Source organism: Lolium perenne, chromosome 5 (assembly GCF_019359855.2).
Source record: "Lolium perenne isolate Kyuss_39 chromosome 5, Kyuss_2.0, whole genome shotgun sequence".
Classification (NCBI taxonomy): Eukaryota; Viridiplantae; Streptophyta; class Magnoliopsida; order Poales; family Poaceae; genus Lolium; species Lolium perenne.
In genome coordinates, this window is record NC_067248.2 from 193957315 (window position 1) to 194029403 (window position 72089).

The 72089-nt window shown below is 46.6% G+C and overlaps 3 long non-coding RNA genes across 3 annotated transcripts; 2 read left to right on the top strand and 1 right to left on the bottom strand.

Moving 5' to 3' along the window:
* The first annotated feature begins 21308 nt into the window (after positions 1-21308).
* On the top strand, positions 21309-22334 carry LOC127298167 (uncharacterized). Its single transcript, XR_011746045.1, has 3 exons — positions 21309-21445; positions 21559-21641; positions 21902-22334. It is a non-coding gene; the product is annotated as an uncharacterized lncRNA (long non-coding RNA).
* A 12338-nt stretch (positions 22335-34672) lies between these two features.
* On the bottom strand, positions 34673-36593 carry LOC139831343 (uncharacterized). The gene is made up of 4 exons (XR_011746046.1): positions 36443-36593; positions 35428-35494; positions 34767-34839; positions 34673-34707 (listed from the first exon to the last, which is right to left on the bottom strand). It is a non-coding gene; the product is annotated as an uncharacterized lncRNA (long non-coding RNA).
* Positions 36594-65093: 28500 nt separating this feature from the next.
* Positions 65094-66119, top strand: LOC139831344 (uncharacterized). The gene is made up of 3 exons (XR_011746047.1): positions 65094-65230; positions 65344-65426; positions 65687-66119. It is a non-coding gene; the product is annotated as an uncharacterized lncRNA (long non-coding RNA).
* The last annotated feature ends 5970 nt before the right edge of the window (positions 66120-72089 follow it).

Here is a 72089-nt window from a genome sequence, read left to right on the forward strand (position 1 = left end):
TGCAGAAATCCAAATCTAGTATCAACCTTCGATTAGAGGCTTCACTTGGCACAACAAAACACAAAACTAAGATAAGGAGAGGTTGCTACAGTAGTAAAAAACTTCCAAGACACAAATATAAAACAAAGTACTGTAGCAAAATAACACATGGGTTATCTCCCAAGAAGTTCTTTCTTTATAGCCATTAAGATGGGCTCGGCAGTTTTAATAATCCATTCATGGGAAATAGTATTTGAAGCAAAAGAGAGCTTCAAGAGGCAAATTCAAAACAAATTTAAGTCTAACATGCTTCCTATGAAGAGGAATCTTGTACACAAATGAATTCATGAAGAACAAAGTGACAAGCATAAGAGGATAAAACACGAGTAACTTCAAGATTCTCAACATAAAGAGGGGAAACTTAATATTATTAAGATGCATATAACCATATTTCCCTCTCTCATAATAACTTTCAGTAGCATCATTGATGAAATCCACAATATACCCATCACTTAAAACATTCTTATCATGGTTCATATGCATAGAAGTATCATTAAATTTGGCATAAGAAGAGTTATTCTCATTAATAGTAATTGGAGCAAGATTATTATCCAGAATTTGAACATGGTAAACAAGTTGCCTATTAAGGGGATTGTTTTTGGTAATCCAATCATGACTATGACAAGTTTCATAAGGATAATTAGAACCTATATCATAGCATTCTTTATAATAATCATTAGAGACCGGAGGCATAGTGTCATCATAAGAAATAGAATAGTTATCCTTCACAATCGGTTTATCTGTGTCCACACCATTATTGTTATTAGAAGGAGATGTATCAAGAACATAATGACCAGTAGCTAAAGGATTTGCAAACACCTCTTCCCCAAGCTTAGAGCTTTCTATATCATTATGGGAGGAAGCATGGATAGCACTGACACTATGGCAATTATTATCATCATCATTTTCAGAATTAATTTCCCAGAGATTTGCAATATCAAAAGTGGTGTGCTCATTCAAATCATGATTGCTAATGTATGTAAAGGGCATAGGAAGATCATCATATTCAGATTCATTATCACAATAATCATTAGGAGCAACATACTTACGGTTACCTATTGTTATCTCATATACGCGGGGATATGATGTTACCTCTTTCTTTTTATTCCCCTTCTTCTTCTTCTTCTTCTTCGTTCCCTTCTTCTTCTTCTCTTCCTTCTCCTCGTTCCCTTCTTTAGGTGGAAGAGGCTTGAAGGGTGGCTTGTCCGCATAACCTGATTTTCTTTCGAAACAATAGAAGAAACTTGGGAGAATCCCTCCTTTTCATTAATTAGTTGAAAACACACAGCAGTCCTATCATATTTTGGCAAGGTGTCATCTTCTAAGATATTTTGTATGTAAGTATTTGTATGGCTATTATCAATGCAATAAGAAAAACACCCATGCAGGACATCATCAATATCAAGATCACTCATATGTAACAAAGAGATTTTTCTCGACAATTCTTCACACCCCAAAAATAAAGTAAGTTCATCATGCTGATTAGGAGTAATTTCATCATCACAATACAAATTTGCAGCACTCATTGGGTTCAATATATCACTGGAGGAGCATTGAAAATTAAAATGACCCACTTCATGGCAAACTTCACAAATAAAAGGATAGAGGGCACAAACTTTTTTATCAAGATCATCTAGAGCCCTAAACCACTTTCTAGTTTTTTCATTAGCATGATGGATACAATATTCATCTTTGATTTGATTAATTCCACAAGGTCTATGTATTCCACAAAAATTAACATGCTTATAGGAAATAGCATTCTTAGGAGTTTGAGCATGCTTATTGCAATAATTAACAACAATTTCATTCTTCATGCAAGCCTCTTTAAAAGGTTCATGATACTTATCAAAATTGTTTTTAGGTAATTCAAAATGAGAAGCAAAGGCTTTATAAAGATTCGCAGCAACTTGAGAGTCAAGACCATAAGTAGCACTCATATTTCGAAATTTATCGGTATCCATAAAAGCTTCAATGCATTCATAATCATAATTTATACCTGACTCTTTACCTTTGTCGTTCTCCCATCCTTCAGCGTTGTCCTCAATCCGATCAAGAAGATCCCACCTAGCTTCAACCTCCTTGCTTGTGAAAGATCCCTCCGAACACGCGTCCAGATAGTCCTTGTGTTGTCCTGAAAGTCTCGCATAAAAATTGTTAACAATAACATTACGGGGGAGCTCATGAATGGGACATTTGAGCATTAGAGACTTCAATCTCCCCCACGCTTGAGAAATACTCTCTCCATCACGAGGATAAAAGTTATAAATATAATTCCTATCAATATGCACTTCATGCGGAGGATAAAATTTAGAATAAAAGAGAGATGCTATTTCCTCCCAACCAAGAGAATGCCTATTCTCCAACAATTTATACCAATGCGCCGCTTTACCAGACAGCGAAACGGAGAATAGCTTCTTCTTCACTTCATCCATAGAGATACCTGCACACTTGAATAACCCACATAATTCGTGCAAAAACACTAAATGATCTCTAGGATGGACAGTTCCATCCCCCTTATAGTGGTTGTCCATAACACGTTCAATAATTTTCATGGGTATTTTATACGGAATACTTTCAGCAGGTGGATTTAAAATATCAGAAGCATTATTAGAGTTATCACATATGGGAGATAAAGCATTATCAGAACAAATTTTTTCCCCTAAAGATGGGAAGCTAAAAAGACCACAAAAACTAGCTTCCCCAAGCTTAGACTTCTTCATATCATTAGCAGTAATTGCATTCATACTAATAACATCGCTACTAGCATGCAAATAAGGTTCCATAGGTTTTTTAATTTTCGCATCAAACAATTCTAAATCAGGAAAAAGACTAAAAAGCTCACCAATTTTTTTGTTGTTTTCCATTATGCCTAACTAGTGTAAACAAGAAACAAAAAGTTGCACTTGCGGGCTCTGAAGGTAATAGCTTCGAGCACAAACACAATGGCGCGAGAAAAGTACTTTACACAGGAACCGGAGTATGAGTGCCTTTTACCTTTCCTCCCCGACAACGGCGCCGGAAAAGTGCTTGATGTCTACGTTCCCCCTCCTTTCCACGTAGACAGTGTTGGGCCTCCAAGAGCGAGAGGTTTGTAGAACAGCAGCAAGTTTTCCCTTAAGTGGATACCCAAGGTTTATCGAACTCAGGGAGGAAGAGGTCAAAGATATCCCTCTCATGCAACCCTGCAACCACAAAGCAAGAAGTCTCTTGTGTCCCCAACACACCTAATAGGTGCACTAGTTCGGCGAAGAGATAGTGAAATACAGGTGGTATGAATATATATGAGCAGTAGCAACGGTGCCGAGAAAATAGCTTGATGGTGTGTAGTTGATGGTGGTAGAATTGCAAGATAGGTAACGATAAGAAAACAAAGAAACAAGCAGCGGTGATAGCAAGGTATTTAGGAACAAGGCCTAGGGATTACACTTTCACTAGTGGACACTCTCAACATTGATCACATAACAGAACGAGATAAATGCATACTCTACACTTTTGTTGGATGATGAACGCATTGCGTAGGATTACCACGAACCCTCAATGCCGGAGTTAACAAGCTCCACAATTTGTTCATATTTAGTAACCTTATAGTGTAAGATAGATCAACAGACTAAACCAAGTACTAACATAGCATGCACACTTTCACCTTCATGCATATGTAGGAGGAATAGATCACATCAATACCATCATAGTAATAATTAACTCCACAATCTACAAGAGATCATGATCATAGCCTACGACAAGAACCACACGGTGCACACACTAATCACCTTTACACACGTGCAGGAGGAATAGAACTACTTTAATAACATCACTAGAGTAGCACATAGATAAATTGTGATACAAAACTCATATGAATCTCAATCATGTAAAGCAGCTCATGAGATTATTGTATTGAGGTACATGGGAGAGAGATGAACCACATAGCTACAGCGAAGCCCTCAGCCTCAGGGGTGAATTACTCCCTCCTCATCATGGGGGCAGCGATGGCGGTGAAGATGGCGGTGAAGACGGCGGTGGAGATGGCTCCGGGGGCAATTCCCCGTCCGGCAGGGTGCCGGAACAGAGAGTTCTGTCCCCGGGTGGAGTTTCGCGATGGCGGCGGCGCCCCGGAGTCTTTCTGGAGTTTCGTCAATTGGTGTCGAGGTTTTAGGTCACGACGGCTTAAATAGGCGAAGAATCGGAGTCGGAGGGGGCACGGGCTGGCCACACCATAGGGGGGCGCGCCCCCCCCTTTGGCCCCGGCACCCGAGGGGGTGGGGCCCCCAGCACTCCTCCGACTCTCCTTCGGTGTTACGGAGCCTTAGGAAAAATAGGAGGTTTGGCGTTGATTTCGTCCAATTCCGAGAATATTGCCCGAACAGCCTTTACGGAACCAAAAGCAAAGCAGAAAACAAGAATCGGCCTCTCGGCATCTCGTCAATAGGTTAGTTCCGGAAAACGCATAAAAATGATATAAAGTGTGAACAAAACATGTTGGTATTGTCATAAAACAAGCATGGAACATCGGAAATTATAGATACGTTGGAGACGTATCACATATCTACTTAAACGACATCAAACCTTAAGTGTGTCACCCTACGGTTCGTGAACTATGTAGACATGGTTGAGACTTCTCTCCGACCAATAACCAATGGCGGGATCTGGAGATCCATAATGGCCCCCACATATTCAACGATGACTTAGTGATCGAATGAACCATGCACATACGATGCCAATTCCCTTTGTCACGCGATATTTTACTTGTCCGAGGTTTGATCTTCGGTATCACTCTATACCTTGTTCAACCTCGTCTCCTGACAAGTACTCTTTATTCGTACCGTGATATGTGGTCTCTTATGAACTTATTCATATGCTTGCAAGACATTAGACGACATTTCACCGAGAGGGCCCAGAGTATATCTATCCGTCATCGGAATGGACAAATCCCACTGTTGATCCATATGCCTCAACTCATATTTTCCGGATACTTAATCCCACCTTTATAACCACCCATTTACGCAGTGGCGTTTGATGTAATCAAAGTACCTTTCCGGTATAAGTGATTTACATGATCTCATGGTCATAAGGACTAGGTAACTATGTATCGAAAGCTTATAGCAAATAACTTAATGACGAGATCTTATGCTACGCTTAATTGGGTGTGTCCATTACATCATTCATACAATGATATAACCTTGTTATTAATAACATCCAATGTTCATGATTATGAAACTAATCATCCATTAATCAACAAGCTAGTTAAGATGCATACTAGGGACTCTTTGTTGTTCACATAACACACATGTATCAATGTTTCGGTTAATACAATTATAGCATGGTATGTAAACATTATCATAAACACAAAAATATATTATAATAATCATTTTATTATTGCCTCTTGGGCATATCTCCAACAAAATCAACGAGATCATTTTTGATCTGTTTACCTCCATCCATCGCATTGCTTGCCACCGAAGATGTCTACGATGTTGAACGTGCCATCGAGATCAGCTCCTTGTCGCCTCTTAGTCCCACAGACGGCGCCAATTGACAAGGTATTAACTTGCCAATGCCTACAAGTTGTAGACTAGGGTTTCATGGAAAGTAGAGGGCAAGTAGATCTCGAAAGTTTCAGCCGAAAAGATGCTCGACTACTAGAAAACTAGGGTTGTGTTGACATTGAGATCGATCCCTTCTTTCTCCCTCGACTCCCACTTATATAGGAGGCGGACCCGAGGGTTTCGTGATGTACAAGTTATAAACAACGAGAGACCTTTTGAGTTCATCTCGTATTAGTTACAAGTCTTCATTCCTAATACAACTCTATCTTTCCATATCGACACTTTATTGGGCTTCCGGGCTTCGTATTCTTCGAGTCATGGGCCTTCAGTAAACCCTGGGTACCTTCTTCGGCAGGCCCATTAGGGATGCCTATGTCACTTACTGAGGGAAAACTTGCTACTGTCCTCATCATACCTTCCTGTTGGGGTTCCCAACGGTGTGCAATCTGCGCTCATCACGTGTTACGAGTTATGCCTGAAAATTCCTGAAGCTTGAAACCTAGGCCCGAGACCAGCCCGACCATTGGGTCTAGGTCTAAAAATCAGGCCCAAGCCCGGCCCAAGGCCCAAAAAAGCCAGCCTTCCAGCCCAACTCCTGCCTAAATTGCATATTTTGAAAGCCCAAGCCTAACCCGGCCCGACCGTTGAGCTTAAATTTCAGGCCTGAGCCCGGCCATCCCAGTCGGGAAGTGCTATACGTCGACCTAGTCGGCTCGTGCGGGGTGCCGCACACCCCCAGCGACTAGGTCGGGTAAGCTGGACCGCGGCCCATTAGCTCAGGTACGATTCTTTTGTCTTTTTTCCTTCTCTTTTTTATGTTTCTTTTCTGCTATTAATATTTTCTTTTTCAAAATCTAACATTTTTTATGAAACTATTTTTCCAGATTTTTTCAAAATATGAACATTTTAAAATTCAACATTTTAAAATTTTGAACAATTTTTTTTGAACATTTTTCAAAAATTACCTTTTTTCAAAATTCAAACAATTTTTATGTTTGAATAGTTTTAAATTTGAACATTTTTTGAGATTGAACATTTCTAAAATTTAAACATTTTTTGAGATTGAATATTTTAAAATGGAACATTTTATGAGACTAGACATTTTTGAACTATGAACATTTTTTGAGATTTAATTTTCTTTAATATATTTTTTAAAAATATGAACATTTTTTGAATATGAATACTTGTCAAAATCTCAACAATTTTTTTTAAAATCTTAGTATTTTGAATCTGAAAAAATAAAAGAAACAAAAGAGAAAAAGGAAAAAAAACGAAAAAAAAAAGAAAACAGAAAACCAAGTACACCGTGAACGGGGCTGACCAGGCCGACCCATACCGCACGCGGAGGTGTGCGGCGCGCTGTAAGGGCCCACCTGATCCATGTATAGGAATCGGAATTGCTCCACACACGACAATTCACATACGATCCACGTACCGATGTTTCTCCACAGCACTAATTTTGCTCTGGCTCACCAAGCTAATCAACATCAGCCCCACTGCCCTACGCCAAGTTCCAGCCAGAAACAAAACAACACTCGTAGTAATCCCTGTCTTGGCTTCTTCAGCATCGTTGTATCCTGCTCCAGCTCGACAAGTCTGATCAATCGGTATGAGCACTGAATATCTTGGTGGTTTTTAGGGTATGTTCAAACCGGCGATCTAATAGCATCTCTAGTCACGTCCCCCAAACCGTCCCCCAAAGATTTTTGGGGCGCGCCGGATAAAAAAATCGTTCCAGCTGTGTCCCCCAAAGCGCAATTTTGTTCGGCGCGTCCCGATACGTTGTCCGGCGCCCGAGCCCGTCTCCGTCCCACAGGGGACACACCGGGCACGCCGGACACAACGCGTCCAAGTTTGGACCTAACCGTCGCCTACCTCGTGGCGGAAGTTATTCGCGCGCAGTGACACACGACGGCATCTTTGCCTTAATGGCGACGGAGGGGCAGGCGAGACGTCTGGTTGGTGCTGCCGAGCCTCCACGGGTCGCCGGCGTTCGCACGCCACCGCCCGTTCCCGCGCTTTCTTCCCGCCTCTTCTCGCCTCTTTCACCGCTTTCTTCCCGACGCCGACATCTATAAAAGGCCCTCCCGGCTCAATGGCAGCCACCACAGCCACCGGCACCCCTTTCTCCGCCACAAGCACATCCCTCGTCGCTCCACCATCGTCTCCTCCACCACCAGTTGGCAATGGCGAACCGCCCCGGCGATGGCCAGTTCCCTCCACCGTCGTCTTCTCCAGCACCAGACTCGCAGTTCGACATCGACGTCGCCGCCCGGGAAGAGCGACGACGGCGAGGGATGGAGAACTGGCGTGCACATCGTTTGCAGCAGCGGGAGGCACTCGAGCAGCAGGCCCGCCAGCAGCGTGAGGCGGCACACGCGGCGGATGTAGCGGCGTTCAACGCAAGACGCCGCCCATGCCCGCGAAGAGACGCAGATTCTTCGCGCCGTCGAGCTCTCCCTCCACGACGCTTCTGTTGACGTCCGAAACCCACCGACGGGCAGCGACGGGCAACACCGTAGAGCCGGGAACAACCTAGGGCTGCGGCTGGCCGAGGTCCCTCCGAGCGACGGCCCGCAAAGCCTTCTGGTCACACGTCCGATGCTGATTGCAAGGGCGTGCCACCTGACCTATACCTGGCCAAGAAGGTGATGGAGATGCCTCGCTTAGTTTCCTGCATGGCATACACGTAAACATTAAATACGAGCCTCGATCGGCTCTCAGGTTATCCTGTGAATCGGCTCAAGGAGCCGATCCACCCATGATTCGTACGGGGTGCACGAATATATGGTGGTCCTGCTTGATCAAGATAAAGCTAATGAGATCTACGACGATTTAGGGTTTTCACCGCATAATCGGATCATCCTACTCAGGATTGGGCCTCGCGGCCACGCACGGTGATCGTAAGCCGATCCTAGACAAGGCCTAAAAACCAACACGAGGTTGATCCCCGGAACATCCTGTCTAGGACTAGCAAACGACACCCTACGTGCCGCTGGATCCTCCAGCCCTTTGTAAGGCCTAACTATTGCAGATATTAAACTAATCCTTGATGAACAAGGAGCAACCGTAACGGATCGGATCTACTAAATAATGATCAAGCGGGGTGCCGCCCCTACACCTAAGATAGGTGTAAGGGCGGCTAGACATGCAAGGGTTGCACTACGATAGCATGTTACACGAAGAACTATGCTAACCCTAACACATCTATGATAACTACGTTGCTCGCCATCAAAAAGGCTTCAGTACGAGCAACGCATGAACAACGTGGAGCTTGTGCTGCCTAGATCGCAAGATGCGATCTAGGCAGCATGTTGCTTACCGGTAGAAACCCTCGAGACGAAGGAGTTGGCGATGCGCCGAGATTGATTTGGTTGGTTGAACGTTGGTTGTTGTTTATTTCATAAACCCTAGATACATATTTATAGTCCAGGGGACTTTCTAACTTGGGAATAATCCCAACCGGGCACGGGCCAAACTCTATCTAATCGACACGTATCCTACTATATTACAAATACAAGGGCAAACTAGCCCAAACTTCGTGTACAAGGCCGGTTCACATATTCTTCCATATATATATTCTTCAAGCCCATCTCCAATCGCGGCCCACCTCTGATCCGGTCAAATTCTGGTGATAACACATGCCCCCCTGGTTTTGGAAATGACAATTCCAAAATCATTTTGCTTTTCCTTCGTCGGGTCATGTCGTGGCAGAGCAGAACCGTCGCAGTATCCTCCATCATGATGCCTTGCCTCTTCCACTTCTTCGTGAACTCCCATTTTTGAAGAAGGTTTTGACGAAGGACCAGCCGATGACACCCCAATCGGCCTTTAAAACAGAGCATCTACCAGGCCAGCTGCCCCCCGAGCCTCAGCCAAGGCGAGAATAATGGTGAAGATGCACAGATCAGACCAAAGGCTTGGAACTCAGATAATTCTGAGACAGCCACCCTGCCGATTCAGCCGCTCTTGACCCCATCGATTGCCTCTTCCCCCGTTGAAAGCCGATGTTGTACGCCAAAGCGACTTAAGCAGACCTTTGTTGTAATCGGCTCATTGCAGCTGAGGAAGCTCTCATCGTTTGCCCCCTCGAGGAAGCAGAGGGCCTCAAGAAATCCGTGTCTTGCACCCCAACCGGTAGATCTTGCGTAATTGTACTAGAGTCGATGGTTGTGCATCGGCTGTATGTCATGAAAAATCATCTATGGAAGAACATTGCAAAACCAAATGACATTTGGACTGAAAGGGCAAAAGGTGGCATCTTCTGGATATTATCAACATAAAGTAATATAACAAGTGCAATATGCAAGTATGTAGGAATCAATGCACAGTTAACACAAATGTTTGCTTTTTAGATAGAAGGAAATGGGTAAACTTACTCAACAATAAAAGTAGAAGAAAGGCCCTTCGCAGAGGGAAGCATGGATTGCTATATTTGTGCTAGAGCTTTGATTTTGAAAACATGAAACAATTTTGTCAACGGTAGTAATAAAGCATATGTATCATGTAAATTATATCTTACAAGTTGCAAGCCTCATGCATAGTATACTAATAGTGCCCGCACCTTGCCCTAATTAGCTTGGACTACCGAATCATCGCAATGCACATGTTTTAACCAAGTGTCACAAAGGGGTACCTCTATGCCGCCTGTACAAAGGTCTAAGGAGAAAGCTCGCATTTTGGATTTCTCGCTTTTGATTATTCTCAACTTAGACATCCATACCGGGACAACATAGACAACAGATAATGGACTCCTCTTTTATGCATAAGCATGTAACAACAATTAGTAATTTTCTCATATGAGATTGAGGATATTTGTCCAAAACTGAAACTTCCACCATGGATCATGGCTTTAGTTAGCGGCCCAATGTTCTTCTCTAACAATATGCATGCTTAACCATAAGGTGGTAGATCGCTCTTACTTCAAACAAGACGGACATGCATAGCAACTCACATGATATTCAACAAAGAATAGTTCTTTGGCGTCCCCGAAACATGGTTATCGCACAACAAGCAACTTAATAAGAGATAAAGTGCATAAGTACATATTCAATACCACAATAGTTTTTAAGCTATTTGTCCCATGAGCTATATATTGCAAAGGTGAAGAATGGAATTTTAAAGGTAGCACTCAAGCAATTTACTTTGGAATGGCGGAGAAATACTATGTAGTAGGTAGGTATGGTGGACACAAGTGGCATAATATTTGGCTCAAGGATTTTGGATGCATGAGAAGTATTCCCTCTCGATACAAGGTTTAGGCTAGCAAGGTTGTTTAAAGCAAACACAAGTATGAACCTATGACAAAACTCACATAAAAGACATATTGAAAGCATTATAAGACTCTATACCGTCTTCATTATTGTACCTTTTATCATCATATCGAAGCCGATCGCTTGAACCGGCCTCCTCTTTGTCCTTGCCACCAGAGTGACTGCTCTCTTCTTTGTCTTTACCATGGCGGTATCTGAAGCTGCATCGAAGACCGACTTGGTGAAAATCCTCGTCTTGAACACGCAATTTGGTAGATCTGTGCAATTTTTTCTTGGTCGATTTTTCTATCGGCCCCCAATATTTCACTTTGCACATGTATCGCACATGTTCATAGCATCTGTCTATCTGATTATGTGCCCCCCGAGCCGATTCTGTCAGGTTACTGCAGATATCGGCTCTGCAGTTATCCACAGAACTATACCTGAACATCGGCTCTGCAGACATGACCAATGCCGATTTCCTCGAGCTCTCAAGCCGATGTGGTCCCACCGAGCGTGCCAGAATGTGTTGACGTCCGAAACCCACCGACGGGCAGCGACGGGCAACACCGTAGAGCCGGGAACAACCTAGGGCTGCGGCTGGCCGAGGTCCCTCCGAGCGACGGCCCGCAAAGCCTTCTGGTCACACGTCCGATGCTGATTGCAAGGGCGTGCCACCTGACCTATACCTGGCCAGAAGGTGATGGAGATGCCTCGCTTAGTTTCCTGCATGGCATACACGTAAACATTAAATACGAGCCTCGATCGGCTCTCGGGTTATCTGTGAATCGGCTCAAGGAGCCGATCCACCCATGATTCGTACGGGGTGCACGAATATATGGTGGTCTGCTTGATCAAGATAAAGCTAATGAGATCTCTGACGATTTAGGGTTTTCACCGCATAATCGGATCATCCTACTCGGGATTGGGCCTCGCGGCCACGCACGGTGATCGTAAGCCGATCCTAGACAAGGCCTAAAAACCAACACGAGGTTGATCCCCGGAACATCCTGTCTAGGACTAGCAAACGACACCCTACGTGCCGCTGGATCCTCCAGCCCTTTGTAAGGCCTAACTATTGCAGATATTAAACTAATCCTTGATGAACAAGGAGCAACCGTAATGGATCGGATCTACTAAATAATGATCAAGCGGGGTGCCGCCCCTACACCTAAGATAGGTGTAAGGGCGGCTAGACATGCAAGGGTTGCACTACGATAGCATGTTACACGAAGAACTATGCTAACCCTAACACATCTATGATAACTACGTTGCTCGCCATCAAAAAGGCTTCAGTACGAGCAACGCATGAACAACGTGGAGCTTGTGCTGCCTAGATCGCAAGATGCGATCTAGGCAGCATGTTGCTTACCGGTAGAAACCCTCGAGACGAAGGAGTTGGCGATGCGCCGAGATTGATTTGGTTGGTTGAACGTTGGTTGTTGTTTATTTCATAAACCCTAGATACATATTTATAGTCCAGGGGACTTTCTAACGTGGGAATAATCCCAACCGGGCACGGGCCAAACTCTATCTAATCGACACGTATCCTACTATATTACAAATACAAGGGCAAACTAACCCAAACTTCGTGTACAAGGCCGGTTCACATATTCTTCCATATATATATTCTTCAAGCCCATCTCCAATCGCGGCCCACCTCTGATCCGGTCAAATTCTGGTGATAACAGCTTCCATGTGGGCCCACATCACTCGTAGGAGGACACACGCGTTGTCCGCGACCTGTTCATGCAGACGCATCGGCTTCCTAAATTTGGTGAACCGATGGGTCGCGCCGGACGGGTAATTCAGTTTGGGTCACCTCGCTAAAATATGTAGGCGTGACCGGTCTGCTTGTCCGCGTGAACCGATTCGAAAAGCCTAAAACATTATGGGTCGCTCCACTGAAGATGTCCTTACGAAGCTGATGATTAAGGTGCTACCGAAATCTCATGGAACAAATGAATAAAGTTTTGCATATATAGACACTTTCATGCTCAATGTTGAGCAAATCTGTCACAAACATGAACAACGAGTGGTGGCGAGGGCAACCGTCGGGGAGGACGAGAAGAAAGAACAGGATTATATCTTAGACTTGGTGGTGTAGATTGGTCGGCTTTAAGGGCATCTCCAACCGGCTGACCCAAACGGACGCGCTGGGCCGTCCGTTTTGGGCCGTTTGGGTGGCCGAGCGGACGCGTGGACGGAGCCCCGCGTCCGCGCGTCCGTTTGGGTCGTGCCCTGCGCCCAACGCGGCACGTTTGGTTCGCGGCCTCGTACAGTACTTTCTATTGTAAATCCACTATAAAAACACAAAATAAATTGTAAAAAAATTATAAAATAGTTCAAATGCTCAAAATTTATTACACATTACATTGTCCACGTAATGAAGGATAAAGTATTATTCAAAAAAAATAATGAAAAAACGATACAAATGATCTAGGCTTCCGAATTTCCTTCATCATCGTTGTTTGCAGCATTGTTGCCTACATGCTGCCAGACGTGCTCGATCAAATCTGCCTGTTTGGTTGTGTCTGACTAGATCTCGAATTTCATGGTGTGCATGAAGAACTTCTGGAATGATGCCGGGCCACGTTGAGGAGTAACCAACTCTCCCTGGCCCTCCCAGTCACTATCATAGAGTGAATCATCCCGCTCTACCTCAACAATCATGTTATGCATGATTACACATGCGGTCATCACCTCCCACAGAGTTTGCACATCCCAGGCTTTGGCAGGGTGTCTGACGATAGCCCAACGAGCTTGGAGGATGCCAAACGCCCGCTCGACATCTTTCCGGGCTGCCTCCTGCTCTTTGGCAAACCTTGCCTCCTGCTCTGAGTTGGGTTTTCGGATTGTCTTCACAAGTGTAGCCCAAGGTGGATAGATACCATCAGCAAGGTAGTACCCCTTGGTGTAGTGGTGGCCATTGATCTCAAAATCCACATCGGGGGTGGCCGTACGCTAGCCTATCAAACACTGCAGAGCTGAAGCACATTGATGTCATTGTGCGAGCCACCATTCCGAAGAATGAGTGCCAAATCCATGTATCTGTGAAGCAACAGCTTCAAGAATGACTGTGCACCCCTCGGAATGGCCATCGTATGCCCCCGCCAACCAAAGGGGCAGTTCTTCCACTCCGGTGCATGCGGTCTATCTTGCCAAGCATCCCAGAAACCCCCTGGAAGCGTTGATTGACAACGCGACGAGCCGTGTCCGCCGCATTAGGTTGCCGGAGGTACTCTTCTCCGAACGTACCGATCACAGCTCTGCAAAACCCGTACATCGCTTCCAAGCCGGTAGACTCACTCATGCGCGTGTACTCATCTACGAAATCACGGCAACACCATATGCAAGCATCCTAATCGCTGCCGTGCATTTACAGTACGAAGAGAGGCCTACCTTGCCAATTGCATCCACTTTCGCGTGGAAGTAGTCGTCGTAGAGCTTGACGCCATCCATTATCCGGCGGAACAACGGTCTGGACATCCGAAACGACGGCGAAACAAGGCCGGCGTGTACAATGCCTTGGGTTGGAAGTAATCGGTGAAGAGCTGGTCGTGGCCGCGTTCTCTTTTGCGGTCCAAGGCGGCGGCGCGCCCCAAGGACCCCGGTGCACGGGGATCTGCGAGACAATGTGATCGTGGATGATCGGCGCGACATCCGTGAAAAATTCGTCGTCCGAGTCCTCGTCGGACGACGTGTCGATGAAGTTCTTGAAGAAGTAGTCGTCGTGCTGTCCATGATCTCTGAGATGAAGAGGGACAAATTTTAGTATGCCCATTTCATCGAACACCTCGCACGCGAGGCCATCCAATGCGTCCGTAGGGACTGCGAGGCCATGGTCGTCTCGGCCGACTTGCGGTCTGCGAACACGGTGCACGAGAGCTCACCTCCGGTGGCAATGGCGCGGCTGCGAACCCGGCGGGAGGTCTCGCGACGGTGGGAGGAGACGGCGACGCGGCGGCGACGGCGTCCTCAGGCTTCTGCTACGACGCGGCGGCGGCGCGGGGCCGCGTCCTATGCTTCCGCCCGCTTGCCGGCGTGTCGGCGATGGTGGCGGCGTCGACGCCTCTCCCAAATCGCCGGTCCTTGGGCGGCGGCGGAGCGGCGGGAGATGTGTGCGAGGGTTTGTGTTTTGGGAGACAGACAGGCGGGCCGAGGGCGGACAAGGGGAGGGACGCGAGCGACCGGCATCCGACGTCCGCGGCCACGCAAACTCGTCCCAGATTTGGGCCGGGTTTGGGTCGTCCCGGACGCCGCGGCCATCCGTTTTAGGGATAGGTCCGCGCGCTGGGCCACGTTTTTGTCCGGCTCGACAGGTTGGAGATGCCCTAATTCCGAGTAGGAGTAGGCAAATAGCAAAGGAAGGCACATGGTCTTTCGCCCGCGTGAAGGGAGCTTGTTGCCAGGCTGATCGTACAAGCATCGTACACGTATTGTCGTACGTATAGCAGGGCTCTATAGGAATTACCGTCCCAGCTATCCTCCCGACTCCCGAGTATAGTAGGTCCGGGTGGTATTAAAAAAAAGGTCCGGGTGGAAACGTGAACATAACTACCGATGACGTGTTGTCAGTCCGGATGGACCTCAGCCCTGCCGCAGCCGCACTTGTTGCTAGCTAGGGTTAGAGTTTCGCCCCTTGCTGGCGACGGCCGTTCCGCGGATAAAGTAAGAGTACTCTTTCAATTGTTTTTTCAAAAGATTCTTGTGCTGCTCTGCTCATTCATTGATTTGATTGATAGGCTAGGTCAGGCACGCGTGATTTTCTTGTGGAGAAGCTAGGGCCGCCCCGCCCCCCATCTGGTAGGGGTATGAGATTGGGTTCAGATTCAAGCTGGATCTATACAGTTTTGCCGTTTGCAGCACAGCTAGCCAAAGTCTGCGCTGCGGAGATACCCCTCCTAACCACCCTAATGGGGAAAAATGCTCACACGACAGCAACACAGAATTAAGAGGCAGTCAGAAACCAGTATGTGCTTGGGCAGTGCATCGCCAAGTCTCTACCAATTTTTGTGAGGTTGAGTGACACGGCGAGTGCTACTTTTTATAGGAGCCTTGGATTATATCGTCTTCGTTAAAGCAGAGAACAGCTCATGAATGCTGTCCGCCTCTACAATCCATGTACCGATGGATTGCTCTCCACTACCACCTCAATACTGATAAGAGGTATGTAAAATTACTCTTATACTCTTATTGAACAATACACCTTTGCAATATTATGGCATATATTATCTGCGCCTATGTCAAATCAAATGTGTTCGTTCATATCAAATCAAAATGTTCCTCCACCTTCATGAAAATTCATTGTTTATCCGCAAAAAGAAATCCTTGTTGACATGTTTAGCATATCTACACACCAATTTGCCATGAAACACATATACTTGCTGGAGGTAGCGTATCCGCATCCTATAAGTGACCGAGTGATTCAGTATTAAACAAGTATCCAAGTTTGGTGTTCCAATATTTCAGTTTGTTAGTGCCTGTTGGGCCGAAAAGCAGCGACGGCGCCAGGAAAATGGTGGTGGGTATTCCCACCAGCTCCGCAGGATTTTTTTTTTTTGCCGCAGTCGTCTAGCCCCTTCGGAAATCCGAAGAAATTAAGAGGAATCGGTGGGTAATGAAGCAATGAAGCAAATCAACTAATCAAGGAAGCAACAAGCAAGTCAAGAAACGAAATTGGGCCATTGGGGATTTGGGGGCGAGGCAGGCGGCCGTACCTTATGTGCGGGCTGCGCTGCTCGGGGACAGGGCGGGGGGGCGGGGCGGACGGGAGGGGCGCGGGTTGGCGGGAGGCGGGGCGCCGCCGTCGCCGCGGGGCCATCAACTGCTCCGGGCTGCATCTGCATCGTGTCGGCGGCTCCTGGTCTAGGTCGAGGAACGGAGGAAGGAAAGGGGCAAATGACAGTCTGCGCGTCTGCGTGCGATGCGAGCGACGGAGCGAATGAGAATGGACATCTTTTGCGTTTCTGACGGAGCGAATATGTATACGTAGTTTTTTCTCGTCCAAATCTTGGGTATGCCTGGGAATACAGGGGCATACCCCTGGCGCCGCCCATGCCGAAAGGTGTCCTTGGCACTTGGGTACCAGTGCTCTTGCTTGTTTATAATCATATTTTTAAATTCCAAAAGAATTGAAATGAAATATCCACATACATATAAACAATCCGAAGATACGGTATGAATTTGGGAGAAAAATATGTTGTATTTTAAGCTATACAAAAAGAAAAATTTCTGACAAATATGTGCACCTATATGTAGCCATAAATTTGTTTTTTTCCAGCTCAAAATATGATGCAATTTCTACCGAAACTTTGCAGACATATGTATCTATTTATGGAACAAAATGTGACAATCTTTTGAAACGCAGATATACAATTTCTAAATGTTTTGAAAACCAGGAGCACCAATATTTGGCGTGCGTACATATGTATGTATTTTCCTTTGCACGAGTTTTCAAAAAAAAAACGCAGATATTCAGCGCATAGTTCATGTACGTATGTATGTATGTATGTATGTACGCTCCGCGATGCCCGCGACTACGGTTAGAGTCTTTAAAAGCTAAATGGAAATAGCGGCTAATAGTCCGGCTATAATTATTTAGCCCCAATTTAGCCTAATAGCGGCATTCTTCCCGCGTAACGGGCCCAAAAAAAATTGACCCAAATTTTTTAGATCGGCTCAATTTTATGAACACCACTATATCATGAACTGCTACTACTTAATGATGTTGTAATATTTGGACATAACTTTGTCCTTGACTATCTATTAGAGTAATGTTTTGGCTCCTGGATGCATATGCTCCCTTTAGTTTGAACTGCGATTTTGATATATTTTGAAATATCAAAAAAATTCAAACGAAAAATTCATGTGTACATCTTCACATGCTAAGTGCGACCAAAATCTTTCCATGAAAAATTAACTTGTAGTTTGAGTTATGTAAAAAAGACAAAATTTAGTGTTGAAAATCAGGCTTTTTGTGAGACTTATTTTGTCTTTTTTAGATCGATCACAAAAAATATCGGTTTTTCGTGAAACTGCCTAACTTTTATAGATTGTCGAGATGTACGTGCGAAATTTTTTGTTAAATTTTTTTAACAATTAGAAATATGTTTTTTTAGGTGAAGGGAGTATATGCACCCAAGAGCCGAATTGAATTTCCGACTATCTATGAACTATGATATTGATATAACTATATGTGAACTATGTTTTGATTATGCGCATCTCTTATGTGACAATGTTACTATGGTATCTGTGAATTATTGATCCTATATACAATTTATATGCTGCCGTAATATTGGATTTTTTCCTATTATTTAGCAAATCGAATATATGGTCTTAGCCCGCTATAGCATGGCTATAGCCTTTCTATAGCTTCAGAAATCTCTGCGGCTATAGACTATAGCCCGCTATTTTAAACAAGGTATGTAGTAAACCCATTGCATCTGGAAATCCCTGTCTGAATTTGTCTGATGATTAAAGTCCACTTATGGCTACTTGGACCATATTCATGTTGGACTGACTCCAGATCCAGCCCCAACTTTAGGCCCAAGCCCGTAACAGTTATTGTGCCCTACCCTAACCCCAAAGCTCCCCTGTTCCCATATCCCATCTTTCCCCACCCGTGCCACAGCTGCTCACTCCGCGGCGGGACGAGCAGGAGGGCTTCTAGTCCTGCAGCGGAGCAGGAGCTCTCTCCGGCAGAAGCTTACTCTAAGCGCGGCAGCTGCTAGCCCTCGCCGGAAGCTGCTAGCCCTCGCCGGAGCAGCTCACCCTCGCCGGCAGCAGCATTTCAGGGCGTACCACTTAGTCGTTCGTAAAAGGTTATCTCTCTGGCATACTATTAGGATGTTTTTTTTTAATTTCTGGCCGAAGATCTGTGTAGTGTTCCTTGTTTTTCTAATCTCAATGGAGATTTATCACATATTGAGCACATAAGGTTATATAATGGTTTCTAAGGCCATCTCCAACGTGGCGACCCAAAGGGACGGGGTGGGCCGTCCGTTTTGGGCCGTTTGGGTGGCCACGCGGACACCCGGACAGTGGCTCGCGTCCGCGTGTCCGCGGACATCGTAAATGTCAAAAAAAAATATATAAAAAAAAGGAAAACAACAAAAAAAAAGTAAATTTAAACTAGAGTTTATTAAACTTAGCCCTATTTTAGGAAATTTTTACACAAAAGAAAGCCCTATATGGGCTTTAAACTTTAAAAAAAAACCCTAGGCCGGGGGTTTGGGATGCGGTGGCCGCCCGCGCCACCCTACTCCCGGTAGTACTCGTCGTCGTCGCCGTCGATGAGGACGACGCCCCGGCGGCGACGCGCTATTCGGCCGGACACGACGGAGGCGCGCGGGGACTCGGCTAGGGCGACCACTGCGCCCTTTCCCGAGCGCAGTGCGGGTCCGGAGGGCTCGCACGCTGCGCGGCGTGCCGATCGCGCGGACTCCTTCCGGAGCTGCTCCGTCGCGGCGGCCTCTAGCTCGTGCTCCGCGGCCGGCGCTCCTCCTCCCGGAGCGCGGCACGGCGCGTGGCCTCCTCTGTCGGCGCGCCATGTCGAGGAAGGCCCACGCCTCCGCACAGGCATCGTCCTCCTGGCGTCGTCCTCCACGGGCCTTCTGGCCATCTCCTCCGCGCGGAGGCGCGCGGCGTCTCGGTGAGGTGCGGCCATTTGGCCGCTCCTCGAGGTCGTTGAGCTCGCGGGACGCCGCCCGGCTCGGGGTCGTCCTCCTCCACCTCCACCTCACGGGGCTGGGCATGTGGCGCTTGCGCCGGCGCCGCCGCGGGCTCGTTGATGAAGAGGCCGTCGGGGCGGCGGCTAGCCCGCCCTAGCGGCGTCTTGCGCGGCTGCGCGCGAGGCCTCCGAGGTGAAGCACGTGCGCCGGCGCGCATCGTGCTCCACCTCGAACCACAAATCCCGGTTGGGACTTGTTTCGCCGTAGGCGGGGTGCTCCGGAGGTCCGCCGCGCAGGCGCGCGGCGCCTCCGGATCTCCGTGATGCGGGCGCGGCCGGAGCCCGGGAAGGTGGCACCGGAACCCGATCTAGGCTCAGGTGCCAGCCGTGGGGGAGGTGCACGTCGCCCCACGGCATTGGGACGCCGGCATCCCAGAACATCTACGCCACTGCTACGGTGACGTAGATCCGGTCGCGGATGGGAGCTGGCGGCCCCATCTCGAACGCCGCCGGCGCGGTTCGCCGTCTACTACCGGCCTCATGGTTGTTGGCGGACGGCTCGAACTCCGCTTCGGGGCCATGGCGGCGCGGAAGGTCGAGCTCGTGCGTGGGACAGTCCGTCTCCCTAGTCCACATTTAATAGGACTCGGGCACCGACGAGGTGGGCCAGCCACGCGGACCGGGCGGACACGCGAGGATGCCGCGTGCCATCCGTGGCCACGCAAACTGGCCCAGATTTGGGCGGGGTTTGGGTCGTCCCCGGACACCCGCGGCCATCCGGTTGGACCCATCCGGACGCGCGGGCGCGGGATGGGTCGCCGCGTTGGAGATGCCCTAAGCTTTGTGATCCACTCTATTTGCAGACACCACCTGCCTCATTTGATTTCACCTTTTTGTTGTTAAAAAGATCATTCCACCAATCAGCTATGATTGGAGTGTGTTCTTGGTCGTATTTAGTACTGCCCTTTTCCATCCGTATTAGCTATGAGTTTTGATGCCTATGCTCTGGCTGTAGATAAAAATGATTAGTGCTACTGCTTATTATTACTTTCTCATTGATTATTTTTTCTTCCAATTCTTGAAGCTGACATGTTTATGAAGTACATAGGTACATCGATTTGTTTGTTTTAGGCTTTAGTTGGTTTGTTTCAAAAGAGGCTTTTGGGCTTTTGCCTCATTTCAAAAAAAAAAAAGGCTTTTGAAGGACGGAAGTCATATGTGATTCCTGTTGGTGAATCCACTCACTTGGGACTAAGCATGGAAGCCTTAAGTGATTGCATTTGTATTTCTATGTTGCGAACAGTGGCATATGTGCTTCATTTTTTTTATGTTGCATAACAATGCAGATGGCTCAGGCAAGCAATCCTGTAACTTTGCTGAAGACTTTAAGGGTTTCGTCACCTATGTGGTCAAAAGTGGATACTGACACATGTGAACTGCTCCAGTACTACTTTGGATTATATACCGTGGTAAGTGAAAAATAAAATTGGTTCTATATCATTGACAACCACGGCTCACTATTATGGAAGTAGAGCCAGTGCAGTTTCAGTTTCAGTTAGCTTCAATTGCTTGATGTGATGTTGTTGAAATAGCTTTTGCAATGGATTTTTCTTTATTTTGCCCCTGCATGAGTTCTACATATTAGCTTCACTAAGACAAGGGTAGGTGAAACAGAAATATTGAATCAACAACTACATTTTTGCTTTGCTACTTCAGCATAGCCTTAGTGCTTCAGGAGCAGCAGCTTTGCCATCTATGTCAATTGAAATGTTCAACATGTTATCTAATCTACGATTCCTAGTTAAAATGCCAGGTGATGGGTCCCACTTATGTTGATGTTGAGTTCCAGACCTTTGAGATAGCAAATGGTTTCAAGAACTGTGGTATGTGGCCAAACCTCAAAATGGACTGGGCACCCAAGAACATCTCTGAAGTTACCATAAGTATGCTGTAATTTATGTGGCTGTTGTATTGATTCTTCCATTGTGAAAACTTTTAATTATTGCTTTCACTCTGTAAAGTTATAATTTCTTATCATTGTTCAATGTGGTTTCAGTCCCAGGGCGTGTCACTACCTGCATGCCAGGCCGAGTCACTACCCGCATGCCAGGCCGAGATCTTCCTATGAGCAGCACTCAGGTATTACATGACATTCCCTTGGTTGATATCCTGTATTTTATTTTGCGAAGTTATAGTCAAAGATAGGATGTCGATTGAACAAATTTTGCTTCTATTTTTGTTTAGAATTACAATCCTGTCATAAGCCAGTAAGCAACCAGAACTCACTAAAAATCAGAATGGGGCTTCTTTGTTACATGTTTTTCATTAGAAACATTTATTCGAGTTCTAATTAGCATTGGGTTTTGCAGATTGTCTAACAGTCTTCTGCTGTTTTGCAGAGCTGTGTTCTGTTACCAGCGACAAACCCATTCCCAACAGAGTGGACAACTAATGCACAAGGCGAAGCCGTCGTCCCACACTTCCCCGATGATGTTTATCCAAGCTGTCCATCGCCTGCACCGTTTCCCACCCCCACCGGACAACAGGTTTGGTTGGGACCTGCGTGGCCTGCTTACAGATTCAAGTGATGGGAACCCTGAATATCATTAATGGCAGATGTTGTTTTTGTATTTTGCGGGAAGCCATGAGGCAGCAGACCTTAAAACCATTAACATAGAGGGCAGGAAGCCACGCGGCAGTAAACCTCAGTGAGGAAGTTGGTGGCAGTAAATCTTAAAACCATCGTCATAGAGAGAAAGCTGAGTGGCAGTTTTATTTATTTTCTATGGCGTGAGGCAGTAGAGGAACCGGCAGATTGAGATATAATTTGTGATTCAGTTAGTTGAAAATATCCAACATGATTCTTATCTGTCAAGGTATAATTCTTCTTTCATGTACTTATTTGCATGTGAAACGTGGGAGACAGCTGTTTGGGGCCCACCATGAAGCTTTTTCTTCTCTATTCCTCTGTTTCCCTTCCTCCAGCTCGTGTACGCCATGGTTTGCAGTTTGCTCCGCCCGCCACCGACCAATCCACCATGGCTCCTGCCCTCTCTGCCTAGGGCAGGGACGGATCCAGAAATTTAACTTTGGGTGTTCAAATTTTAACCATCAAAAAGCCTAAGGTGAAAAACTGAAAATAGTTCAGGCCTTCACCCTATTAAAAGATAAAATCAGCCATTGTAGCAACAATATCTCAAGAAGTAGAAAACATGCAAAAATGTAAAGAAAAATAAATAGTACAAAAACGTAATCTATCATAGCTTGAAAGCGGTCTATACAACGCTAGACGCCACCCGGCCTGGCGCGTTGCCTTTCTTCTTTTCCTCTACCTACCCCGGCGCCGATGACATCGAAGCCAGGGGGTGTCGCCTAGCTGGGTAGCTACTTGATTTGGGAAAGTTGGTCACATGTCGAAACTCTTTTACCTTTCAAGCACAGGCTGGTCGATGCTTTAACATTACTTGATCTGAATTATTGCTTTCAGCTAGATGGCAATATTGTCTACAAATAAGTGTACGTCTAGCTTTGGTCACAAATCAAACATTTACTATCCTCAAAAAAAAATCAAACATTTACAATTTAACTAACTTTATAGAAAATATTTACAATATATATATAACATCAAAGAGGTATATTACAAAACTACATCTTAAAAATTTAGTGTCATAAATGATATTATGTTTTCCTATGAAGTACACTTATTTATGGATGGGGATTATTTGCTAATTAAAGATTTGATCTCGATTTGGAGAGAATGTGTGATGCAGATGTGCTAAAAAATATACCGGAAGAGAATAAGAGATACATGAACTATGTACAGCATATACATGCAATTTTTGTGACAAAAATTTGGGTGTTCATCTGCACACCCATGACCCATTGTGGATCCGTCCATGGCCTAGGGCCCTATGCTCGAGTCCGAGCCCCTATTCCCCTCCTTCTCGGCCTCCGCCATGCACCGCGCCCGTCAAGCTCGAGCATAGAGATGGCGACCGCGTCGTCTGCCGTACCCGCATGCGCCCCTGTCTCCTCCGCCATACCCTATCCCGCCGCTTCGTCGAGCTACTCGACGGTCACTCTGCCGATCTACGCTTTCTGCAACATGGGGTGGCCAACTTTTTTGCTGCGAGGGCGGTGCATGGTGCTTCGGGCGGCAGACGGCCAAGGCGCGAGCTCTAGGTGGCGGTTCTCGTGGCTGCGCCCCAGAGTAGGACGCGGCATTTGGCGACATGTAGCTGCTACCAGCAGCGACGGGCATTGCTACCGGTGGTGGATGGTGTTGCTGCAAGCAGTGGCGGGCGATGCTACCATCGATAGGGGGCGTTGCTACCCGCAGTGGACAGCGGTGTTGGGTGGTGTTTCTGCAAGCAGTGGGTGGAGCTGCTACCAGTGCTGGTCGTCGGTGCTACATGGTGTTGGCGGCGTCGCTACAGCTAGTGGCCACGCGTTGCTACATGGAGCCGGCGAATGTTGGCCGCTTATGTTACAACTGGCGGGCTTATTGCTGCCGCGCCAGTAGCCGGTGCTACATGGAGGTGGCGGCAGATGCCGCCACCGAAAGCCGGTGCTACATGGAGGTGGCGGTCTTCTTTGCGAAGGTCGAAGCGGCTGCTGCACCGTCGGCAGCCCGGTGCTACATGGAGCTAGCGGCAATGCTGCGAAGGTCGGGCGACGCTACTGCAAAGGTCGACCGCCGATGCTAATCAACTGTTGGGCAGCACTGCTACATGGAGTTGGCAGTGATGCTGCTAGCGGTGATGCGAGGTCATGTCGCCGGAGTAAGCCGGTGAGTGCGGGAAGAAGGAAAAATGATCCTGTGCATCGCGTGTATGGGAGAGATAGGAGCGACCTGAGGGGGTCCACCTAGTAGTTTTTTTTGAACAGGGGTAGGGCCTGGAGGCCCTAGAAGCTTCATTTATAGCGGTGGGATAAAATTACATCAAGGAACATAAGAAAATATGAAATTACAACATAGTCCTTGTTTTTTTGCTAAGAGGACCTCAAAGAGAAAAGCAGAACGCGATTCGGTCCTCCTCCAGCGACGGTGCTTAACCTCGATGCCGCAGCCGTCGACCATGCCGCCGAGGACTACACCACTTGGGGCAAGGTCGTCGATGAACGCCGCGGTGAGGTTGATGAAGATCCTCCATATTGGCTCACTGGCCTGGAGGAAGAAGAGCCGCAGGAGCCGGGAGCTCCGCGGTGCGAAGGGGCCCCTTTGGACAGTTGGAGCAGCGGCGCCATGAAGCTGGTGCTTAGTTCCTTCGCCAGAAGAAGCTTCAACGATCCCCGGAGTTCAAGATCTAGCCGTCGCCGAGCTCTGGCCTCCACCATGGCGGCCAGATCCGGCAAGATCGGATCAAAATCGAGCTCCACCGAGCTTATTAGTTGGAGGTGAAGAAGAGATCTCCTCCGCTGCTATTTCCTCCGACCACCGGAGCATCACAGAGAGGAGAAACTCCGCCACTGGCCAGCCCGAGCTGCTCGCTAGCTCCGACCATACACGGCATGACTCTAGACCGGCAACCTGCCATACAAACTCGACGAAAACCTAAACTACTATATACAGAAGGCCAGCCTCCTCTCCCCCAACGCCTCCGGCCGGCAGAGCCACCGGAGAGGAGAGGGAGAGGAGTCGGTGAGGTCTCAAGGACTCTCAAGGTACTGTAGAGGGGCGAGAGGGAGAGGGGGAATGAGACGTCCACCTAGTAGATGGAAAATAGATGGGAAAGAAAGCGACGTTTCACGGCTTGTAGCTTAATCGAACGGTTTCGATCGCATCGGACGGTCGCGGACCCGGGGGATCGAAAGTTTGATCCTCAGGGGAACGCTCGCAGCACCCTTTGGCATTTGTGTTGTACCGCGCATAATTATGACTCTTTGCGACATGGTGAGGTCTCGCCATCCGTATGTGGATGACCCCTTGCGCATGGAAACCGACGAGGAGTCATTGGCGGGGCGCGGGCGTAGACATGGCCGTTACCTCTTTTTTAATAAAACGGTCAAGCCTATCTCAGCCACGAGCTACACGCGTTTCAAGCATTCCCTCAACACCGATAGCCCCTAGCCTCGTCCTCAGCCTGCTTGTCCACCCACCTACGATGTAAGTTTTCCTCATTTTCATTCTCTTTCCGGTTTCGTTCCTACATGACTAAGTGTTGATGAGATTCATTGTTTCTGAAATTGTAGCCTGAATTCGAGGCGGCCTTGAAGCTTGTTATGATGAGTATCAGCAAGCCTCAACAAGGTACGAAGCTGCATAGAGCCTACATGGTGTATGTAGAAGTAAGTTTGAATCTTTCCTTTCGCAAGTGGATGACAGAGTCTCGGTTTCCCTAGTTTGATGCTTTATTTCTGCAAAGCACGATATGTAAGCTATCTTGCGAGCACCGATGATTTCTATAGCTCGTGGATCGAGACCAGATCTAGTTCCCATGGCGGGGGAAATGCCAATCATGCCATCGAGGGAAAGTTTCGCTAGGACTTACTACGGATCCACACCGGTAAGTTCTTTGCCAAACCGCTAGTTACCGCTTTCCTTTGCCACGCAAGTTGCTAACATCTAGGGAACATGCAGGGAACGGGATGCTCCGGGAACCAGGCCTTGCCGGGTGAGCGCGAGATCACACCGGTTCATGAAGGTGGTCGGTCTCCTGGGCGTTACATTTGGTGCCTCTCCATCGAGTTCTCCTGGTTGTTCTCCCGCTCCTTCTCCAGCTGGTTCTTCTACAGCTTCTACTAGAGCGGCACCTCGGAACCGAGCTTCTCGTTTCACCAACGATGAGGGCGCATTCACCCCGTCCGGGTCCTTCGCATAGTCGGCTGACACTATGTATGCGCGCGCTAGCTACTACTATTCTGACTCAGGTTATATTTATTTGGACATGACACTCATGTGTATGTTATTATGTGCACTATGTATGCTATTGTGTGAATTATATGCTATTTTGGTTAATTTTGGTGTTGTGAAACGAAATTGAACCTGCCTGGCAAAATAAAAAAAAATTGTGGCGAGGGCTATGCCGAGGGCAAAGCCATAGGCATAGTCTCATGGCTTGACCATATGGTCAGGGCTATGCCGTCGGCGTAGCCTCATGGCCTGGGCTCCCCTCCGCGTGCCACGGGCGTTTGTATGCCGAGAGCTATGCCGTCGGCGTATGCCATCCCTCCGTTAACGGCGATGGCGCGCCGTGCACCCTGCGCCCAGGGCTCGGACGCCGAGGGTCGCACGTGACCGTTGGCGTAGGAGGCGTGCGCCGACGGCCAGCCCTACGCCGACGTTAGGAGTGTCTCTACCGAGGGAAGTGGAAGCCGAGGAGGTACGCCGAGGGCTGCCGTTGGCGTAGCCTACGGCGATGGCCAGGTGTGGCTACGCCGAGTGCAGCCGGCCATCGGCGTCTACGTGGATCCCTGTAGTGAGTGGTCGCACGCCACTGGTTCGTCCGGAAACAAAATTCAAGCGCCCGGCGACTTGAGTACTCGGTAAGACACGCCAGTGCTCACGCACGAAATAGATTTTAGGTTTGTTTTGTGTTGGAGTCAGGTTGGAAGTTGCATGCTGTGAGTATATTAGCTAGGCCGGATTGGAATCCGTGTCGTGCTAGGAGTTCATGTCCTACTGTCCTAGTAGTCCAAGTTCGTAGCGTTTGCATATATATATGTGCATATCGGGGCCAAGTTTTCGTGGGTTTCTAAAAAGCTAGTATAAAGAAAAACAGAGGGCACGTCGATCCCCTGGCCAAGTTTTCGTGAGTTTCTAAAAAGCTAGTAACTATCGTCTCTGGTATCTGAAACATCGCCGCCATACCCAGCTGATACGGCGTAGATGGTGCCTCTCCGGTCGGCGGAGAAACGCAGATCGCAGCAGGCTCTTCCGTTCGTTGCCATCTCGTGCCTATACAGCAGCTGCGATCTCGAGGACCATGCCGCCGCCGCTTCCTCCTCTGCAGACACGAAGAGGACGAAGGAGATCCTCTACGACCGCATCGTCAATTTCTATGCGGATGCTTTTAACCGGCTTCCCTGGGAGGACATGCCGGAGCTCGTCCAACTGATGAGCACGGGCGGCCTCTGCGTCGGCCTCCTCGACCCCGTCTCCAACATCATCCTGAATACGGTCTCTCTCCTCCCGCCCGGCTTCCAAGAGGCTGGCCCAAGGAAGTCCACGAGTCTGGCCAACAAGAGTACGTTTTACGATATTGCATCGAGATCCTACCTTGCTCTCATCGGTTTCTTGCTGGACTACTTCGGATGCCTCACCGAGGAGCAGGCCGGCCGCTACCTCCGCTGGGCCGACGCCGATCTCGCCCTGGCTGTCCTCCTCATCGAGTACGATCTCTACTCTGCTTCTGCTCTGACTGAGCTACTCCCCTACCCTGGATCCGGAAGAACGCAAGCAAGCCTCGAGCTCGCGGTGCGCAGAGCAGGCCACCCTGCGCCCGACAGGCTCGTGCAGCTCACCTCGTCCGTGTTCCCCTCGCAGCGGCTGGAGGCTATCAAGTCCCTTCTGGCAGGAGGCACCAACCTCACTGTAGACGACCTCTATCTGCTTCACCGCCTCATCCAACAAAGCGGCGCCACCTCCAACGTCCATATCACCTTGCTGCCACAGGAGGCCTCATTACCCGCGTTCTAGAGCAAGCTGTTGATGAAGGAGCGGTTGCCAAAGAGACCACTTGCCTTGGAGATGGCTACAAAACCACCAGAATCAAGCCAGTTGGAGACTACATCTCATCCTTGAGGTCTAGTGAAGACATGGATCACAAGAAAGAACTCTGTTGGGCCAAAGCATATGCTCTGCAAAGAAGATTTAAGGACTGCGGCGAATCTTGCGAGCACCTCCAGTCACTCAGGATGCGCATCCTGGACATTGTTCATAGCTTGTACCTTGATACGATCGCCCTGCTGCCCGGCAAAGGTGCTAACTGGCTTATCCGTGACATCCTGGTTGCTGGTCACTGCTATGGTCTGTTGAAACCGGTCGGCAACATCATTGTCAATTCCATCTGGCGCAACAGATTGTGCCCGCTCCCAGTGGCTGATTGCAGTGCACAGTATGACATCCTTGACCCGCTCTCTTTGCTCCGCACAGAAGTCCGTTCCCTAGAGGGCACTATGGAACTTGTTCGTGCCATTGCCACTCGATTCTCAACAAGGGACATGATGATTAACCTGCTTAAGAGTCGGTGTGACACCCGTGGGGTGTACGGGCAGTTTTTATTTCAGAGCCGGAGGAAAGATGTACGGTAAAAGCTGACCCCTTGTTTAGAGCGGCTGTGTCTGCCCAACACCCTCTGCCTGCTGCCCTGGCATTGTTTCACAAACAGCTGTCAAAAGACTTTGACAAGATGGAGGAGCTGAGGTCCGTGTTCAACACCACTAGTGTGTTGTCTGTTGGTGATATCGATCGTATAGCTGACCTTGTGGACGAGATAATCAAAATCACTCCAGAATTGCAACCTAGTTTGCAATCTCAGGTTCCCCAAATGCACAAGGACGCCTATAGCACAATGTTAAGAAAGCGGTCAGAATATGAGTGCCAGAGCAAGTACTTCCGGTCAAAGGTTGGAGAAATGCTAGACAAATATTCCGCTCAGCATCCATGGGTATGTTCAAAATGTCTTGTTTTCACCATTGGTTGCTACATATTCTTTTGGTTTAATATCTCCCGTTAATGCATGCCACCTTATTTGTTGTTTCAGGAAGGAAAATATATGCTAGGAGTTATCTGTGGTGTGGAGAAATGTGGTTACTTATTCACAGAATGCTACCGCGTTAATTTTATGGCTGGGAACACACACGGAAGGAACACACTCTTCTTTGCTGAATTCTGGGCTTCACATAAACCGGACGAGTCAAAACCAGATATATGTTGTCCTCTAAACCCTCCCTATACTGGTAAGCCTTCATTCCTTCCAACCAGATCATTGTGAACAAATCATTTCACTTATTATTTCATCAACTGCAGCCAGCTGCGATAATTTGGATTCTGTTTAGCGGTTTTTCTATTGATTCATAATTATCTATGGCTTTGCTGTCAACAGGTCGTTGCTTCTATAGCAAGAATTCTTCAAGGAAGATCGTGTATCCAGATTCTGCGGAGTACTATATGTGTGATGTTACTGCACATGGAATCGGTAACGTGGATGACATTAGGGATGCAGATTTTGTCTATTTTGATAGCGAGAGGGCTACCGAGTTTGTGAAGAAGGTGAACAGCTACTATGCCGAGAAGTCGTTTTGGCGTCCGACTGTCTTGGATACTGGCGCAAAGATATTTGCGTGCATTAGTTTCGACGAGTATTATCCGTGCTCTTCAGCGGCGGAGCTAGGAATAGGGTTAAGCCTGGGTGAACTCGTTTGAGCCTGGATGAACTTGGAGGCTTTTATTTTTGGTTATCCATGATCTTAGTGATTGATCATTCAAACAACCAAAAACTCATTGGATTCTTCCGGTTCTCTGTGCCCTAATGTTTCACCAAGTGCGCGTAGCTTTAATTGATGATATTATTGTTCTATGTGTGGAAACTTGATATTTAGTGATGTGCCTATCTGTTGTTACTGTTATTGTTTGTCACTAGAACTACTGAACAATTTCGAACACATGTTGATTGATCATATGCATGCCCTAGTTTACTTGTGCCAATTGATAAATTTCGCACTGATCCTAAAACAGAGAGTAGTAGTTGGAGTATTCCACGCAGCGATCATTGCCCATATATATCAGTGAACCAAAATCAAAACCAAAACAAAAGAAGCAACTCTTCTGCTATCCTGCTTGCCTTTTACAGGTCAAAACATGACTAAAGAATGTGAATGTCCTAGTCTTCAAAAAAATTAGAACTAATCGACAACATCTCTGTAATCATTCATCATTCACTAAGAAAATGGGTTTTAAATTTATTGTATCACCACTGCATCGTCACACTTGGGGATGAGGGTGATAGTTCCAAAGTTTAATCTACCCACATCCAGATTCCCAATAATGAAATCAACAAATAATCTTTCAAAGGGAATTTGATATCATCCCAGAAGATTCACCCCCGTGGGCTCTTATTCTGGTATTCTTACTGCTTCGGTGCCTCAACGTTGCAAAAAAGGCCCATTTTAAAATCCAAAATACAGATAACAATGCCTGTTATTTTTTTTCTACAATCAACCCCCTACAGTACAGATACAACGAAACTGAAGAAGAAGCAAGGTCAAGAAGGACACAACCCCGAAAGTTCAAGTTATGGGCTTATGGCTCCAAATTTATTCCAGACTAGTGGTTGGGGCACCCCATGTGGCGCCTCCTGACCGGTCAGGTGCATGCCAATCAGGCTCCTGATGGCATTTGTCATAAAACATACATAGCTGGAATGGTAGTAACACCTTAGGTGTACATTGATCGAGTATTCAGCAGGTAATGAATTAGAGCTTAACCACAATTATCTTGAACAGGTGTTGGTGTAGCTACAAACGAAAGATCAATGTATGAAGTAAAATACACCCGGAAAAAGTAGCTGTAGATTGATTATGGCTCAACAGAGATATGCTGGAATATCATGCTGAACAAGACAGTCTACTGAACTCTAATGCAACATCGCCTTTATGTGTGAGGATCAGGCTCTTCACTTGCAGATTCAACTGACTCAGACTTTGCCTTTTTCTTTGAAGTGGAAAAATGTATCACTCACGATCATAAGAAGCTTTTCTACAAAGTGTCGATCTGTCAAATCAAATAGTACAAAAATACAGATTAGAGGCTGAGTTTGTGTGTTCCAGCAGGAGATAAAAAATGGGGGTAAATGCCTGATTATCACTTGAAAAAATGTTGTAAAGACTGGCAATAATATCTTACAGGGAAAGTGAACACCTGTCAAGCACCATAATTTACCATAACACATTTAACCTGTATAGCATCCAATAAAAACATATCTGAATAATTGTCTAACAGCATACTTCAATGGAAAATGCACCAAAAACAAATATTACAAAAAAGGTGTACTATCTTGAGAGCTATTATCCCTTCCTATCTTTCCATATGAACAAACTATGGTAATAAGTAATGTCTTATAATTAAGACTTCTAAGCTACTCGGCAAAATCATTTCTGTCACCAACAAAGAAATCGAGATGATCCTGACCGATGAAGAGCTGAGATGTAGCTCTGACCTTACTGAGGCATCCCTTCTGGCGTTGCTTCTATCATCGCGCATGCATGTCAAGGCACCCTACCCTCAAAGAAATCGAGACGGTCCTCACCAATGTTCATATGGCATTAAACAGATTGGAAATGAGAAAACACACGCTGCTGGCTCCTGTCATCGGCCGTAGCTCCAGGTCAGCTGAAAACAATGATATAAAAGATGTGACTGTTCAGAAAACTCTGAGCTCGAAACTCAGTGCATTTACTGAAATCAGAACTCCAAAGAAAATAGCAAATACAAATAAAAGTATACGGAAGCTCCAAATCTACCCTCAAAAAAGGACACCACAATAGGTAATGAAGTTAAGGATCATTCTTTAGCAGCAGATCAGCAAGAGTGCAATACCACAGAAGATCACAAAATTCAACCACAGCTCCTTCAACTCCTAACTCCTAAGCTCGAGGACACACAAATGCTTCTATAAAAGCTTCAGACCACCAGTAACATCACAAACTCTGTCAGCCAGCAAATCTAGTTAACCACAAGTACTCCCTCCGATCCATATTACTTGATGTTAAAGTGGATGTATCTACAACTAAAATGTGTCTAGATACATCTATATTAGCATCAAGAAATATGAATCGAAGAGAGTACTAAATTCCATCAAAAAGCACAAGTGCCGAGGGCTGAAAAAACATGATACCCTATGAAGTGAGGGGACAGAGCAAAGCTATTGCAGTAAATTTATTAGAATTTATGTGCACGGAAGATACCTCTTGGAAGTGAACGTGAAATTTGTGCAGTTCCATTCAACTACTTTGCATCTATGTCCTTGTTGGCCAACATAAATATAAGCATGCATAATGTATTTCTCGATGAGAAATGTTACCGAAACACCATTCTTGTTGAAACAACTAAGCATATCATCGTCCATAAATCCCTGAAAAACACAATGACAAGAGTCAGTGGCATATATACATTTAGAAAACCAATGTAGGCATAATTTCTCATGAGTAGTATATAGTATCCATTGATTATCAATCTTTCATGAGTAGTATACAATTCCTGGAGGATCAGACAGGTTAGCGATGAACATGAAAGCTTCAATCTCTTCAGTAATACATATAATATCCATATTGTTGATCAATCGTATACCCTTGGATTCATGTGTAACCCTAGATATTATTGGAAGCCATTTCGTAATGGTTTCGACAACTTCAGGTCACCTCGAAAAGAACAAAAAGTAAGACTTTGACCAGTATAAAAGGTTCAGGGTGGTAGGTTCGCCAAAGATGCATAAATTTACTCAACCGTGGGAAGCAAATAGAGAAACCAGTGCACCATTTGACCAAACTATTCCTTGAATCAAGACGCTTGAACTTTTTTTTTTTGAAACGAGTAGAGGCTTGAACATTAAAAACTAAGAAGAGAACATTACGAAAGATTTACACCGGTAAGGCGGTAAGGGTAGAACTCCAATATCAAGAGAAGTGGGCGAGGTTACCTTCCGCTCCTCTTCACAGCGCCTTGTGCCAGTATTGACCGGGGCGCCTGAACAACGGACGACATGGCATAAGAGCATCTCAGGATGACAGGCGCAAAAAACGGCTCCGGCAGCTATAATAACCGTCGGTTTTGGGCGCGGAGGCAAAAAAAAAAAGTGCTCCAGCAGAAGCTGTAAAATAGAACGAGCGCAAAAAAATTTAGCGCGGGCGCTGAAAAGCGGTATCGTGGGCTGTGTACAGCTCCTGATCCAGCGCGCAAAAAAAACTCGCTCGCGCGAAAATCCCAACTACCGCTGAAACTTCCTTCTCTGGGGCAGGGAGGTGAGGGTCGGAGGCGGGATGGGCAATTGGGGCGCGGCCTCCGCGGCGCTCGTTGCCGCCGCTGCGCCGTCCTCGGCGGAGGGTCGCCGGTGAGCCGCTCATGGGGAAGATAGGGGCTTGCGGGGTCAGGCAGGGCGGTCCTGCAGCAGGCGACGCGCGGGGTATCCGGCCGCAGGCTCGGCGGAGCAGGGAGACGCGCCTCGCCGGAGCAAGGGCGGGACACGGGGAAGTCGGCCGCAGGCCTCGTCAAAGCAGGGAGATGCGCGGGGCAGCCGGCCGCGGGCTCGGTGGAGCAGGGCGACACGCCTCGCTAGAGAAGGGAGCCGGCCACTTTGAGGGACGCGGCGCCGGAGCAAGGGCGGAACACGGGAAAGCCGGCTGCAGGGCTCGTCGGAGCAGGGAGATACGCGGGGTCAGAGCAGGCATCCTCGTCAATTGATGGATTCCCAGTTAGTCGAACCCTGTCGTCAAATCGTCAATTGATGGATTCCCGATGGATTGCAATCTCTTCTCTTTTTAATCGGACATAGATGTCCAGTGCTGCTGCGAAGGACCTGTTTGACCTTTTTGTTTTACGTATGTTGAAATTTAGTTTTGTAGCCTCTTTGATCCTGTTTGTTGTATGAATGTTGAAGAAACTTATTTGTGGAGTTCTATTTTACAGCCTCTGGTGAAAGGTTGTTTTTTGGTTTCGCGGTTGCGCTGGCGAAGCTCGCGTCGCCGCCGCGCGCTATATCTGGATCGAGTGCGCTGCAAACAACTTTTACAGCACCAAATTTTAGAGCCTCTGTTGGAGATGCTCTCTGGGAGAGCTGATTTTCGGGAGCACTTCCTATAAATAGAAAAAATGCCTCTAAAAATACTATTTTTAGAGGCACTTCTATGAATGCCTCTATATATTTTTAGAGGCACTTTGGCATAGTGCGGTAGTGCCTCTAAATATCTTTAGACGCACTTTGCCATAGTGCCTCTAAATATATTTAGACGCACATTGCCATAGTGCCTCTAAATATAGCATATGTTTTTTAGCCGCACTTTAAAAATGGCTATAGCCAATTATAATGGCAGTTATGCATTTTAGTAGTACATTTACATCCTACGCAGTAGCAATTCACACAGTAAGTGTAACAGCAATTGACATAAGATATTCAAACTAAGAATTGTAACTGCATTTTCACATAAGTTGTTCATACAAGTATTCAGCACCATCAATAAAGATCCATCAATGAGTCCGTAAGCTTCAGGGCTTTGAGAGCTAACACTCCTTGACTAGACCTAGATGGGTCATACACGATGCACACGCACCTTTGAGAGCTAACACTCCTTGACTAGACCTAGATGGGTCATACACGATGCACACGCACCTCCGGATGTTTTCCTGTGAGATGTAAATGTTATACCAACATGGAAAATAAAAGACCACATATATATAAAAAAGCATGATGATCTTGGAACCTAGTCAAACACAAGTATAAACCTGATACTGGAGAATTGTTCATGTGAAAACTCAGATTTCACAAGCATGAAGCTCACACTAAAATTCAAGCACGTGAACTTGTTTAACCATACAATTGCATTGGTTTTCGTTCTTGTGAAGTATTTGGAACTTGAAAACAAATCCTGATATCTGTTAAAAATTTAGAGCCTACTTAAAATTCAATTAAACCTGAAACCCAAACTTCATACTTGTAAAAAGTTACTTACACAGTTTACTTTTTTTTCACAGGACATGATTATCAGATTACTTGTGAAAAGTTACAGTGTTTACTTTTTGTCAAAGCACATGATTATCAGATTATACCACTGATGTGGGCATGGTGGAAATTAACTTGGAATAGTGTGCTGATTAGAAGGTGGCATTCTGCTAAAGAATCAGGGCTGGGGAGAGTTAGTCCAATATTTGGGAACACTAAAATGCAGCTATCTTCCTCAACAGCAAAAATGCAGCTTGTTTCTTTTGCCTTACCTGATAGTTCATGAATGTTTTAATCAGCTCGACAGTTTGAAAAGAACCAAGCAAGCAAGACTGGTACCTGTAAGCATAGGTACAAGCAAAAGCAGTATAAATGTATGCACATCAGCTTATTACATTGATGTATTAAATCAATGTAGCAGTATAACATGAATAGCAGTAGAAGGCTAGAAGCCGCAGCATAGCGGCAACACAATAGGAAACCTCGAAAATGTTGGTTAGGCAATAGCAGCATCATACTCGTGTAGACCAAGATGAAATATGGGTTGACAAGCACCATGACTCACAAACTCTTAATCATATCAGTGTTTTCAACAAGACTTGTAATCTGTAACCATGGGAACTATTATATCAAACCGCTTGAATTACACTCGGATTTCCCTAGTAAACATCCAGGAGTCTAGGATCAAATTAACAGAAGTATGAGCTTGGATGTTGGTCCCCATAACAAACAAATCTAGCAACCTCCCATATACTAGTGTTTCAGAAAGATGAATAAATGAAATGAAATCAATTTGAAAAGAAAAATCTAGTTAAGAACTTTGAAATCTAATGTATGCCCAACACTATTTCGTTCTCAATACCAACAGCAGTACCATACTGCATTAGTAAGTGCTATCGCAATTATGTTTGGCTGCAATATTTCCCGCAATTATGTTTGGCTGCAATATTTCCCGCAATTATGTTTGGTTGCATCCTACAGGCCTACAATGCCATCAATATACAGAAAAACAACAACACACATCATACAGATTGTCAATTAAAAACAATGCGAAAAAACAACAACACACATCATACAGATTGTCAATTAAAAACAATGAAACCATCGCATTCAGCAAGTATGTCAGTGCACTATACTCAACAGTTGTTCAGCCATGCAAGATGAAGGAACATAAATAAATGAAAATATGTGAATTTGTCAATACCCACGACAAATATCAACATGACACTAACTATTCCATAATGAACTGAATATGATTATGAATTCGGATGGAATAGCTACACATACCATCAAACAGTGTTATTGTCAACATTAACCTCCCTCAGGCACCTCATCATTACAAGCTGATAGTTTGCACCATCTGCATCTGCTTCCTCGTCATCCTCTCTTGTCGGTAGTGATAAAGGTAGGTTTTACTTTCCTATAAAAACAGCTAAATCACAAATATCCTGGAAGTAACACTGCCAACAATGACAAAAACTCAAAGGGAAAGGGAAACAGTTGGTCACTTCCAGAACACTACCAACATCCAAACCAAGCAGTTGACCTGTAGTAGTACAGAGAGGAATGAATTACAGAGACTAGAATCACTTAAGAATACAGTGAATATGTTTGAGAAACTACATGTTTCTTTCTTGTTTTACAGTGTAAACAAAAGAACAACAGTAGTTTACTGTAGATATATTTGAGAATCGTGGAACAAGTTCTTCCACTCTAGATATCTTCCCAGACTTTAGGAAAGAAAATAAATGAGGAATAAGTTATGAGATAGATTGGTTTCATAAGGGTGAATAATGCCGCTGACAGTTTGCTACAAAGCGAGCCATTCACTCACAACTTAAACTTGGAGATAAGCAACATGCAACGGTGATCCCAGCCCTTAAAACACATTCCAACCTAGCTATTTCCGCAAATCAGTAGTTTACTGTATAAGCTAAATGGGGCAAAGAACATCATGTAACACACACACAACATTAATTTAGCAAAGCTTGTAGCATAATTTCAGTTTCATTAAAGGTGCTAAGTACCACAGTCAGGAAATAGAGTAGGATCTACCATACAGCAAGGCAACATTCCATATACAGTATTGATGGCAGATTGCCGTTAAACAATATTCCTTTGTTGCATTATTGACAATGGAGTGTAGATATGCAATAGAATGAACTAAGATACATCAGATAAATTGTATGGTATGGTAATTAACAAGCGGGAAATCACAATGTAAATGAATTATTGCATGCAAAAACCATATTTTAAGTTGGTGGCAGCTAAAAATACTTATAGGCATAGGTTGCTCACCCATTCAAGCCTCCGAACAGTGTACTCTGTTAAACAAAATTGTGAGGCAAAGAAGCTCTACAATGTTTATCGCTATGTTGTGTGCAACAGGGAGGGAGTCTCTCCTTCACTGTTTCTGGAAAAAACGTGGGAGTTAGTCAGTGATCTGACTAAATCACAGTTTCGCCAACATCACAGAGCCTTGTCAAACTAGCTGCTAGGTTGGTCCACCAGCATGGGCAAAAGTAAGCTGGCGCTGACGCTTATGACTACAAACAAATATGCTATGTCTAGTTTACCACCCAGGACAATTAATTTGGGCCAGAGGGAGAACGTTTATGTACCATAGCCATTCCCAATCAAACTATTCTGCAGGAACAGATACATGAATTTGTCTCTTACCTCATACCTGTGCCACACTAAGAAAATATCTACACAGATATCACAATTCTTCAGAATACAGGATCCTGGTGAACCGAAAAAGAGAATAATATTATGAAAGCCAACTTCCCATTTTAATCCATCAGCCATCAGCTGAACTACTAAATGAAAGAAGACTTGCTAATGGTTACAAGAAGGTCACCATTGTGAACATCATATGGGCCTGCTTGACCTTGTCTAAGCACTTTGCCTGTATCCTCATTACATCTACCTGCACGGACATAATGAAGTCCAAGAAGATTTAGTAATACAAAAACAGCAGCCTGTAGGTACCAGCAATGTCAACAATTTGAAACCTACCAGGCACAATATCAAGGCTGACTGTTTTTGTTTGTGGCACAACTTTCTTTCTCTATCACGACTTGCAGAAATCCTAGCAAAATAAAACACTTCAATTGCCAGCTCATAACAAGTCATCTGAAAAATAGGCATTGCACAAAACAGATGAGCATAACTACAAATCTGAAGTCCATATCATATTTTCCACATAAGAGCTATAAAAGTGTATACATCTCAAATTCTCAATCTTATCTGGCATCAAGACAACTGGCCTAAGATCCGGTCAGTAAATACCCATATCCCAAGTCAAAGGACCATTCCTTAGTGGCGGGATATACACAGTCCTACACTAACAGTATTCTGAACACTTGGATGCAAATTGTCCATGCCTAATAGGCATTTTGACAAGGACGCGACTAGATAGCATCCGGATGCCCATCCGTCCATCCCAGCACTCGGTCGAAAAAGGAAACTGCCAGCCCCACCGCGCGTAACTATTTCGGGAAGCGAGAGACATCCTCACGCGGGAAGAGATAGCTCAACCTAATCTTGCGCGGGAAATGACTACCACCGCACCCACTTCTCCTTCGCCATCCCTCGTCCCAGCTAGTCAGCTACTTGCTCTGCAAGTGGACGTGGATCCCAGAGTTTGACTGAACTGCAACTTCTGTAGATCCCGAAAAAAAAGCTCGTTTTTTGAAGGAAACCTCTCATCTCCTCCCCTCACTTTCTCCAGCAACCCTGCCCCCAAATCTAGGTTGCTATGATGTAGATGCCTTGAGGAACAACAAATTATCATGTACGAAAACCTAGAAAAAACATTTCAGGGAAGATACTGGACTTTTTTTTAACCAGGAAAGACTCTATGGCCAAATTAAGGTTTGCTCTGCCAGCCATCAGAGTTCTTCCACATGGTAAAACCACTAGTATTGAATAATTTGCTCAACAGAAACTGAGTTATCTTAGCCTAACATACGTGGGAAAACAAAAGCCTCAACATTGCATACAAAAAAGTAGGATTCAGTATACTACTTTAGGGCATCTGGTTGTAACTCAAAAAGTAAACCAACTTGAAAAAATAAAAAAATAATCTCAATGAAACCAGTATACAACATACCTATCTTTCTTACAACATGACAATGAAATTAAAACAAGTAGTTGATGGAGAAGATGTGGGCAGCAACTTGCTAATGTTTTTCAGTACCCAACTTAAGCATGATAAGCAAAAACTAAACAATGCTCGGTACATAACTTAGTTATATGCAATAACATACTTTTCCATATTCATTGCTAGAGGTATGAAAAATAATTCTAATGAACATTTTCATGTTTCAGATGTCAGAACATGGTTGGCGAATCCCGAGAGCCAATGTTAATTGACCGAGGAGCAGTGGATGGTGGTTAGTGGCAGAGGGACGCAACACCATGGACAACCACACGCTGCAGTCAACCAAAGCAATCCCACAACTAAATTCCCTTCTAAATTAACAACATGCACTAACTTGGAAGAAGGAAATGCTGACGGAGCTGGCATGCACAAAGAAAGTTGCATCCGGTCTAGAGGAACCGTTTCTCGGGATGCGGTTCGACACTATTGAAAGTGAAGAGCCCATTATAATGTGTAGGCTGCAAAGGTAGGATTCTCCATCAAGTCACATACATAAAAAAGAAAAGCTCATACATATAAATTCGAGAAGCAACAGTTTGTGCAACAAGTTCCGCAGACCAAAGGCAGGAAGAAATTCAGCAAGATACGATGTGACTGTTTTGGAAAATGTTAGCCCTGTTAGCTAGGTGACAACAATGGAGAAGAAGAAATCCAACTTACTTAAAACAACAATCAACTTATTTATGTTGCGTAAATTGAAAAAGTTAAGAAACGAAGGTACCCTGTAAAAACCTGCCTAGAAGTTTTATGAAGCTAGTTTGCAAGTTATTGTGGTTTAGACACCAACTTAGTAATACGTGGTTAACCAACTTTGCGGAACCAAAATGCTGGGACTGCTTAATGTTAAAGTAGTAAGGAAAATCAACTTAATTACTTTGACTATCCAACTTTAGTATGAAGACAAATCCAATTTACTTAAACCAGTAATCAAACTTATTTATGTTGCTTAATGGGAAAAAATAAGAAAGCAAGGAAGATTGTAAATACCTATCGAGATATTTTTCAAGCTAATTTGCAAGTTATTGTGGTTTAGAGACCAACTTAGTAAATTTTGGTGAAGCAACTTTAGGATACCCAAAAGAGATGGGACTACCAAATGAAAACAACTTAGTTACTTTCTTTATGCAACTTTAGTATGAAGGCATGTCAACTTACTTAAACCCAAAAATGTTGAAACATAACTAGAATTCTAGCTTGACTGTAAAAACATAACTACAAAATCTTGGAAGCTATTATGGGAGTTAGGTTGGTTTAGAGACCAAGTTAGTAAAATGAGGTTAAGCAACTTCGGCGTAACAAAAAAATGCTGGGACTATAAACCAAGTTAAAGATGGGACTACTAGATGAAAACAAACTTAATCACTTTCACCATCCAACTCTGAAGTACGAATTCAAATTTAACTTACTCAAAACCAGTAACTTATTTATGTTGATTACTTTCACCATCCAACTCTAGTATGAATTCAAACTTAACTTACTTAAAACCAGCAACTTATTTATGTTGCTTAACGGAGAAAAGAAAACCTAGCTATATTGCATAAACATAGCTAGAATTTTCTGAAGATAGTATGCAAGCTAGGTTCGTTTAGATACCAACTTAGTAAAAAAATGAGTTTAAGTAACTTAGTTTCAAGAAAAAATTGAAGTTGTTTGGAAGAATCAACTTAGGTCATGACAGTATGTAACTTAGCTGTTATTTAAAAAGCAACTTACATCATGATAGGAAACAACCAATAACCATAACTACAATGACCTTAGTTAGGCTAATCAACTTAGTTCTATGCTGAAAGCAACATAACTACAATGACAAGACAACTTAATTGGGAAAACAGGCAGTGAATCAAAGAAAAATAATTTCGCGCTGCAAAATCAGAATCCAACTTAGGCTAATCTGGCTAATCAACTTATTTCTATGCTGAAAGCAACTCAACTATGGTGACAAGACAACTTATAAATAACACTATATAATGATATATTTCTCCCTCAGCACATAACAACACAGTAATAGTAAGAATTACAATAGCTGCAGAATGACTAACAATACAAAAAAGAGTGAAAGAGCAAGAATAAAACAACTTGGTTAGATGTTCCGACAACACCAAATGCGCACCTGCACTTATACAAATACGCCTGGCGTTAAAGCAGGTCGCAACTCCATGATAGGGCAGTAGATCAAGCCAGGGGAGGCAGGTTCGGATTGCTTCATCACACAAGCATTAGGCACATTTATTTCTCTGCATCGAAAAATCTTCATGGTTATGCATCTCCCTGGTTTAACCATCCCAAGATGGCCAGAACACATAACAACACTAACCCTATGAAGTATCACTAAATCATCTAAACCAAGTGTGCCGTTTTAAGTAGATCAATGACACTAGCACAACAACTCAACAAGGTGCTAAATGTTAGGCATCCAGACTATCAGGCCCTGGAAATAATTCAACGAACACCTAGTGCACGCCCAAATATATTGCAATACACAACCAAATTACTCTCTAGAGACATGGCAGAAGGTCTTCTGGCGAGTGCAAACTCTTTAGAGACTTGATGTGCCAGCCTGAATGGGTGTTGTTGGTGACCAAGGTGTCGTCTCGGCAACCTACAGACGTTAGGCACTGAGGCCACTGCCAGTCCAGGCCAACATCAGCACCACACCGCTATACAACCAAGGCAGCGCAGGCAACCAGGGGAGGCCGAGGCAGAATGGTCGATCTGGGGCTCGAGGTTGAAGGAGAGATCTTCGGGGTGGAGTAGTAGGAGCACCAGAGGTCGAGTTCTACGGAGAGGAGCTCGAGGGCGTCGAGGATGCGGCCGGATGCGCTGGTGCGGGGACCAATGGAGGCACCTCGAACTGATGCGGGCAGCAACGCGGGGCGGGCCTAGCAGGTGTGGTGCTAGGCCATCGGCATGGAACTGGTGGAGGCACCTCTGTCAAGGCGACGCAGGTGAGTGGCGGACGCCAGAGCCGCGGGGCTAGGGTTAGCCATGGCGTCGCGCTTGGGGGCAGAGCGGGCATGGCGCTGGTGGCGATTCGGTGGGGGCGGGGGGTGCCGCGCCGGCGTACGACAGAGGCAGGAGCTGGCGGCGGCACCCGGATCAGGGGCTGGCGGCAGCGGGATCGTGGGGAAGAAAATGGGGACATTAACACTTTAACAGCCTGTTTGGTTGGAGGGAATTGGGCATAGGGAATGGGAGTTTGGTTGGAGGGAATTGGGCATCTCCAACGGTGAGAACCAAACCGCGCCCGCGCGTCCGGATGGGTCGGCGGACAAAACGCGGCACGCGTGCGGATCCATCGTCACAAAACGGATGGCCGCGGCGTCGGGACGACCTATACCCGGCACAAATCTGGGACATGTTTGCATGGCCGCATGACGCCGAATGCTGGTCGCTCGCGTCCACCCTTTGTTCGCCACAGCCACTTTGTCTGTCTCCCAAAACGAAAACACTCCACTCCGGTCCCAAAACCTAGAGATGGCCGACCACACCGGCGCCGCCCGACACCGCCACCATAGGAGACGATGCACAGCTCGAGTACGTTTCCGCTCCTATCTTGTCGGAGGCTCCTGAACCGGACGCTTCCGGTGGTCGTGGAGCCGGGCGGCGACGAAGAAGGCGAAGCTTCGACCTCACGCGGAGCGAGGAAGATCGAGAGCAAGAAGCGGGCGGCCGCCGCGGGCGCTCGAGCAACGCGGAAGAGGGATGTCGGCTGCGCGGAGGAGCGGCGACGGGCGACGGAGCACTCCTCCAACTCAAGACGGAGGCGAAGGCGGCGAACGTCATGCAAGAGCATGCCATGCTCTTTACGGCCACGCGCGCTCGCTCGGCACTTGATCCTCCCGGCACGCAAGCACGGCCTCGGGGAGGAGCTCGGCCTCGTCCGTCACCCGGCCCCTTCCTCCAAGGTCGACATCCCTGCCGACTGCCCCGTTTGGGTACACGCCCGTCCCGCAGGAATTGGGGGTGCAGTCGGCGCGGTACGCGTACCCGTCACGGGATGGGTCACCGGAGGTGGGCGAGTCCTTCACGGGGCCGTCTCCTTCGTCCATTGACCTGAACCGTGCGCCGGCGAACTCCAAAGGCCCCAAGCACATGGGATCGACAACGATGGCGGAGCACGCAACTGCTCGACGATTTGTCGGCGAGCGCGCGCCACCTCCGTCTGCAGCCCTTCGTCCTACACGCAGGCAATGCGACCACCATGCCCTATGCTTCAACCGAGCGAGCTCCCCAGCCACCTCCCATTGACACACAAAGCATGACAGCGGTGGCCTGTCCCGCAAAGCATTAACATCGACGACGCAGCCGTTGTTCGGTCAGGAGCTCACGCAAGCCGCAGCTGCACAAGCTGGAGGTCGCCGTGTAAGCAAAAGAACCACCAACTACACGGAGAAGGAGGACAAGGTGCTCGTCGATGGATGGTTGACCATCGGGCAAGATGCATTGACGGGTGCCGAGCAGAAGGGGACCGCATTCTGGCGCCGGATCTATGATTACTTCCATGAACATTGCAAATACGGGCAGGAGCCATTTGAGAGCGACCGCAGCGAGATATCGCTCCAAAAGAGGTGGGGAGCAATTCAAACAGAATGCAACAAGTTTCAGGCGGCGTATGAACACGTGAAGCGGATCCCCGTTAGTGGCATGGGTGTGAAGGACTTGGTATGTGATGTCTACTCACGCTTCTTTTCCTGTAGACAGGTGTTGGGCCTCCAAGAGCGAGAGGTTTGTAGAAACGGCAGCAAGTTTTCCCTTAAGTGGATCACCCAAGGTTTATCGAACTCGGGGAGGAAGAGGTCAAAGATATCCCTCTCAAGCAACCACTGCAATCACGATACAAGAAGTCTCTTGTGTCCCCAACACACCTAATACACTTGCCAGATGTATAGGTGCACTAGTTCGGCGAAGAGATAGTGAAATACAAGTGGTATGAATGAATATGAGTGGTAATAGCAATCTGAATAAAAGATGGCAGCAAGCAAACATGCAACAGAACAATAAATAAATGGAGATTCGATGTTTGGAAACAAGGCCTAGGGATCCTACTTTCACTAGTGGACACTCTCAACAATGATCACATAATAATACCACTCTACACTCTCTTGTTGGATGACAAACACCATTAATTGTGTAGGGCTACAAGAGCACCTCAATGCCGGAGTTAACAAGCTCCACAACATTCGATGTTCATATTTAAATAACCTTAGAGTGCATGATAGACCAACGCAATTATACACAGTACTAACATAGCATGCACACTGTCAACAGCTATGAAAGGGGAATAGATCACATCAATACTATCATAGTAATAGTTAACTTCATAATCTACAAGAGATCACAATCATAGCATATACCAAGTACTTCATGATGCACACACTGTCAACATTACATCATGGAGGAGGAATAGTCTACTTTAATAACATCACTAGAGTAGCACATAGATGATATTCAACTAGATCACAAAGAGAGAGATGAACCACATAGCTACAGTGAGCCCTCAGCCCCGGGGTGAATTACTCCCTCCTCATCATGGAGACAGCGATGGCGGTGAAGATGGCGGTGGAGATGGCTTAGGGGGCAATTCCCCATCCGGCGAGTCTTGCAACGAGACTTGTCCCCGAATTGGAGTTTCGCGATGGCGGCGGCGTCCCTGGAGTCTTTCTGGAGTTTCGTCAATCGGTGTCGAAGATTTAGGTCAGGAGGCAACTTATAGGCGAAGAGGCGGAGTCGGAAGAGTCCCGAGCGGCCCACCCCATAGGGCGGGGTGACCACCCCTCTGGCCGCGCCGGCCTATTGTGAGGAGGCCACAGGCCTCCTCCTGGCTTGCCCTTCTCGGCTCCGTGAGTCTTCAGGCGAAATAGAATTTCTGTGATTTTTCGGATTTTTCCGAGCACTTTGGTTTTTGGGCCTTTTGCGCAATAAACGAGACATAATAAACAGAAACTGGCACGCATCTTGTTAATAGGTTAGTCCAATAAATGCCATAATATGCTATAAAGTGCAAGCAAAATATGTAGGTATTGTCATAAAACAAGCATGGAACATCAGAAATTATAGATACGTTGGAGACGTATCAGCATCCCCAAGCTTAGTTCCTACTCGTCCTCGAGTAGGTAAACGATAAAAGATAATTTCTGAAGTGACATGCTACCAACATAATCTTGATCATACTATTGTAAAGCATATGAGATGAATGAAGTGATTCAAAGCAATGATAAAGACAATGATTAAACAACTCTGAATCATATAGCAAAGACTTTTCATGAATAGTACTTTCAAGACAAGCATCAATAAGTCTTGCATAAGAGTTAACTCATGAAGCAATAGATTCATAGTAAAGGCATTGAAGCAACACAAAGGAAGATTAAGTTTCAGCGGTTGCTTTCAAATTGTAACATGTATATCTCATGGATATTGTCAACATAAAGTAATATAATAAGTGCAATAAGCAAGTATGTAAGAATCAATGCACAGTTAACACAAGTGTTTGCTTCTAAGATAGAAGGAAGTAGGAAAACTGACTCAACATTAAAGTAAAAGAATGGCCCTTCGAAGAGGGAAGCATGGATTGCTATATTTGTGCTAGAGCTTTTATTTTGAAAACATAAAGAGAGCATAAAAGTAAAGTTTTGAGAGGCGTTTGTTGTTGTCAACGAATGGTAGTGGGCACTCTAACCCCTTGCCGATGCAGAGACTTTCAAAGAGCGGCTCCCATGAAAGATTTTTGTTTTTGGGTGGCACTCCTTCCAACCTTTACTTTCACAAACCATGGCTAACCGAATCCTCGGGTGCCTGCCAACAATCTCATACCATGAAGGAGTGCCTTTTATTTTAGTTTTATTTAGATGACACTCCTCCCCACCTTTGCTTTCTCAAGCCATGGCTAACCGAATCCTCGGGTACCGTCCAACAATCACATACCATGGAGGAGTGTCTATTTGTAAAATTATGAAAGTTAATTAATTTGGGACTGGGAACCCCATTGCCGACTCTTTTTGCAAAATTATTGGATAAGCGGATGAAGCCACTAGTCCATTGGTGAAAGTTGCCCAACAAGATTGAAAGATAAACACCACATACTTCCTCATGAGCTATAAAACATTGACACAAATAAGAGGTAATAACTTTTTAATTGTTTAAAGGTAGCACTCAAGCAATTTACTTTGGAATGGCAGAGAAATACCATGTAGTAGGTAGGTATGGTGGACACAAATGGCATAGTTTTTGGCTCAAGGATTTTGGATGCACGAGAAGTAATCCCTCTCAATACAAGGCTTAGGCTAGCAAGGTTATTTGAAGCAAACACAAGTATGAACCGGTATAGCAAAACTTACATAAGAACATATTGCAAGCATTATAAGACTCTACACTGTCTTTCTTGTTGTTCAAACACCTTTACCAGAAAATATCTAGACCTTAGAGAGACCAATCATGCAAACCAAATTTTAGCAAGCTCTATGTATTTCTTAACTAATAGGTGCAAAGTATATGATGCAAGAGCTTAATCATGAGCACAACAATTGCCAAGTATCACATTGTTCAAGACATTATACCAATTACCACATGTAGCATTTCCCGTTTCCAACCATATAACAATTAACGAAGCAGTTTCAACCTTCGCCATGAACATTAAGAATAAAGCTAAGAACACATGTGTTCATATGAACCAGCAGAGCGTGTCTCTCTCCCACACAATGAATGCTAGGACCCAATTTATTCAAACAAAAGCAAAAACAAAAGCAAACAGACGCTCCAAGTAAAGCACATAAGATGTGACGGAATAAAAATATAGTTTCACTAGAGGTGACCTGATAATTTGTCGATGAAGAAGGGGATGCCTTGGGAATCCCCAAGCTTAGACGCTTGAGTCTTCTTGAAATATGCAGGGATGAACCACAGGGGCATCCCCAAGGTTAGAGCTTTCACTCTTCTTGATCATATTGTATCATCCTCCTCTATTGACCCTTGAAAACTTCCTCCAGACCAAACTCAAAACAAACTCATTAGAGGGTTAGTGCATAATCAAAAACTCACATGTTCAGAGGTGACACACTCATTCTTAACACTTCTGGACATTGCTCAAAGCTACTGGAAGTCAATGGAACAAAGAAATCCATCCAACATAGCAAAAGAAGCAATGCGAAATAAAAGGCAGAATCTGTCAAAACAGAACAGTCCGTAAAGACGAATTTTTTAGAGGCACCAGACTTGCTCAGATGAAAATGCTCAAATTGAATGAAAGTTGCGTACATATCTGAGGATCACTCACGTAAATTGGCAGATTTTTCTGAGTTACCTACAGAGAACCCTGCCCAAATTCGTGACAGACAGAAATCTATTTCTGCGCAGTAATCCAAATCTAGTATCAACCTTGCTATCAAAGACTTTACTTGGCACAACAATGCAATAAAATAAAGATAAGGAGAGGTTGCTACAGTAGTAACAACTTCCAAGACTCAAATATAAAACAAAGTTACTGTAGTAAAACAAAAACATGGGTTATCTCCCAAGAAGTGCTTTCTTTATAGCCATTAAGATGGGCTCAGTAATTTTAATGATGCACTCCCAAGAAATAAGAGTTGAAGCAAAAGAGAGCATCAAGAAGCAAATTCAAAACAAATTTAAGTCTAACCCACTTTCTATGCAAAGGAATCTTGTGCACAAGTGAATTCATGAAGAACAAAGTGACAAGCATAGGAAGATAAAACACGAGTAACTTCAAGATTCTCATCATAAAGAGGGAAAACTTAATATTATTAAGATGCATATAACCATGTTTCCCTCTCTCATAATAACTTTCAGTAGAATCATTGATGAAATCCACAATATACCCATCACTTAAAACATTCTTATCATGGTTCATATGCATAGAAGTATCATTAATTTTGGCATAAGAAGAGTTCTTCTCATTAATAATAATTGGAGCAAGATTATTATCAAGAATTTGAACATGGTAAACAAGTTGCATATTAAGGGAATTGTTTTTTGGAAATCCAATCATAACTATGACAAGTTTCATAGGGATAGTTATAACCTATATCATAGCATTCTTTATAATAATTATCAAAGATTGGAGGCATAGTGTCATCATAAGAAATAGAATAGTTATCCTTCACAGTATGTTCATCTGCAACCTTACCATCGTTGTTACTAGAAGGAGATGTATCAAACATATAATGATCAGTAGCAAAAGGATTTTCAAACACCTCATCCCCAAGCTTAGAGCTTTCTATATCATTATGGGAGGAAGCATGGATAGTACTGATACTATGGCAATTATTAACATCATCATTTTCAGAATTAGTTTCCCAGAGATTTGCAATATCAAAAGTAGTATGCTCTTTCAAATCATGATCACTAATGTATGTAAAGGGCATAGGAAGATCGTTGTATTCAGATTCATTATCATAATAATCATTAGGAGCAACATACTTACGGTTACCTATCGTTATCTCTTTCTCTTTATTCCCCTTCTTCTTCTTCTTCTTCTTCTTCTTCGTTCCCTTCTTCTTCTTCTTCTTCTTCTCTTCCTTCTCCTCGTTCCCTTCTTTAGGAGGAAGAGGCTTGAAGGGAGGCTTCTCCACATAACCTGATTTATTTCCAGAAACAATAGAAGAAACTTGGGAGGATTCCTCCTCTTCATTAATAAGTTCAAAACACACAGCGGTCCTATCATATTTTGGCAAGGTGTCATCTTCTAAAATATTTTGTATGTAAGTATTTGTATGGAAATTATTAATGCAATAAGAAAAACACCCATGCAGGACATCATCAATATCAAGATCACTCATATGTAACAAGGAGATTTTTCTTGATAACTCTTCACACCACAAAAATAAATTAAGTTCATCATGCTGATTAGGAGTAATTTCATCATCACAATACAAATTTGCAGCACTCATGGGGTTCAAATTATCATTGGAGGAGCATTGAAAATTAAAATGACCCACTCTATGGCAAAGTTCACAAATAAAAGGATAGAGGGCACAAACTTTTTTACCAAGATCATCTAGAGCCCTAAACCACTTTCTAGTTTTTTCATTAATATGATGGATACAATATTCATCTTTGATTTGATTAATTCCACAAGGTCTATGCATTCCACAAAAATTAACATGCTTATAGGAAATAGCACTCCTAGGAGTTTGAGCATGTTCATTGCAATCATTAACAACAATTTCATCCTTCATGCAAGCATATTTAAAAGGTTCATGATACTTATCAAAATTCTTCTTAGGCAATTCAAAATGAGAGGCAAAAGATTTATAAAGATTTGCAACAACTTGAGAGTCAAGACCATAAGTAGCACTCATATTTCGAAATTTACCAGTATCCATAAAAGTTTCAATGCATTCATAATCATAATTTATACCTGACTCTTTACCTTTGCAGTTCTCCCAATCTTCAGCATTCTCCTCAATCCGATCAAGAAGATCCCACCTAGCTTCAACCTCCTTGCTTGTGAAAGATCCCTCCGAACAGGCATCTAGATAGTCCTTGTGATGTCCTGAAAGCCTTGCATAAAAATTATTAATAATAACATTACGGGGGAGCTCATGAATGGGACATTTGAGCATTAGTGACTTCAATCTCCCCCATGCTTGGGAAATACTCTCTCCATCACGAGGATAAAAGTTATAAATATAATTTCTATCAATATGCACTTCATGAGGAGGATAAAATTTAGAGTAAAAGAGAGATACAATTTCCTCCCAACCAAGAGAATGACTATTCTTCAGCAATTTATACCAATGAGCCGCTTTACCAGACAGCGAAATAGAGAATAGTTGCTTCCTCACTTCATCCATAGAGATACCTGCACACTTGAATAACCCGCATAATTCATGCAAAAACAGTAAATGATCTCCAGGATGGACAGTTTCATCCCCTTCTTAGCGGTTATCCATAACACGTTCAATAATTTTCATGGGTATCTCGAAAATTTGTACTTGCGGTAGGTGGATTTAAAATATCACAAGCATCATTAGAGTTATCGCATATGGGAGATAAAGTATTATCAGAGCAAATTTTCTCCCCTAAAGATGGGAAGCTAAAAAGATCATAAAAACTAGCTTCCCCAAGCTTAGACTTCTCCATAGCATTAGCAGTGATTGCGTTCATACTAATAACATTGCTACTAGCATGCAAATGAGGTTCCATAGGTTCTTTAATTTTCGCATCACACAATTCATGTCTTAACTTAGGAAATAAATTAAAAAGCTCATAGTTGTTTTCCATTATGCCTTACTAGTGTAAAACAAGAAACAAAAAGATGCAATTGCAGGATATAAAGGAAATAGCTTCGAGCACTTACAATGGCGCCGAAAAATAGCTTAGTAGCCGAGATCCGGAGTGTGAGTACCTTTTACCTTTCCTCCCCGGCAACGGCGCCAGAAAATAGCTTGATGTCTACTCACGCTTCTTTTCATGTAGACAGTGTTGGGCCTCCAAGAGCAGAGGTTTGTAGAACAAGACAAGTTTTCCCTTAAGTGGATCACCCAAGGTTTATCGAACTCAGGGAGGAAGAGGTCAAAGATATCCCTCTTAAGCAACCCTGCAATCACGATACAAGAAGTCTCTTGTGTCCCCAACACACCTAATACACTTGTTAGATGTATAGGTGCACTAGTTCGGCGAAGAGATAGTGAAATACAAGTGGTATGAATGAATATGAGTGGTAATAGCAATCTGAATAAAAGATGGCAGCAAGCAAACATGCAACAGAACAATAAATAAATGGAGATTCGATGTTTGGAAACAAGGCCTAGGGATCCTACTTTCACTAGTGGACACTCTCAACAATGATCACATAATAATACCACTCTACACTCTCTTGTTGGATGACAAACACCATTAATTGTGTAGGGCTACAAGAGCACCTCAATGCCGGAGTTAACAAGCTCCACAACATTCGATGTTCATATTTAAATAACCTTAGAGTGCATGATAGACCAACGCAATTATACCGAGTACTAACATAGCATGCACAACATCAACATGACTATGAAAGGGGGAATAGGTCACATCAATACTATCATAGTAATAGTTAACTTCATAATCTACAAGAGATCACAATCATAGCATATACCAAGTACTTCATGATGCACACACTGTCAACATTACATCATGGAGGAGGAATAGTCTACTTTAATAACATCACTAGAGTAGCACATAGATGATATTCAACTAGATCACAAAGAGAGAGATGAACCACATAGCTACAGCAGAGCCCTCAGCCCCGGGGGTGAATTACTCCCTCCTCATCATGGAGACAGCGATGGCGGTGAAGATGGCGGTGGAGATGGCTTCCGGGGGAAATTCCCCGTCCCGCGGGTGCCGGAGCAGAGACTTCTGTCCCCCGAATTGGAGTTTCGTGATGGCGGCGGCGTCCTTGGAGTCTTTCTGGAGTTTCGTCAATCGGTGTCGAAGATTTAGGTCAGGAGGCAACTTATAGGCGAAGAGGCGGAGTCGGAAGAGTCCCGAGCGGCCCACTCCATAGGGTGGGGTGACCACCCCTCTGGCCGCGCCGGCCTATTGTGAGGAGGCCCTGGACCTCCTCCTGGCTTGCCCTTCTGGCTCCGTGAGTCTTCCTAAGAAAATAGAATTTCTGTGTTCGGATTTTTCCGAGCACTTTGGTTTTTGGGCCTTTTACGCAATAAACGGACATAATAAACGAAAGCGCCTTGTGGCATCTTGTTAATAGGTTAGTTCAATAAATGCCATAACATTCTATAAAGTGCAAGCAAAACATGTAGGTATTGTCATAAAACAAGCATGGAACATCAGAAATTATAGATACGTTGGAGACGTATCAGTATGATTCTTACCTCAACTTAGTCATCCAATGTTTGCACATATGTTTATCATTGTTGTCTTGCTTTGCTCTAGGTGTGGCAAGCTTTGGAATGGTACAAAGGCAACAATGGAGACAAGACCTTTGCCTTCCCTCATTGTTGGAAGCAACTCCATGGCACCCCCAAGTTCCAGGAGTGGTTCGAGGGGTACATGGCGACCTTGACTGGCAACAAGACCGCCAAAGATCCCATGGTCATTGACCTTGATGGTGGGCAGCCTTGCGGTAGCTCCGCTTCTCGTGCAAGTCGTCCTCGCGGCCACAAGGCAACCAAAGCCGACTTGAAGCGTGATGCCTCGTCCATGCTATTGTTTGGCACTTTGAAGGAGATGCATGCCGACAGAGAGATGTCCACGGATAAGAGGGATGAGAGAAGGCGCCGGGAGAAAGATGAGGACATGAAGAACTACTTCGATGTCCAAAAGAAGAAGCTTGAGATTGAAGAGGTCAAGGCCAAGACCAAAGCTAGAGAAATTGAGCTCAAAGAGAGAGAAATTGAGCTCATAGCAATGACAAGGGCCCAAGAGGTGGAGTTGAAGGCGAAGGAAGTTGAGCTCAAACGGCAAGCCGAGGACAACCTGATCATGAACGCCGACTTGACCAACATGAGCGAGGCGAAGAGAGCTTGGTTCGAGAAGAGGCAGAAGGAGATCCTAGAGCGCCCAAATTGAGTTGACAATCTCAATTTGTAATTTTTATATTTCTTCGAACTATGCCACATTTAATTTCTTCATCATGCAACAGTTTATTTGATATTATTCTATAATTTTAAGATATTATTCTATATTTGTTACATACTATTTATAAGTATGCGTGGCCAGATGGCCTATTTCTCAAATAAATATGCCAAATGGCCAAATGGGTGGCCGCTACGTTGGGCGCAGGGCGCGACCCAAACGGACGCGCGGACGCGGGGCAACGTCCGCGCGTCCGCGCAGCCACCCAAACGGCTCAAAACGGACGGCCCAGCGCGTCCGTTTTGGTCGCCCGGTTGGAGATGCCCTAATAAATCTCTTATTTGTTTCATGGTCTTGGGAATTTACGTGGGATGGGGAAGGAGAGTTGGGGGGCTTCAATTCCCACAGATCTCTTCCCAGCGGAGACCCTGTTAGTTCGTGAGATTGGGACGTAAAAAACGGTTCACGCTAATTTCCCATGGAAAATTCCCACCGTTGTCAAATGAAGGATTGGGACTAAATAGCAAAGTCCCATGTCTAATAATCCCTCCACCAACTCCCTCGTCTTAAGTCCCATTCCTCTTCCCATCCATTGCCTAAGTGGTAGAGAGGAGCGAAGGGAAAAAATAGAACAGGAATGTAGCGCCGAAGCCTCCTGCGGTAGAGCTAGAGCGAGATGGAAGGATCGTACGGCTCAAAATCGAGTGCTCGTTGTGCCAAATAGCATCCAAGCACTTTTTAGCAATTGGGTTTTGACAAACACATGGCAGGCAGGATGTAATACCATTCGAAACAAAACACAAAGAGAGAGAGAGAGAGGAGATATGTGGTAACCATTGAGAGGTGTCAGAGCATGTCGATACATGAGATACACTAAGGGTCGGAGGAGCAGAGCCTCGACGAGGAGGCGAGAGCGCTGCGCGCTGGAGAGAACCAAGAGCACCATCCGCAGCACCAACACCATCGCCAAGCCGCACGGCTAAGCGACGGAGGATCGGGGGCACGGGGGATGAGCAGGGGGGTCATATACGACGTAGGGGAGCAGTAGGAGGCGTGACAGCGCGGGAATCGCGGCTGGGACCGACCCGAACCCCACGGCTAGGGTTAGCCACGACGTCGCGCTCACGGGGCGAAGCGAATGGCGGGCGCGGGTGGAGATCTGGTGGAGGGGGGCAAGGCGCACCTTGCTCAGTGCGTGGTGGCGGAGGATGGCCGGTGATGTCTACGCACGCTTCTTTTCCTGTAGACAGTGTTGGGCCTCCAAGAGCAGAGGTTTGTAGAACAGCAGCAAGTTTCCCTTAAGTGAATCACCCAAGGTTTATCGAACTCAGGGAGGTAGAGGTCAAAGATATCCCTCTCAAGCAACCCTGCAATTACGATACAAGAAGTCTCTTGTGTCCCCAACACACCCAATACACTTTTCATATGTATATGTGCACTAGTTCGGTGAAGAGATAGTGAAATGCAAGTGATATGGATGGATATGAGTGGTAATAACAATCTGAAATAAATATTGCAGCAAGTAAACATGTAGCAGAACAATAAATAAACGGAGATTCGATGCTTAGAAATAAGGCCTAGGGATCCTACTTTCACTAGTGGACACCCTCAACAATGATCACATAATAAAACTACTCTACACTCTCTTGTTGGATAACAAACACCATTCATTGTGTAGGGCTACAAGAGCTCCCTCAAGCCGGAGTTAACAAGCTCCACAACATTCGGAGTTCATATTTAAGTAACCTCTAGAGTGCATAATAGACCGTTGCAATTTGGACCGAGTACTAACATAGCATACACACTGTCAACAATAGCTATGAAAGGGGGAATAGATCGCATCAATACTATCATAGTAATAGTTAACTTCGTAATCTACAAGAGATTACAATCATAACCTATGCCAAGTACTACATGATGCACACACTGTCAACATTACATCATGGAGGAGGAATAGACTACTTTAATAACATCACTAGAGTAGCACATAGATTAATAGACTACTTTAATCCTCGTCTTGAACACGCAGCGGGTAGATCCTGTGCAATTTTTTTACTGGCCGATTTTTCTATCGGCCCCCAATATTTCACTGCACATGTATCGCACATGTTCATAGCATCTGTCTATCTGATTATGTGCCCCCCGAGCCGATTCTGTCAGGTTACTGCAGATATCGGCTCTGCAGTTATCCACAGAACTATACCTGAACATCGGCTCTGCAGACATGACCAATGCCGATTTCCTCGAGCTCTCAAGCCGATGTGGTCCCACCGAGCGTGCCAGAATGTGTTGACGTCCGAAACCCACCGACGGGCAGCGACGGGCAACACCGTAGAGCCGGGAACAACCTAGGGCTGCGGCTGGCCGAGGTCCCTCCGAGCGACGGCCCGCAAAGCCTTCTGGTCACACGTCCGATGCTGATTGCAAGGGCGTGCCACCTGACCTATACCTGGCCAGGAAGGTGATGGAGATGCCTCGCTTAGTTTCCTGCATGGCATACACGTAAACATTAAATACGAGCCTCGATCGGCTCTCAGGTTATCCTGTGAATCGGCTCAACGAGCCGATCCACCCATGATTCGTACGGGGTGCACGAATATATGGTGGTCCTGCTTGATCAAGATAAAGCTAATGAGATCTACGACGATTTAGGGTTTTCACCGCATAATCGGATCATCCTACTCAGGATTGGGCCTCGCGGCCACGCACGGTGATCGTAAGCCGATCCTAGACAAGGCCTAAAAACCAACACGAGGTTGATCCCCGGAACATCCTGTCTAGGACTAGCAAACGACACCCTACGTGCCGCTGGATCCTCCAGCCCTTTGTAAGGCCTAACTATTGCAGATATTAAACTAATCCTTGATGAACAAGGAGCAACCGTAATGGATCGGATCTACTAAATAATGATCAAGCGGGGTGCCGCCCCTACACCTAAGATAGGTGTAAGGGCGGCTAGACATGCAAGGGTTGCACTACGATAGCATGTTACACGAAGAACTATGCTAACCCTAACACATCTATGATAACTACGTTGCTCGTCATCAAAAAGGCTTCAGTACGAGCAACGCATGAACAACGTGGAGCTTGTGCTGCCTAGATCGCAAGATGCGATCTAGGCAGCATGTTGCTTACCGGTAGAAACCCTCGAGACGAAGGAGTTGGCGATGCGCCGAGATTGATTTGGTTGGTTGAACGTTGGTTGTTGTTTATTTCATAAACCCTAGATACATATTTATAGTCCAGGGGACTTTCTAACGTGGGAATAATCCCAACCGGGCACGGGCCAAACTCTATCTAATCGACACGTATCCTACTATATTACAAATACAAGGGCAAACTAACCCAAACTTCGTGTACAAGGCCGGTTCACATATTCTTCCATATATATATTCTTCAAGCCCATCTCCAATCGCGGCCCACCTCTGATCCGGTCAAATTCTGGTGATAACAGCTTCCATGTGGGCCCACATCACTCGTAGGAGGACACACGCGTTGTCCGCGACCTGTTCATGCAGACGCATCGGCTTCCTAAATTTGGTGAACCGATGGGTCGCGCCGGACGGGTAATTCAGTTTGGGTCACCTCGCTAAAATATGTAGGCGTGACCGGTCTGCTTGTCCGCGTGAACCGATTCGAAAAGCCTAAAACATTATGGGTCGCTCCACTGAAGATGTCCTTACGAAGCTGATGATTAAGGTGCTACCGAAATCTCATGGAACAAATGAATAAAGTTTTGCATATATAGACACTTTCATGCTCAATGTTGAGCAAATCTGTCACAAACATGAACAACGAGTGGTGGCGAGGGCAACCGTCGGGGAGGACGAGAAGAAAGAACAGGATTATATCTTAGACTTGGTGGTGTAGATTGGTCGGCTTTAAGGGCATCTCCAACCGGCTGACCCAAACGGACGCGCTGGGCCGTCCGTTTTGGGCCGTTTGGGTGGCCGAGCGGACGCGTGGACGGAGCCCCGCGTCCGCGCGTCCGTTTGGGTCGTGCCCTGCGCCCAACGCGGCACGTTTGGTTCGCGGCCTCGTACAGTACTTTCTATTGTAAATCCACTATAAAAACACAAAATAAATTGTAAAAAAATTATAAAATAGTTCAAATGCTCAAAATTTATTACACATTACATTGTCCACGTAATGAAGGATAAAGTATTATTCAAAAAAAATAATGAAAAAACGATACAAATGATCTAGGCTTCCGAATTTCCTTCATCATCGTTGTTTGCAGCATTGTTGCCTACATGCTGCCAGACGTGCTCGATCAAATCTGCCTGCAGCTGGTTGTGTACAGCTAGATCTCGAATTTCATGGTGTGCATGAAGAACTTCCTGGAATGATGCCGGGCCACGTTGAGGAGTAACCAACTCTCCCTGGCCCTCCCAGTCACTATCATAGAGTGAATCATCCCGCTCTACCTCAACAATCATGTTATGCATGATTACACATGCGGTCATCACCTCCCACAGAGTTTGCACATCCCAGGCTTTGGCAGGGTGTCTGACGATAGCCCAACGAGCTTGGAGGATGCCAAACGCCCGCTCGACATCTTTCCGGGCTGCCTCCTGCTCTTTGGCAAACCTTGCCTCCTGCTCTGAGTTGGGTTTTCGGATTGTCTTCACAAGTGTAGCCCAAGGTGGATAGATACCATCAGCAAGGTAGTACCCCTTGGTGTAGTGGTGGCCATTGATCTCAAAATCCACATCAGGGGACTGACCGTACGCTAGCCTATCAAACACCAGAGAGCGCTGAAGCACATTGATGTCATTGTGCGAGCCAGCCATTCCGAAGAATGAGTGCCAAATCCATGTATCCTGTGAAGCAACAGCTTCAAGAATGACTGTGCACCCCTCAGAATGGCCACTGTATGCCCCCTGCCAACCAAAGGGGCAGTTCTTCCACTCCCGGTGCATGCAGTCTATGCTGCCAAGCATCCCAGGAAACCCCCTGGAAGCGTTGATTGACAATGCACGAGCCGTGTCCGCTGCATTAGGTTGCCGGAGGTACTCTTCTCGAACGTACCGATCACGGCTACGCAAAACCTGTACATCGCTTCCAAGCCGGTAGACTCACTCATGCGCGTGTACTCATCTACGAAATCACCGGCAACACCATATGCAAGCATCCTAATCGCTGCCGTGCATTTCTGGTACGAAGAGAGGCCTACCTTGCCAATTGCATCCACTTTCGCGTGGAAGTAGTCGTCGTAGAGCTTGACGCCATCCATTATCCGGCGGAACAACGGTCTGGACATCCGAAAACGACGACGAAACAAGGCCGGTGTGTACAATGCCTTGGGTTGGAAGTAATCGGTGAAGAGCTGGTCGTGGCCGCGTTCTCTTTTGCGGTCCAAGGCGGCGGCGCGCCCCGGCAAGGACCCCCGGTGCACGGGGATCTGCGAGACAATGTGATCGTGGATGATCAGCGCGACATCCGTGAAAAATTCGTCGTCGAGTCCTCGTCGGACGACGTGTCGATGAAGTTCTTGAAGAAGTAGTCGTCGTCGCTGTCCATGATCTGAGATGAAGAGGGACAAATTTTAGTATGCCCATTTCATCGAACACCTCGCACGCGGAGGCCATCCAATGCGTCCGTAGGGACCTGCAGGCCATGGTCGTCTCGGCCGACTTGCGGTCTGCGAACACGGTGCACGAGAGCTCACCTCCGGTGGCAATGGCGCAGCTGCGAACGGCGGGAGGTCTCGCGACAGTGGGAGGACAGCGGCGACGGCGACGGCGTCCTCCGACTCTGCTACGACGCGGCGAAAGCAGCGCGGGGCCGCGTCCTATGCTTCCGCCCCGCTTGCCGGCGTGTCGGCGATGGTGGCCGGCGTCGACGCCTCTCCCAAATCGCCGGTCCTTGGCTGGCGGCGGAGCGGCGGGAGATGTGTGCGAGGGGTTTGTGTTTTGGGAGACAGACAGGCGGGCCAGGGGCGGACAAGGGGAGGACGCGAGCGACCAGCATCCGACGTCCGCGGCCACGCAAACTCGTCCCAGATTTGGGCCGGGTTTGGGTCGTCCCGGACGCCGCGGCCATCCGTTTTAGGGATAGGTCCGCGCGCTGGGCCGCGTTTTTGTCCGGCTCGACAGGTTGGAGATGCCCTAATTCCGAGTAGGAGTAGGCAAATAGCAAAGGAAGGCACATGGTCTTTCGCCCGCGTGAAGGGAGCTTGTTGCCAGGCTGATCGTACAAGCATCGTACACGTATTGTCGTACGTATAGCAGGGCTCTATAGGAATTACCGTCCCAGCTATCCTCCCGACTCCCGAGTATAGTAGGTCCGGGTGGTATTAAAAAAAAGGTCCGGGTGGAAACGTGAACATAACTACCGATGACGTGTTGTCAGTCCGGATGGACCTCAGCCCTGCCGCAGCCGCACTTGTTGCTAGCTAGGGTTAGAGTTTCGCCCCTTGCTGGCGACGGCCGTTCCGCGGATAAAGTAAGAGTACTCTTTCAATTGTTTTTTCAAAAGATTCTTGTGCTGCTCTGCTCATTCATTGATTTGATTGATAGGCTAGGTCAGGCACGCGTGATTTTCTTGTGGAGAAGCTTGCCCCCCCCCCCCCCCCCCCCATCTGGTAGGGGTATGAGATTGGGTTCAGATTCAAGCTGGATCTATACAGTTTTGCCGTTTGCAGCACAGCTAGCCAAAGTCTGCGCTGCGGAGATACCCCTCCTAACCACCCTAATGGGGAAAAATGCTCACACGACAGCAACACAGAATTAAGAGGCAGTGCATCGCCAAGTCTCTACCAATTTTTGTGAGGTTGAGTGACACGGCGAGTGCTACTTTTTATAGGAGCCTTGGATTATATCGTCTTCGTTAAAGCAGAGAACAGCTCATGAATGCTGTCCGCCTCTACAATCCATGTACCGATGGATTGCTCTCCACTACCACCTCAATACTGATAAGAGGTATGTAAAATTACTCTTATACTCTTATTGAACAATACACCTTTGCAATATTATGGCATATATTATCTGCGCCTATGTCAAATCAAATGTGTTCGTTCATATCAAATCAAAATGTTCCTCCACCTTCATGAAAATTCATTGTTTATCTGCAAAAAGAAATCCTTGTTGACATGTTTAGCATATCTACACACCAATTTGCCATGAAACACATATACTTGCTGGAGGTAGCGTATCCGCATCCTATAAGTGACCGAGTGATTCAGTATTAAACAAGTATCCAAGTTTGGTGTTCCAATATTTCAGTTTGTTAGTGCCTGTTGGGCCGAAAAGCAGCGACGGCGCCAGGAAAATGGTGGTGGGTATTCCCACCAGCTCCGCAGGATTTTTTTTTTTTGCCGCAGTCGTCTAGCCCCTTCGGAAATCCGAAGAAATTAAGAGGAATCGGTGGGTAATGAAGCAATGAAGCAAATCAACTAATCAAGGAAGCAACAAGCAAGTCAAGAAACGAAATTGGGCCATTGGGGATTTGGGGGCGAGGCAGGCGGCCGTACCTTATGTGCAGACTGCGCTGCTCGGGGACACTGGGGCGGGGCTGGGCGGACGGGAGGGGCGCGGGTTGGCGGGAGGCGGGGCGCCGCCGTCGCCGCGGGGCCATCAACTGCTCCGGGCTGCATCTGCATCGTGTCGGCGGCTCCTGTTCTAGGTCGAGGAACGGAGGAAGGAAAGGGGCAAATGACAGTCTGCGCGTCTGCGTGCGATGCGAGCGACGGAGCGAATGAGAATGGACATCTTTTGCGTTTCTGACGGAGCGAATATGTATACGTAGTTTTTTCTCGTCCAAATCTTGGGTATGCCTGGGAATACAGGGGCATACCCCTGGCGCCGCCCATGCCGAAAGGTGTCCTTGGCACTTGGGTACCAGTGCTCTTGCTTGTTTATAATCATATTTTTAAATTCCAAAAGAATTGAAATGAAATATCCACATACATATAAACATTCCGAAGATACGGTATGAATTTGGGAGAAAAATATGTTGTATTTTAAGCTATACAAAAAGAAAAATTTCTGACAAATATGTGCACCTATATGTAGCCATAAATTTGTTTTTTTCCAGCTCAAAATATGATGCAATTTCTACCGAAACTTTGCAGACATATGTATCTATTTATGGAACAAAATGTGACAATCTTTTGAAACGCAGATATACAATTTCTAAATGTTTTGAAAACCAGGAGCACCAATATTTGGCGTGCGTACATATGTATGTATTTTCCTTTGCACGAGTTTTCAAAAAAAAAACGCAGATATTCAGCGCATAGTTCATGTACGTATGTATGTATGTATGTACGCTCCGCGATGCCCGCGACTACGGTTAGAGTCTTTAAAAGCTAAATGGAAATAGCGGCTAATAGTCCGGCTATAATTATTTAGCCCCAATTTAGCCTAATAGCGGCATTCTTCCCGCGTAACGGGCCCAAAAAAAATTGACCCAAATTTTTTAGATCGGCTCAATTTTATGAACACCACTATATCATGAACTGCTACTACTTAATGATGTTGTAATATTTGGACATAACTTTGTCCTTGACTATCTATTAGAGTAATGTTTTGGCTCCTGGATGCATATGCTCCCTTTAGTTTGAACTGCGATTTTGATATATTTTGAAATATCAAAAAAATTCAAACGAAAAATTCATGTGTACATCTTCACATGCTAAGTGCGACCAAAATCTTTCCATGAAAAATTAACTTGTAGTTTGAGTTATGTAAAAAAGACAAAATTTAGTGTTGAAAATCAGGCTTTTTGTGAGACTTATTTTGTCTTTTTTAGATCGATCACAAAAAATATCGGTTTTTCGTGAAACTGCACGAACGCACATAGATTGTCGAGATGTACGTGCGAAATTTTTTGTTAAATTTTTTTAACAATTAGAAATATGTTTTTTTAGGTGAAGGGAGTATATGCACCCAAGAGCCGAATTGAATTTCCGACTATCTATGAACTATGATATTGATATAACTATATGTGAACTATGTTTTGATTATGCGCATCTCTTATGTGACAATGTTACTATGGTATCTGTGAATTATTGATCCTATATACAATTTATATGCTGCCGTAATATTGGATTTTTTCCTATTATTTAGCAAATCGAATATATGGTCTTAGCCCGCTATAGCATGGCTATAGCCTTTCTATAGCTTCAGAAATCTCTGCGGCTATAGACTATAGCCCGCTATTTTAAACAAGGTATGTAGTAAACCCATTGCATCTGGAAATCCCTGTCTGAATTTGTCTGATGATTAAAGTCCACTTATGGCTACTTGGACCATATTCATGTTGGACTGACTCCAGATCCAGCCCCAACTTTAGGCCCAAGCCCGTAACAGTTATTGTGCCCTACCCTAACCCCAAAGCTCCCCTGTTCCCATATCCCATCTTTCCCCACCCGTGCCACAGCTGCTCACTCCGCGGCGGGGCGAGCAGGAGGGCTTCTAGTCCTGCAGCGGAGCAGGAGCTCTCTCCGGCAGAAGCTTACTCTAAGCGCGGCAGCTGCTAGCCCTCGCCGGAAGCTGCTAGCCCTCGCCGGAGCAGCTCACCCTCGCCGGCAGCAGCATTTCAGGGCGTACCACTTAGTCGTTCGTAAAAGGTTATCTCTCTGGCATACTATTAGGATGTTTTTTTTTAATTTCTGGCCGAAGATCTGTGTAGTGTTCCTTGTTTTTCTAATCTCAATGGAGATTTATCACATATTGAGCACATAAGGTTATATAATGGTTTCTAAGGCCATCTCCAACGTGGCGACCCAAACGGACGCGCTGGGCCGTCCGTTTTGGGCCGTTTGGGTGGCCACGCGGACACCCGGACAGTGGCTCGCGTCCGCGTGTCCGCGGACATCGTAAATGTCAAAAAAAAATATATAAAAAAAAGGAAAACAACAAAAAAAAAGTAAATTTAAACTAGAGTTTATTAAACTTAGCCCTATTTTAGGAAATTTTTACACAAAAGAAAGCCCTATATGGGCTTTAAACTTTAAAAAAAAAACCCTAGGCCAGGGTTTGGGATGCGGTGGTGGCCGCCGCTGCGCCACCCTACTCCCAGTAGTACTCGTCGTCGTCGCCGTCGATGAGGACGACGCCCCCCGGCGGCGACGCGCTGTTCCGGCCGGACACGACGGAGGGCGCCGGGGACTCCGGCTAGGGCGACCACTGCGCCCTTTCCCAGGCGGAGTGCGGGTCCGGAGGGCCCGCACGCTGCGCGAGCGTGCCGATCGCGCGGACTCCTTCGGAGCTGCTCCGTCGCAGCGGCCTCTAGCTCGTGCTCCGCGGCCCGGCGCTCCTCCTCCCGGAGCGCGGCCTGGCGCGTGGCCTCCTCCTGTCGGCGCGCCATGTCAGGAAGGCCCACGCCTCCGCCTGGGCATCGTCCTCCTAGGCGTCGTCCTCCTGGGCCTTCCTGGCCATCTCCTCCAGCGCGGAGGCGCGCAGCGTCTCGGTGAGGTGCGGCCATTTGGCCAGCTCCTCGAGGTCGTTGAGCTCGCGGGACGCCGCCAGCTCGGGGTCGTCCTCCTCCACCTCCACCTCCTGGGGCTGGGCATGTGGCGCTTGCGCTGGCGCCGCTGCGGGCTCGTTGATGAAGAGGCCGTCGGGGCGGCGGCTAGCCCGCCTAGCAGGCGTGCGCGGCTGCGCGCGAGGCCTCCGAGGTGAAGCACGTGCGCCGGCGCGCATCGTGCTCCACCTCGAACCACAAATCCCAGTTGGGACTTGTTTCGCCGTAGGCGGGGTGCTCCCGGAGGTCCGCCGGCAGCTGCGCGCGGCGCCTCCGGATCTCCGTGATGCGGGCGCGGCCGGAGCCCGGGAAGGTGGCACCGGAACCCGATCTAGGCTCAGGTGCCAGCCGTGGGGGAGGTGCACGTCGCCCCACGGCATTGGGACACCGGCATCCCAGAACATCTACGCCACTGCTACGGTGACGTAGATCCGGTCGCGGATGGGAGCTGGCGGCCCCATCTCGAACGCCGCCGGCGCGGTTCGCCGTCTACTACCGGCCTCATGGTTGTTGGCGGACGGCTCGAACTCCCGCTTCGGGGCCATGGCGGCGCGGAAGGTCGAGCTCGTGCGTGGGACAGTCCGTCTCCCTAGTCCACATTTAATAGGACTCGGGCACCGACAGGTGGGCCAGCCACGCGGACCAGGCGGACACGCGAGGATGCCGCGTGCCATCCGTGGCCACGCAAACCTGGCCCAGATTTGGGCGGGGTTTGGGTCGTCCCGGACACCCGCGGCCATCCGGTTGGACCCATCCGGACGCGCGGGCGCGGGATGGGTCGCCGCGTTGGAGATGCCCTAAGCTTTGTGATCCACTCTATTTGCAGACACCACCTGCCTCATTTGATTTCACCTTTTTGTTGTTAAAAAGATCATTCCACCAATCAGCTATGATTGGAGTGTGTTCTTGGTCGTATTTAGTACTGCCCTTTTCCATCCGTATTAGCTATGAGTTTTGATGCCTATGCTCTGGCTGTAGATAAAAATGATTAGTGCTACTGCTTATTATTACTTTCTCATTGATTATTTTTTCTTCCAATTCTTGAAGCTGACATGTTTATGAAGTACATAGGTACATCGATTTGTTTGTTTTAGGCTTTAGTTGGTTTGTTTCAAAAGAGGCTTTTGGGCTTTTGCCTCATTTCAAAAAAAAAAAAAGGCTTTTTGAAGGACGGAAGTCATATGTGATTCCTGTTGGTGAATCCACTCACTTGGGACTAAGCATGGAAGCCTTAAGTGATTGCATTTGTATTTCTATGTTGCGAACAGTGGCATATGTGCTTCATTTTTTTTATGTTGCATAACAATGCAGATGGCTCAGGCAAGCAATCCTGTAACTTTGCTGAAGACTTTAAGGGTTTCGTCACCTATGTGGTCAAAAGTGGATACTGACACATGTGAACTGCTCCAGTACTACTTTGGATTATATACCGTGGTAAGTGAAAAATAAAATTGGTTCTATATCATTGACAACCACGGCTCACTATTATGGAAGTAGAGCCAGTGCAGTTTCAGTTTCAGTTAGCTTCAATTGCTTGATGTGATGTTGTTGAAATAGCTTTTGCAATGGATTTTTTCTTTATTTTGCCCCTGCATGAGTTCTACATATTAGCTTCACTAAGACAAGGGTAGGTGAAACAGAAATATTGAATCAACAACTACATTTTTTGCTTTGCTACTTCAGCATAGCCTTAGTGCTTCAGGAGCAGCAGCTTTGCCATCTATGTCAATTGAAATGTTCAACATGTTATCTAATCTACGATTCCTAGTTAAAATGCCAGGTGATGGGTCCCACTTATGTTGATGTTGAGTTCCAGACCTTTGAGATAGCAAATGGTTTCAAGAACTGTGGTATGTGGCCAAACCTCAAAATGGACTGGGCACCCAAGAACATCTCTGAAGTTACCATAAGTATGCTGTAATTTATGTGGCTGTTGTATTGATTCTTCCATTGTGAAAACTTTTAATTATTGCTTTCACTCTGTAAAGTTATAATTTCTTATCATTGTTCAATGTGGTTTCAGTCCCAGGGCGTGTCACTACCTGCATGCCAGGCCGAGTCACTACCCGCATGCCAGGCCGAGATCTTCCTATGAGCAGCACTCAGGTATTACATGACATTCCCTTGGTTGATATCCTGTATTTTATTTTGCGAAGTTATAGTCAAAGATAGGATGTCGATTGAACAAATTTTGCTTCTATTTTTGTTTAGAATTACAATCCTGTCATAAGCCAGTAAGCAACCAGAACTCACTAAAAATCAGAATGGGGCTTCTTTGTTACATGTTTTTCATTAGAAACATTTATTCGAGTTCTAATTAGCATTGGGTTTTGCAGATTGTCTAACAGTCTTCTGCTGTTTTGCAGAGCTGTGTTCTGTTACCAGCGACAAACCCATTCCCAACAGAGTGGACAACTAATGCACAAGGCGAAGCCGTCGTCCCACACTTCCCCGATGATGTTTATCCAAGCTGTCCATCGCCTGCACCGTTTCCCACCCCCACCGGACAACAGGTTTGGTTGGGACCTGCGTGGCCTGCTTACAGATTCAAGTGATGGGAACCCTGAATATCATTAATGGCAGATGTTGTTTTTGTATTTTGCGGGAAGCCATGAGGCAGCAGACCTTAAAACCATTAACATAGAGGGCAGGAAGCCACGCGGCAGTAAACCTCAGTGAGGAAGTTGGTGGCAGTAAATCTTAAAACCATCGTCATAGAGAGAAAGCTGAGTGGCAGTTTTATTTATTTTCTATGGCGTGAGGCAGTAGAGGAACCGGCAGATTGAGATATAATTTGTGATTCAGTTAGTTGAAAATATCCAATATGATTCTTATCTGTCAAGGTATAATTCTTCTTTCATGTACTTATTTGCATGTGAAACGTGGGAGACAGCTGTTTGGGGCCCACCATGAAGCTTTTTCTTCTCTATTCCTCTGTTTCCCTTCCTCCAGCTCGTGTACGCCATGGTTTGCAGTTTGCTCCGCCCGCCACCGACCAATCCACCATGGCTCCTGCCCTCTCTGCCTAGGGCAGGGACGGATCCAGAAATTTAACTTTGGGTGTTCAAATTTTAACCATCAAAAAGCCTAAGGTGAAAAACTGAAAATAGTTCAGGCCTTCACCCTATTAAAAGATAAAATCAGCCATTGTAGCAACAATATCTCAAGAAGTAGAAAACATGCAAAAATGTAAAGAAAAATAAATAGTACAAAAACGTAATCTATCATAGCTTGAAAGCGGTCTATACAACGCTAGACGCCACCCGGCCTGGCGCGTTGCCTTTCTTCTTTTCCTCTACCTACCCCGGCGCCGATGACATCGAAGCCAGGGGGTGTCGCCTAGCTGGGTAGCTACTTGATTTGGGAAAGTTGGTCACATGTCGAAACTCTTTTACCTTTCAAGCACAGGCTGGTCGATGCTTTAACATTACTTGATCTGAATTATTGCTTTCAGCTAGATGGCAATATTGTCTACAAATAAGTGTACGTCTAGCTTTGGTCACAAATCAAACATTTACTATCCTCAAAAAAAAATCAAACATTTACAATTTAACTAACTTTATAGAAAATATTTACAATATATATATAACATCAAAGAGGTATATTACAAAACTACATCTTAAAAATTTAGTGTCATAAATGATATTATGTTTTCCTATGAAGTACACTTATTTATGGATGGGGATTATTTGCTAATTAAAGATTTGATCTCGATTTGGAGAGAATGTGTGATGCAGATGTGCTAAAAAATATACCGGAAGAGAATAAGAGATACATGAACTATGTACAGCATATACATGCAATTTTTGTGACAAAAATTTGGGTGTTCATCTGCACACCCATGACCCATTGTGGATCCGTCCATGGCCTAGGGCCCTATGCTCGAGTCCGAGCCCCTATTCCCCTCCTTCTCGGCCTCCGCCATGCACCGCGCCCGTCAAGCTCGAGCATAGAGATGGCGACCGCGTCGTCTGCCGTACCCGCATGCGCCCCTGTCTCCTCCGCCATACCCTATCCCGCCGCTTCGTCGAGCTACTCGACGGTCACTCTGCAGTCTCTGCTCTGCAACATGGGGTGGCCAACTTTTTTGCTGCGAGGGCGGTGCATGGTGCTTCGGGCGGCAGACGGCCAAGGCGCGAGCTCTAGGTGGCGGTTCTCGTGGCTGCGCCCCAGAGTAGGACGCGGCATTTGGCGACATGTAGCTGCTACCAGCAGCGGCGGGCATTGCTACCGGTGGTGGATGGTGTTGCTGCAAGCAGTGGCGGGCGATGCTACCATCGATAGGGGGCGCTGCTACCCGCAGTGGACAGCGGTGTTGGGTGGTGTTTCTGCAAGCAGTGGGTGGAGCTGCTACCAGTGCTGGTCGTCGGTGCTACATGGTGTTGGCGGCTTCGCTGCAGCTAGTGGCCACGCGTTGCTACATGGAGCCGGCGAATGTTGGCCGCTTATGTTACAACTGGCGGGCGACGCTGCTGCCGCCGCTGGTAGCCGGTGCTACATGGAGGTGGCGGCAGTGCCGCCACCGAAAGCCGGTGCTACATGGAGGTGGCGGTGCTGCTGCGAAGGTCGGGGGGCGCTGCTGCCACCGTCGGCAGCCCGGTGCTACATGGAGCTAGCGGCAATGCTGCGAAGGTCGGGCGACGCTACTGCAAAGGTCGACCGCCGATGCTAATCAACTGTTGGGCAGCACTGCTACATGGAGTTGGCAGTGATGCTGCTAGCGGTGATGCGAGGTCATGTCGCCGGAGTAAGCCGGTGAGTGCGGGAAGAAGGAAAAATGATCTTGTGCATCGCGTGTATGGGAGAGATAGGAGCGACCTGAGGGGGTCCACCTAGTAGTTTTTTTTGAACAGGGGTAGGGCCTGGAGGCCCTAGAAGCTTCATTTATAGCGGTGGGATAAAATTACATCAAGGAACATAAGAAAATATGAAATTACAACATAGTCCTTGTTTTTTTGCTAAGAGGACCTCAAAGAGAAAAGCAGAACGCGATTCGGTCCTCCTCCAGCGACGGTGCTTAACCTCGATGCCGCAGCCGTCGACCATGCCGCCGAGGACTACACCACTTGGGGCAAGGTCGTCGATGAACGCCGCGGTGAGGTTGATGAAGATCCTCCATATTGGCTCACTGGCCTGGAGGAAGAAGAGCCGCAGGAGCCGGGAGCTCCGCGGTGCGAAGGGGCCCCTTTGGACAGTTGGAGCAGCGGCGCCATGAAGCTGGTGCTTAGTTCCTTCGCCAGAAGAAGCTTCAACGATCCCCGGAGTTCAAGATCTAGCCGTCGCCGAGCTCTGGCCTCCACCATGGCGGCCAGATCCGGCAAGATCGGATCAAAATCGAGCTCCACCGAGCTTATTAGTTGGAGGTGAAGAAGAGATCTCCTCCGCTGCTATTTCCTCCGACCACCGGAGCATCACAGAGAGGAGAAACTCCGCCACTGGCCAGCCCGAGCTGCTCGCTAGCTCCGACCATACACGGCATGACTCTAGACCGGCAACCTGCCATACAAACTCGACGAAAACCTAAACTACTATATACAGAAGGCCAGCCTCCTCTCCCCCAACGCCTCCGGCCGGCAGAGCCACCGGAGAGGAGAGGGAGAGGAGTCGGTGAGGTCTCAAGGACTCTCAAGGTACTGTAGAGGGGCGAGAGGGGAGAGGGGGGAATGAGACGTCCACCTAGTAGATGGAAAATAGATGGGAAAGAAAGCGACGTTTCACGGCTTGTAGCTTAATCGAACGGTTTCAGTCGCATCGGACGGTCGCGGACCCAGGGGATCGAAAGTTTGATCCTCCGGGGAACGCTCAGCAGCACCCTTTGGCATTTGTGTTGTACCGCGCATAATTATGACTACTGCGACATGGTGAGGTCTCGCCATCCGTATGTGGATGACCCCTTGCGCATGGAGACCGACGAGGAGTCATTGGCGGGGCGCGGGCGTAGACATGGTCGTTACCTCTTTTTTAATAAAACGGTCAAGCCTATCTCAGCCACGAGCTACACGCGTTTCAAGCATTCCCTCAACACCGATAGCCCCTAGCCTCGTCCTCAGCCTGCTTGTCCACCCACCTACGATGTAAGTTTTCCTCATTTTCATTCTCTTTCCGGTTTTCGTTCCTACATGACTAAGTGTTGATGAGATTCATTGTTTCTGAAATTGTAGCCTGAATTCGAGGCGGCCTTCGAAGCCTGTTATGATGAGTATCAGAAAGCCTCAACAAGGTACCAGAAGCTGCATAGAGCCTACATGGTGTATGTAGAAGTAAGTTTGAATCTTTCCTTTCGCAAGTGGATGACAAGTCTCAGTTTCCCCTAGTTTGATGCTTTATTTCTGCAAAGCCTGATATGTAAGCTATCTTGCAGGCACTGATGATTTCTATGGCTACTGTGGATCGAGACCAGATCTAGTTCCCATGGCGGGGGAAATGCCAATCATGCCATCGAGGGAAAGTTTCGCTAGGACTTACTACGGATCCACACCGGTAAGTTCTTTGCCAAACCGCTAGTTACCGCTTTCCTTTGCCACGCAAGTTGCTAACATCTAGGGAACATGCAGGGAACGGGATGCTCCGGGAACCAGGCCTTGCCGGGTGAGCGCGAGATCACACCGGTTCATGAAGGTGGTCGGTCTCCTGGGCGTTCTGTTGGTGCCTCTCCATCGAGTTCTCCTGGTTGTTCTCCCGCTCCTTCTCCAGCTGGTTCTTCTACAGCTTCTACTAGAGCGGCACCTCGGAACCGAGCTTCTCGTTTCGCCAACGATGAGGGCGCATTCACCCCGTCCGGGTCCTTCGCATAGTCGGCTGACACTATGTATGCGCGCGCTAGCTACTACTATTCTGACTCAGGTTATATTTATTTGGACATGACACTCATGTGTATGTTATTATGTGCACTATGTATGCTATTGTGTGAATTATATGCTATTTTGGTTAATTTTGGTGAATTTTGGTGTTGTGAAACGAAATTGAACCTGCCTGGCAAAATAAAAAAAAATTGTGGCGAGGGCTATGCCGAGGGCAAAGCCATAGGCATAGTCTCATGGCTTGACCATATGGTCAGGGCTATGCCGTCGGCGTAGCCTCATGGCCTGGGCTCCCCTCCGCGTGCCACGGGCGTTTGTATGCCGAGAGCTATGCCGTCGGCGTATGCCATCCCTCCGTTAACGGCGATGGCGCGCCGTGCACCCTGCGCCCAGGGCTCGGACGCCGAGGGTCGCACGTGACCGTTGGCGTAGGAGGCGTACGCCGACGGCCAGCCCTACGCCGACGTTAGGAGTGTCTCTACCGAGGGAAGTGGAAGCCGAGGAGGTACGCCGAGGGCTGCCGTTGGCGTAGCCTACGGCGATGGCCAGGTGTGGCTACGCCGAGTGCAGCCGGCCATCGGCGTCTACGTGGATCCCTGTAGTGAGTGGTCGCACGCCACTGGTTCGTCCGGAAACAAAATTCAAGCGCCCGGCGACTTGAGTACTCGGTAAGACACGCCAGTGCTCACGCACGAAATAGATTTTAGGTTTGTTTTGTGTTGGAGTCAGGTTGGAAGTTGCATGCTGTGAGTATATTAGCTAGGCCGGATTGGAATCCGTGTCGTGCTAGGAGTTCATGTCCTACTGTCCTAGTAGTCCAAGTTCGTAGCGTTTGCATATATATATGTGCATATCGGGGCCAAGTTTTCGTGGGTTTCTAAAAAGCTAGTATAAAGAAAAACAGAGGGCACGTCGATCCCCTGGCCAAGTTTTCGTGAGTTTCTAAAAAGCTAGTAACTATCGTCTCTGGTATCTGAAACATCGCCGCCATACCCAGCTGATACGGCGTAGATGGTGCCTCTCCGGTCGGCGGAGAAACGCAGATCGCAGCAGGCTCTTCCGTTCGTTGCCATCTCGTGCCTATACAGCAGCTGCGATCTCGAGGACCATGCCGCCGCCGCTTCCTCCTCTGCAGACACGAAGAGGACGAAGGAGATCCTCTACGACCGCATCGTCAATTTCTATGCGGATGCTTTTAACCGGCTTCCCTGGGAGGACATGCCGGAGCTCGTCCAACTGATGAGCACGGGCGGCCTCTGCGTCGGCCTCCTCGACCCCGTCTCCAACATCATCCTGAATACGGTCTCTCTCCTCCCGCCCGGCTTCCAAGAGGCTGGCCCAAGGAAGTCCACGAGTCTGGCCAACAAGAGTACGTTTTACGATATTGCATCGAGATCCTACCTTGCTCTCATCGGTTTCTTGCTGGACTACTTCGGATGCCTCACCGAGGAGCAGGCCGGCCGCTACCTCCGCTGGGCCGACGCCGATCTCGCCCTGGCTGTCCTCCTCATCGAGTACGATCTCTACTCTGCTTCTGCTCTGACTGAGCTACTCCCCTACCCTGGATCCGGAAGAACGCAAGCAAGCCTCGAGCTCGCGGTGCGCAGAGCAGGCCACCCTGCGCCCGACAGGCTCGTGCAGCTCACCTCGTCCGTGTTCCCCTCGCAGCGGCTGGAGGCTATCAAGTCCCTTCTGGCAGGAGGCACCAACCTCACTGTAGACGACCTCTATCTGCTTCACCGCCTCATCCAACAAAGCGGCGCCACCTCCAACGTCCATATCACCTTGCTGCCACAGGGAGGCCTCATTACCCGCGTTCTAGAGCAAGCTGTTGATGAAGGAGCGGTTGCCAAAGAGACCACTTGCCTTGGAGATGGCTACAAAACCACCAGAATCAAGCCAGTTGGAGACTACATCTCATCCTTGAGGTCTAGTGAAGACATGGATCACAAGAAAGAACTCTGTTGGG